A 60,948-nucleotide genomic window follows, 5' to 3' on the forward strand; every position below is an offset into this window, starting at 1 on the left:
GTACACAATGTGACCTCAACTGTCTGCAATGTGTGCTAAGAACTGACAATTTTCCACCCCTATACAGCTTACTGTATACATTAACCTGACTTCCCTATTCAAGAAGCTCTTGCCCAGGAGGAAAATTATTTCAAATGCTTTACTGTTTATTTTAGGAATTTTGCTGAAAGAAAAGAGGAAAAAAGTTAAAATGGATATTGAATGATAGTATCAAGTGACTCCTTACCATCTAAGACTCTTCAAAATTCTCACTTCATAATCCTTGCCTTTCTCTCTTTCTTAATCCTAAACTGTCGTATCATTATCTTTATCCTGTCATCTTTTCATCTCACACTGAAACACTCTTCATAAACTATACCTTCACATTATAAATATCCAAACCCCCTCCCAGTCCCTCTAAAAAAAAACAAAAACAAAAAAAAAACAAAGCAAAACACACCTAAGATTCTGACAACACAATGATCTCCCTTGCCATGGAAAGCAAAAAATTAAGCTCTGCCTTATAAACAGCTAATTTTGGTAGAATTTTGGAAGAACCCAGCATTTTCAAATATTCAAAGGAAAAAAAGTAGGAAAGAAACACAACAGACTTCAGTTATTCCTTAGGCAGTAAGATATTTTTGATTTTTTTTCTTTATTTTTATAGTAAGATGTTGTTTTACCAATTTAAAATAAGTTGTTAGTCAAATGTGTAGGAGTCTCTTCAGGTTTCTTGATTTCACATCACTAGGACACAGAGAATTTATAATCCCTCTGAAAGCAATCCAACATGGTGATTCAAAACGCAGACTTTGAAATCCCAATACTTTCTAACTTCCTTCTAAAACTTACCTTTCTAAGTCTATACTAACTCTACTGATACTAATTTCCTGCATCTAACTCTTTATGATAATATTCTAAAGCCGTCTTTGCTGTAAGTGTTCATACCCAAGTATGTATCTTCAGTCCAGACCACCCCATGGATGCCAGACCCACATATTCAACAGCCAACTTGATTATCACCAAGTTATGAGTCAGAGACATCTCAAGCTAAACTTGTCTAAAGCTGAATCCTTATCTCTCTAAATCTTATCCTCCTCCAGGCTTCTACCTCTCAGTTGCCATTGACAAAATCCCGCTCTCTAGGGGCTCTGGCCAAAGAGCTTGAGATCATTCCAGTGCACTCTCTTTCTCTTACTCTTCCAGCCAGTCAACAAATTTGGTTGGTCCAACCTTCCAAGTATATTCAGAATCCCACCGGTTCTGCTATGACCCTGGTCTGAGTCATCATCATCTTTACCTGGGTGATTGTCATAGTCTCCTGACTGGTCCTCCTCTTTACATCCCTAATACAAGTCTGTTCTCAGCCTAGCATTGAAGTGAGAACTATTGCCACTGTTTGCTCAAAAGCTTTTAACAGCTTCACACTTTCCTCACAAAGTACTTCCAGTGATTTATACATCTTTCCTTCTTCTGACTAGACCTTGGATCCACTTTCCTCCAGGATCCCTGGCTTCTTTGCATGTCTCAAATAACCTGATCTTCTCATATTCCCTCCTTCATCTCCTACAACCATTCAGTTCAGTTCATTTCAGTTACAACCATTATTCATATCCAAATTATATTCAGATTAGATTATTTTGCCTCCCAACAAATAATGTCCATTCTCTGTTAAAAACCCATTCATCTTTCTAGTGCATGCCACCTTTTTAATGAGCCTATCCTTCCAGTCATTTTTTTACCTCTACCGTAGCAGTACTATTATGTGCTAAATGATCACAATTCGTTCTGTTCGTTCATGTCTCCTACAGAATGAGTGCTCTCTTCATGTCAAAACTTACCTTCTTTTCAATGTCATTTCTGTAGCACAAAGTGTACTATGTCTATTACACGTGTTGAACCGAACTGTGAGAGTTGATCTCAAGAAACCCACATCAGGGACTTGCCTGGAGGTCCGGTGGTTAAGAATTCACTTGCAATGCAGCAGACATGGGTTTGATCCCTAATTGGGAAACTAAGAAGTCACATGCTATGAAGCAATTAAACCCACTCACCACAACTACAGAGCCTGCATACCACAACTAGAGAGTCTGTGTGCCACAGCGAAAAAGAGTCCCACATCACTGGCAGGAAGACCTGGCCATCATTGCATACATTTTTCTGAGCACCTAAACTGGCCAGACAGTTTTGGGCACTAGGGATCTAGTGGAGAATTAGATTGACAAGTTTCTTGTCAACTTTCTTCCAATAATACATGATATTATTGTTTACATAAAAATGAGAAAAATCATTTAAACACTAGAAAATTTAATTTCACAAGTGCTCTCAGGAATAATCTCCTGACATTTAAACTCAGGATATTCGATCTTATTTCAACCTGTCCTATTTTCCCTCTGCTGTCACAGAAATCCTATTTTTGTCTTTCAGTGAGAAGTTCTTGTTGAAAATTCTTTACTCAAAACAAATATCTTTGTTCCAGGCCTCAGAGAGCTTATGCCTTTAAAATACTTATAACACTGTATAAGTAATTGAATTAAATATGTTGTAAAATGTCCATGTGTGTGGCAAGAGTGAAGACTAAAATGAGATGTTAAATGTTTGTTTTGAATGCAAAAAGGGGAAAGAAAAATAGGTCAAAATAGGGAAGAAGAGGTGGTGAAGTAGGTCCTTCTCTCTCTGTCTTTTCTAGAAGCATTCCATCCAGTTCCCTTGGCTTACCCAGGATATTTTCCTCTCTTAGGAACCAAAGTAGCCCAAGATCTAGGTATCTCTCTGGTGCCCAAAGTATGCTCCATAACAAATGCATGTGTGTCTGTGTGTCTTTGTGTCTATGTGTGTGTGTCTGTATAAGAGATAGGGACAAAGACAGAGAAAGAGAGAATGTGTGTTTACAGAAGGACTTCGGCCTGAAAGGGTTCCTATCCCTATTCATGGAGCTTATAGGGAGTGAAAGTCTTAAAGAAATGGGAATGCCAGACCATCTTACCTGTCTCCTGAGAAACCTGTATGCAGGTGAAGAAGCAACAGTTAGAAACCTCCTGTGTGGAACAACTAACTGGTTCAGGATTGAGAAAGGAGTATGATGAGGCTGTTTGTTGGCACCCTGTTTACTTAGCTTTTACCCTGAACACATCATGAGAAATGCCGGGCTGGAAGAGTTTACAAGCTGGAACCAAGATTGGTGGGGGAAACATCAGCAACCTCAGATATGCAGATGATACATACATTTCTCTAATGGCAGAAAGCAAAGAGAAACTAAAGAACCTCTTGATGGGAGTAAAGGAGGAAAGTGAAAAGGCCAGCGTAAAAGTAAATATTAAGCTAAGATCATGGCATCCAGCCCCATCACTTCATGGCAAATAGAAGGGGAAAAGGTGGAAGCAGTGACACATTTCCTATTCTTAGGCTCTAAATTCACTGTGAATGGTGATTTCAGCCATGAAACTAGAAGACCATTGCTTCTTGGCAGAAAAGCTATGACAAACCTAGACAGAGTGTTAAAAAGCAGAGACATCATTTTACCAACAAAGGTCCATGTAGTCAACGCTATGGTCTTTCTAGTAGTCATGTATGGTCGTGAGAGCTGAAGGCTGGCTGCTAAAAAATTTATACTTTAAAACTCTGGTGCTGCAGAAGACTCTTGAGAGTCCCTTAGACAGCAAGATCAAACTAGTCAGTCTTAAAGGAAATCAACGGTGAATACTCATTGGAAGGACTGATACTGAAGTATAAACTCCAATATTTAGCCTTCTGGTGCAAAGAACTGACTCCATGGAAAAGACACTGATGCTGGGAAAGATTGAGGGCAAAAGTAGAAATGGGCATCAGAAGATGAGATGGCTGGATGGCATCACTGATGCAATGGACATGAACTTGGGCAAACACCTGGAGATGGTGAGGGACAGAGAGGCCTGGTATACTGCAGTTCATGGGGTCATGAAGAGTCAGACACAATTGGGTGACTGACCACAACAACAACATAGGGAGTGAGGACAGAAGTTCCTTAAAGAACAAGAATACTTTAAATTAGAGCTTCATGACCTTACAAAAGAGCCTCACGACCCAGATAATCATGATGGTATGATCACTCACCTTAAGCCAGACATCCTGGAATGTGAAGTCAAATGGGCCTTAGAAAGCATCACTACGAACAAAGCTAGTGGAGGTGATGGAATTCCAGTTGAGCTAGTTCAAATCCTGAAAGATGATGCTGTGAAAGTGCTGCACTCAATATGCCAGAAAATTTGGAAAACTCAGCAGTGGCCACGGGACTGGAAAAGGTCAGTTTTCATTCCAATCCCAAAGAAAGGCAATACCAAAGATTGTTCAAACTACTGCACAATTGCACTCATCTCACATGCTAGTAAAGTAACGCTCAAAATTCTCCAAGCCAGGCTTCAACAGTATGTGAACCATGAACTTCCAGATGTTCAAGCTGGTTTTACAAAAGGCAGAGGAACCAGAGATAAAATTGCCAACATCTGCTGGATCATGGAAAATGCAAGAGAGTTCCAGAAAAACATCTGTTTCTGCTTTATTGACTATGCCAAAGCCTTTGACTGTGTGGATCACAATAAACTCTGGAAAATTCTGAAAGAGATGGGAATACCAGAGCACCTGACCTGACTCTTGAGAAATCTATATGCAGGTCAGGAAGCAACAGTTAGAACTGGACATGGAACAACAGACTAGTTCCAAATAGGAAAAGGAGTACGTCAAGGCTGTATATTGTCACCCTGGTTATTTAACTTCTATGCAGAGTACATCAGGAGAAACGCTGGGCCAGAAGAAGCACAAGCTGGAATCAAGATTGCTGGGAGCAATATCAATAACCTCAGCTATGCAGATGACACCACTCTTATGGCAGAAAGTGAAGAGGAACTCAAAAGCCTCTTGATGAAAGTGAAAGAGGACAGTGAAAAAGTTCGCTTAAAGCTCAACATTCAGAAAATGAAATCATGGCATCCGGTCCCATCACTTCATGGGAAATAGATGGAGAAACAGTGGAAACAGTGTCAGACTTTATTTCTGGGGGCTCCAAAATCACTGCAGATGGTGATTGCAGCCATGAAATTAAAAGACACTTACTCCTTGGAAGGAAAGTTATGACCAAGCTAGATAGCATGTTGAAAAGCAGAGACATTACTTTGCCAACAAAGGTCCATCTAGTCAAGGCTGTTTTTTCCAGTGGTCATGTATGGATGTGAGAGTTGAACTGTAAGAAAGCTGAGCACTGAAGAATTGATGCTTTTGAAATGTGGTGTTGGAGAAGACTCTTGAGAGTCCCTTGGACTGCAGGGAGATCCAACCAGTCTATTCTAAAGGAGATCAGCCCTGGGTGTTCATTGGAAGGACTGATGCTGAAGCTGAAACTCCAATACTTTGGCCACCGGATGCAAAGAGCCGACTCATTGGAAAAGACCCTGATGCTGGGAGGGATTGAGGGCAGGAGGAGAAGGGAATGGCAGAGGATGAGATGGCTGGATGGCATCACCGACTCAATGGACATGAGTTGGAGTGAACTTTGGGAGTTGGTGATGGACAGGGAGGCCTGGAGTGCTGCAATTCATGGGGTTGCAAACAGTCGGACATGACTGAGTGGCTGAACTGATTGATTTAAAAAAGAGAAACAGATTCATAGACATAGAGAACAAATTTATGGTTCCCAAAGAGGAAAGAGGGGTAGGGAAGGGATAAATGAAGAGCTTGGGATTAACATATACACACTACTATATATTAAAAAAAAATAAGCAACAAGAGCCTACTGTATAGCACAGGGAACTATATTCAGTATCTTGTGATAACCTATAATGGAAAAGAATCTGAAAAAGAATATATATATGTGTGTGTATCTACACACACATATATATATGCATTAACTGAATCACTTTTCTGTACACAAAAACATTGTAAATCAACTACTCTTCAATTAAAAAATTATGAGCTACATTATGAAGCCAGACTTCTTGGAAGAGGAGATGTGGGAGGTTTAAGAACCAAGATTAACCTCCTTTTAGATTCCTCCTCCACACTGCTTGCTCTTGGCTAAGTCATTCTTTGGCTGGGGGATATGTTGCGGGGGAAGTGGCTGTGAAGATCAGTGGAGGGATAAAAAGGGCCCTGACAAAGCAGCTGGTCTAGTTAACTGCAGAGGCCTACAGCACTTTCAAAATTAAGAAAAAACAAATTATGTGTTCCTCTCCCATATTCTGAAGGCAGTGCCAGTTAATTGAACACTTCATAAATGCTGTATTGTTTTGCAATTGTCTTTCACTGTTGCTGTAAGTAGCTGCAATACTCATTAGCCCTTTGTAATATTTTTTTTCTTGAATTACTTTTAGTCCGTTTATAAGCAAACTGTTGGGTGTCTCTCTGATCCAGATACTGGGAAGACAGTTACAATGAACTCTTGTGAATCATCTGTGAGCTTAAGGAATTGAGAAAGAAAATTAGCATATCCGTAGGTGGCCCTAGAGTTAAAGAACCCACCTGCCAATGCAGGAGACACAGGTTGGATCCCTGGATCAGGAAGATGCCCTGGAGTAGGGCATGGCAACCCACTCCAGTATTCTTGCCTGGAGAATCCCATGGACAGAGAAGGCTGGCCGGCTGCAGTCCATAGAGTCACAGAGTCGGACATAACTGAAGCAACTTAGCATGCATCCAGTCAATTTCACACCATTTTTTAATTTAAAATTTGTGATGCTTAATTTTATGTGTCAACTTGACTGGGCTAAGGGATACCCAGATAACCTGCAAAACATTCCTAGGTGCATCTGTGAGGGTGTTTCTGGGAAATGTTTGCATTTAGATTGGAGACTAAATAAAGATCACCCTCATCAGTGCAGGTATACATCACCCAACCTGCTGGGCCCCTGAACAGAATAAAAAGGTGTAGGAACGGCCAGTCTGTGCTCCCTGCCTGAGGGATATCCATCTTCTCCTGCCCTCAGATATGGATGCTCCCGCTTCCTGGGCCTTTAGACTGGGACTCAGCAGGACCCTGGTCCTCAGGCCTTCAGACTTGGACTGAATTGCATAATCTTCCTTCCTGGTCTCCAGTGTGCAGTCAACAGGTTGTAGGACTTCTCGGCCTCCAAAATCAAGTGAGCCAATCCCTACAATAAAAAAACACATATAATTGGTTTTGTGTCCCTGAAGAATTTTGATATAATATTCCCCAAGAAACTACGAAGAAACATGATTTTGTCTTTTGCAGATAAGGACTGAACAGTTAAGAAAAAGTATATAACCAAACAAGGTGTGCACCTGTTCTGTGCCATGGTGGGACTCTCACCCACACTTACCTGACTGCAAGGTTCATAATTTTTTGATCATCCGGTATCATTGGGGAGGAAGACAAGGCCCAGGTGTGAAGAGAAGTATGAAAGGCAGCCTATGAAAATATGAATAAACCCATACAAGGCATGAGCTGATGAAGTGACAGAATCCTGAAGGGCTATCAAATTTCAGACCTAGATCATCTCATTCTGGTATACTCAATTGCTTACTCTGAAGAAGGGTCTTAAAAACAAGTGTCTGGCAGTCCAATCATTGCCTTGGCCGGAAGTGGACATGCAAGTCGCTGCCAGCTCAGATTTGTCCTTTGGCCAGCACTACAAGTAACAGTATGTCATGCTACCCAGAGAACTTTTCAAATACCCACACCCATCTGATGTTTGAAGAAGGGTGGAGGAGACTGGGTGTCCAGAACGTCCAGGCTGGAGTGATTACATGATTCGTGAGCCAAAACCACCTGTTCTTTGGAACCACTCCTCCAAAAGATCAACTATAAAGAAATGTATCTGGGGATAAGCAGTTAAATCTTTTTCACATTTAATGTACAAGTATATCTAAGTCGGTATTCAGGGAATACTCGAAAAATGTACAAATTATTCATCCATACCTCTGTGTGAGCTGTATTCTTCCCAGCAACAGAGCTCAGTTAAATTCAAGTAGGTTACTATACAGTGTTCAAGACAAATTTTCTTCTAGTCAGTTTTTCTCTTCATATAAAATGGACTTAATATAAAGCCTGTTGGACTTTACCTCTTAATTTTGTTAAATAAAGTTTGTACATTGTATTTATTTTGGTGTCTGTTTGGTCCATTGTGCCTTACTGAGGATGGTGGCTCATTCTCCCTAAAGTTATCATTCAGGCTCTATCTAAAAATTGGCAGCACAACATTGGAGCTGACTGCACTCAGGGTCAGAGGCAGACCTTGTGTAGGTCAAGTGTGAAGGACACGCATCCCCCTCTGGAGGGCCTGGGGCAAAACCCCAGGGGGACATTTCATTTTGGATACTGGTGAAGAGACCTCATCAGACCCTCTCCTGGAAGTGCAAACTTAGGGACACACAGATGGTGAGTTAGGAGAGCACAGTTTGTCTCCTTATTTATCCCTGTCTCTCTGGGAGTCACTGTCCTGGTCCTGGACTCAGAATAACTGAGCTCCTGCCGCCATGCGCTCCCCTGCTGCGTCACCTCCCCGCGCAGCCGTAGAGCAGACCTGAACTACCGAAGGCACATCTATACATACGTAGACCAATCACGAGTCCCTGCTCTTCTTCAAAGCAGGAATTATGCCTTTACATACTTTCACAGGGGCTTCCCTGATGGCTCAGTTGGTAAAGACTCTGCCTGCAATGCAGGAGACTCCAGGTTCAATTCCAGGGTCGGGAAGGTCCGATGGAGAAGGGATAGGCTGCCCATTCCCATATTCTTGGGCTTCCCTTGAGGCTCAGCTGGTGAAGAATCCACCTGTAATGCAGGAGACCCGGGTTTGATCCCTGGGTTGGGAAGATCCCCTGAAGAAGGGAAAGGCTACCCACTCCAGTATTCTGGCCTGGAGAATTCCACGGACTGTATAGTCCATGGGATCACAAAGAGTCAGACGTGGCTGAGGGACTTTCACTTTCATACTTTCACATCTACCTCACTATGGGATGTATGGTAAGCACACAACCAATATTAATGGAATGAAGAAATTAAGGACTGACAAACTTTGTCTCTAGGCAATTTGAGATATCAATTACGTTCCAGTCTTAAAGGCAAGGCTCCCCAGGTGGCTCAGCTATAAGGAACACGCCTGCCAAGGCAGGAAACATAGGAGACGTGGGTTCAATCCTGGGTCGGGAAGATCCCCCGGAGAAGGGAATGATAACCCACTCCAGTATTCTTGCCTGGAGAATCCCATGGACAGAGGACTCTAGCAAAGAGCTGAACATGACTGACTAAAACAACATGAAGGCAAAGGCTGGAGGACAAGCTGTAAAACAGAATTCTGTAGGGAAAGTAGCCTTCTTTTTCACTTGAGATAGGGGTAGAAGAAAAGACCCTGATGCCAGGAAAGATTGAGGGCAGGTGGTGAAGGGGGCAACAGAGGATGAGATGGTTTGATGACATCACCAAATCAACAGACATGAGCTTGAACAAACTCCAGGAGATAGTGAAGGACAGGAAAGGCTGGTGTGCTGCAGTCCAGGGGGTCTCAGAGTTGGACACGACTTAGCAACTGAACAACAACACTGCAGGATAAGTCGCAATGAATATTTGGAGAAAAGACTTGGGAGTTAGGAAGAGGGGAAGAGCTCACAAAAGTAGGAGTAGAATCTCAGTTTTGAGAAAGAGTTCTGTGCCATTCTTTCTTCCTTGGCCTGATGATAGTGGCCAGGCACAGCTGGCAGAAGGATGGATGGGATTTAGGTAGGTCCTTTGAGTAAAAGTCTCTTCTCTCTTTCTGATCTAATCTAATTCCAGGGGCCCAGATTGGTTGGGGAAGACAAAACCACCCAGGCAAGAAGAGTCAAATGTCCTCAGCAAATATTGGCTGTGCTCATTTACTTCTCATAGGCCCTGTACCCCAAAGGTGGGGGAAGAAAATTCCGGGCTGAAAATATAATTAGTCAGCCTGCTGGTTTGGGCTCTAATTTAATCTGGGCAGCTGTGTCAGGAGCCTGTATTAGCATGACACTGGGAGGCGGAGAATATAATTACTGAGCAATAGAGTAGGGGAGGAGAAGTGGGATGGTGACCGGTTTGTGCTTGTGTGAGAGGATGGGGGGTGGAGGGTGATGTCGATGAAAAGTGAGGATTCTCCTGGGAGAAGGCGCTAGGAAAGAGGCTTCTCTTCGTGGATGGACGGTGACTTTAATTTGGCTTTTGAGAAATGATGTGTGTGTTGTGCAGGATGTGTGCGCCTGTGTTGGGGTGGGGTGGGGGCGGGGCTCGGTAGCTAGCAGCTAGTCCACTCTGCATGACAAAGGTGAGCTTGAGAGCTGATAGATGGGCCTTGTTGGCTAGTGTGGAGAAAAGAGGACGGAAGGGACAGGAGTGAAGGAGCAGGTTAGGGTTCGATTCTGAACAAATATTCTCAGATACTTTTTCAGTGGATCGAAGTGGGGAAACAGAAGAAGAATTTTAAATGTGCATGCCCATTATCTCCTTTTTGTCTTAGGCAAAAGAAATGTGATTGGAAAAATATTTTGTAGGCAATTTCACTTAGACCAAAAAGCTACCAACTACCAATTTCACTTTGAAGATGCCTACTTTGTACAGAGCTCTGGGTTAAGCAGCTTATACTTTAATGCCCTAAATGGTCCTTTGAAAGTTCAACAAGATACATGGTATGATAACCCCCAATTAACAATGGAGGAAACTGAAGTTCAGAGGTGTTAATTACAATACTCAAAGTCAGACAGCTAGTAAGTTTGAAGCTATCATTTAAATCCAGGCCTATCTGACTCAAAACACTATGCTATTAACTAGCAAGCCAAAAAAGGTGTTATCTTCTCCATGTAAGGGGCTTCTCTGGTGGCTTAGACAGTAAAGAATCTACCTGCAGTGCGGGAGTCTTGGATTCCATCCCTGGGTCAGGAAGATCCCCTGGAGAAGGGAATGGCTACCCACTTCAGTATTATTCCCTGGAGAATTCCACGGACAGAAGAGCCTGGCAGGCTACAGTCCATGGGGTCACAAAGAGTCAGACTTGACTAAGCAACTAACACTTTCACTTTCTCCTTGTATATTTGGGGGAATTGAGGCTCAGAGTACTGAAATAATTTGCATTAGCTCAAAACGTGACTTAGTATCACAACTGGAAATAGATCTTGGATCTCACACAATACTGCCTTTTTACATAAAGGACATTTAGGGGAAAGAAGATATTATTTACCAAGAAAACAACTAGATATCCTGAAAAATATTCAAATACAAGAATGGTTTTCCTCACCCTCAACCCAGCAAATGTGATAACAGCTAAATTGTTGCTCACTTGTTATATACTAGGTGATGTACTAAATTTTATACACCCTCTCATTTCACTCTCACAACACCAGAGGGCATTAATATTGTCCCACATTACATGAGAAGATAAGGCTTCAAGGCTACACAACTTGCCCAAACTCACATAGCTGGTTAGTGACAAAGCAGTGATTCAAATCCTGACCGCCCGCCTCTCTCTTCATTACCATCTCCCTGTGAAACATGCTGTTCCTTCAAGCATCAGCCCATCCTTCCTTCAATATCCAAGATGGATCTATCAGGTTTATCTACCCCTTTAAAGTGACATAAAACTTAACAAAATTCCACAGAAATCTTCCTTTATTTCAACCCTAGGCCAGTCCCACTCACATTTCAGCCTATTATTTTCAGGAGTGGGAAAACATACAGATATTTATTGGGGAACTTTTTCTTTACTCTCAGAGCTATCTTTCTCTGTAGCTTTTAACCTTCCCCCGCCCAGGCAAGGCCTTGCAAATTTGTCCTCTGTCTTCTATCCTAGGGGCCTCTTGTCTTTTAAGCAAAAATCAGAGGAGAAGCCTGGTTCTTCTATTGCTTTTGTCCTTTTGAGGTTCCATCTGCCCTTCAGCTCTCTTTCTCCCAGGCAAATATCTCTCAAGGGGCCTAGAGAGCCACTGGGTTTGAGAAGGTAGAGAAGTCAACTCTTGGCCTCCCAAGGGAAGGGGGAGCCCAGGAGGAAGCTGTGCTCCAGGGCTTCTGGACAACTGATTAGCTGGAGGAGATGGCCCTTCATGCCTGCCTGCATCGTCCCGCTTGCTCAGCTGCTCAGCATCTGCCCTGCCCCCAAGAGAAGAGTGGGTCTTCTCTAGGGTCCCTGCCAATCTCCTGGGCTCTGGCAAAACGAGCCAAGAAGGGAGCAGATGTGTCCTGCATCCTGAAGCCCGCAGGCACCACTGGGCAGCTCCGAAGCCCATATCCGGGAAGCCAGAAGAGGTATCGTGATTTCACAGGTCTCCCTACCCTGAAATCCTCCACCCCCCACAGTGTTTGCTCCCTATGTCTTCTCCCTCAGGCCCCCAAATCCTCTCCTCCCTCCTCAGAAGAAAGCATAGGCTATAATTAGAAAATGCTTCTGACTGAAAGTCAAAGAGGTTACTTTCGTCACTAGCCACTAAGATCCCACAAACTGAGCAGCGTGACCTAAGTAAATAAATAAAGTTGATTCAAAAGAAAGAGACTGGTTATATCAGTTACCAAGGCAATGACAAGGGTCACTCCTAGTATGGCCATCAGAATGAGTGGATGTATGAGCCAGCAGCAATGATACAGTCTTCATAATCAGACAGACCAGAGATGAAATCCTGGCCTTCTGAGACTGCTGGAGCTCCTCTTCTAACGTCTAACCCAAAGTCAATCACAGGCAACTGCAGACAAACCAACCTGGGGGACACTCTAAACAACAGAAGAACGATAGTCTTCCAAAACGTCAAGGTCATGAGAGAGAAAGGGAAATTGAAGAGCAATTCCAGATGAAAGGAGATAAAATAGACATGAAATCTATGCGCTATGTGTGATTCTATGCTTCATGGAGGAAAAAGTTAAATTTTAATAAGATCTATCTTAGATGATAATGTTGTGGCATTGTCAGATTTCCTAATTTTGATCATCGTACTAGACTTGTGAAAATTAGTAGCTTTGTTTTAAGGTGACATGACATGTGCAAATTATTCTTAAAATTCAGAAAAAAGAGACTGTGTGATAATGCAAAATATTAACCATTCTCAGACAGTGTGAAAGGTGTCCTGGAGTTCTCTTTACTCTGCTTACAATTTCTCCATAAATTTAAAATTATTTCAAAAGAAAAATTTACAAAATAAAACAAAGTTCAAACCCTGAACCATGACATCCAAGGAATTCCTTCAGATTCCTAGCCTCAAACTATCTTAACAATCTTATATTCCTCTCATTCTTATCATACAACTTACCTGGCATTACTTGAGTTTTCCCAAGAATACCCTATATTTTCCATCTTGGTGCTTATGCCCACTCACATAGGCCAGCAGAGCATTTTATTCCTTCAGTTCAGTTTAGTCGCTCAGTCATGTCCGATCTTTGCAACCCTATGGACTGCAGCATGCTAGGTCTCCCTGTCTATCAGCAATTTCTGGAGTTTATTCAAACTCATGTCCATTCAGTCGGTGATGCCACCCAACCATCTTATCCTCGGTCGTCCCCTTCTCCTCCCACCTTCAATCTTTCTCAGCATCAGAGTCTTTTCAAATGAGTCAGCTACTCGCATCAGGTGGCCAAAGTAAAGGAGTATCTGCTTCAACATTAGTCTTTCCAATGAATATTAAGGACTGATTTCCTTTAGGATGGACTGGTTGGATCTCCTTGCTGTCCAAGGGACTCTCAAGAGTCTTCTCCAACACCACAGTTCAAAAGCATCAATTCTTCGGCGCTCAGCTTTCTTTACAGTCCAACTCTCACATCCATACATGACTATTGGAAAAACCATAGCTTTGACTAACTGGACCTTAGCTGGCAAAGCAAAGTTCTGCTTTTTAATATGCTGTCTAGGTTGGTCAGAGCTTTTCTTCCAAGGAGCAAGCATCTTTTAATTTCATGGCTGCAGTCATCATCTGCAGTGATTTTAGAGCCCAAAAAAATAAAGTCAGCCACTGTTCCCATTGTTTCCCCATCTGTTTTCCATGAAGTGATGGGACCAGATGCCATGATCTTCGTTTTCTGAATGTTGAACTTTAAGCCAATTTTTCACTTTCCAGTTTCACTTTCATCAAGAGGCTTTTTAGTTCCTCTTCACTTTCTGCCATAAGGGTGATGTCATCTACATATCTGAGGTTATTGATATTTCTCCCGGCAATCTTGATTCCAGCTTGTGTTTCTTCCAGTCCAGCGTTTCTCATGATGTACTCTGCATAGAAGTCAAATAACCAGGGTGGCAGCATACAGCCTTGACGTACTCCTTTTCCTATTTGGAACCAGTCTGTTGTTCCATGTCCAGTTCTAACTGTTACTTCCTGACCTGAATACGAATTTCTCAAGAATACACAGAAGAACTGTACAAAAAAGATCTTCACAACCCAGAGAATCACGATGGTGTGATCACTCATCTAGAGCCAGACTTCCTGGAATGTGAAGTCAAGTGGGCCTTAGAAAGCATGACTATGAACAAAGCTAGTGGAGGTGATGGAATTCCAGTTGAGCTCTTTCAAAGCCTGAAAGTGCTGCACTCAATATGCCAGCAAATCTGGAAAACTCAGCAGTGGCCACAGCACTGGAAAAGGTCAGTTTTCATTCCAATCCCAAAGAAAGGCAATGCCAAAGAATGCTCAAACTACTGCACAATTGCACTCGTCTCACACGCTAGCAAAGTAATGCTCAAAATTCTCCAAGCCAGGCTTCAGCAGTACGTGAACTGTGAACTTCCAGATGTTCAAGCTGGTTTTAGAAAAGGCAGAGGAACCAGAGATCAAATTGCCAACATCTGCTGGATCATGGAAAAAGCAAGAGAGTTCCAGAAAAACATCTGTTTCTGCTTTATTGACTATGCCAAAGCCTTTGACTGTGTGGATCACAATAAACTGTGGAAAATTCTTAAAGAGATGGGAATACCAGACCACCTGACCTGCCATGATCTTAGTTTTCTAAATGTTGACTTTTAAGCCAACTTTTTCACTCTCCTCTTTCACCTTCATCAAGAGGCTCTTTAGTTCTTCTTCACTTTCTGCCATAAGGGTGGTGTCATCTGCATATCTGAGGTTATTGATATTTCTCCCAGCAATCCTGATTCCAGCTTGTGCTTCATCCAGCCTGGCATTTCTCATGATGTACTCTGCATATAAGTTAAATAAGCAGGGTGACAATATACAGCCATGACATGTTCCTTTCCCGATTTGGAACCAGTCTGTTTTCCCATGTCCAGTTCTAACTCTTGCTTCCTAACCTGCATACAGATTTCTTGGGAGGCAGGTCAGGTGGTCTGGTATTCCCATCTCTTTCAGAATTTTCCACAGTTTGTTGTGATCTACACAGTCAAAGGCTTTGGCATAGTCAATAAAACAGAAACAGATGTTTTTCTGGAACTCTCTCGCTTTTTTGATGATCCAACGATTGTTGGCAATTTGATCTCTGGTTCCTCTGCCTTTTCTAAAACCAGCTTGAACATCTGGAAGTTCACAGTTCACGTACTGATGAAGTCTGGCTTGGAGAATTTTGAGCATTACTTTGCTAGCGTGTGAGACGAGTGCAATTGTGTGGTAGTTTGAACATTCCTTGGTATTGCCTTTCTTTAGGATTACAATGAAAACTGACCTTTTCTAGTCCTGTGGCCACTGCTGAATTTTCCAGATTTGCTGGCATATTGGGTGCAGCACTTTCACAGCATCATCTTTTAGGATTTGAACTAGCTCACCTGGAATTCCATCACCTCCACTAGCTTTGTTCGTAGTGATGTTTCCTAAGGCCATCTTGACTTCACATTCCAGGATGTCTGGCTCTAGGTGAGTGATTACACCATTGTGTGCCGGGGGCCAGCGTGAGGAATCCCACCCATGACAAGGTCATGCAGAAGGAAGCCTGACAAAATGCAAGGACGTGATCAGACTTCAGGGGTTCCCCCTGGAATTTCCTGAGCATCTGCCCCACAAGACCAGAGTCTGCTTTATTGTGTTATGCTTTCCACCTACTCTTCTGTCATTAACAGGGGGCTGTCCCCCCACCACCTTTTTCTGGAAAAAATTAGAGCTTTTAGATAATAAATCTCCTGGGCATAATTCGAGTGCTTCAATCCAACAACCCCTCTGATGGCTTTCTGGCCTGCCTGCAGGAGTCGTACAGCTGCGCATGTGATTGTTTAAGGCCTCCTGACTGCAGGAGGCACAGGAAGCTTAAAACATCCTAGGAATGTAGGGGCTTCCGAGGAGTCAAAATCATTAGAATAGGACTGATTAAAGGTTTCAGTTGTTGAGCCAATACTTGCTGCCAAATTTTCATATCTTTTACTTGTTGATATAGTTGGTATATAGAAAAAACAAGCAGCAACATTAGATCTTTGAGTTAAGTACCTTCTTTGTTATAACCCACTGCGCCTCTGTTCTATAGAGATGTAACTTTAGTGCTTTAAGGAGATGCTGATTAAAGAAAAACACTTCAGGGGAAACGAGATTAACATTCATTAAGGAAGAGAGTCAAAAAGTGTTAACAAGCCTCTTGGCCAGAAGATACTGTAAATCATCTGAGACCTTTTGTATACAAAAAGATATACAGAAAGAGTCTGGGCTGCTAACACTGCATAATTTTGTATTACCCATTGATCTCTATGTATAATCAAAAGTATAAAAGGCCTTGAAGGACAATAGAGGGGGGGGCAAGTCATTGGAAGGACTGGTTTCCCCCGTGTCTCCTCTTTACTCTAATTTCAGGCTGAATTCCCATCTGGGGCGTGGAGGCTTACCATGTCTACTTTTGTCCTGGCTTCTAAGATCTGTAAGAAAGAGAGCCCAAGGCGGGGCACTCTCCGATATTCAAACGGGCACTGGCGGCCTAATGTAGATGGTGCAAGCTCCTTGTCTGGAACTTTATTGGTTTTCCACATAAACCAAGTTAATCAGCCTCTTTTCTCCACTTACCTTTCCTACTACACTATTTCTTCATAATTTAATCTTATATTAATAAATAAATAAGTTTTTCCCTTGCCAACGCCATCCCCGCTTCGAATTCCCTGGATCCACCAGGGCTGGACCCCAGCAATCGTGATTATCTGGGTTGTAAAGATCTTTTTTGTACAGTTCTTCTGTGTATTCTTTCCACCTCTTCTTAATATCTTCTACTTCTGTTAAGTCCATACCATTTCTGTTCTTTATCGAGCCCATCTTTGCATGAAATGTTCCCTTGGTATCTCCAATTTTCTTGAAGAGATCTCTAGTCTTTCCCATTCTATTGTTTTCCTCTATTTCTTTGCATTGATCACTGAGGAAGGCTTTCTTATCTCTCCTTACTATTCTTAGGAACTCTGCATTCAAATGTGTATATCTTTCCTTTTCTCTTTTGCCTTTAGCTTCTCTTCTTTTCACAGCTATTCGTAAGGCCTCCTTAGACAACCAGTTTGCCTTTTTGCATTTCTTTTTCTTGGTGATGATCTTGATCACTGCCTCCATCCATAGTTCTTCAGGCACTCTGTCTATCAGATCTAATCCCTTGAATCTACTTGTCACTTCCACTGTATAAGGGATTTCATTAAGGTCATACCTGAATGGCTTTCCCTACTTTCTTCAGTTTAAGTCTGACTTTGGCAATAAGGAGTTCATGATCTGAGCCACAGTCAGCTCCCGGTCTTGTTTTTGCTGACTGTATAGAGCTTCTCCATCTTTGGCTGCAAAGAATATAATCAATCTGATTTCCATGTCAACCATCTGGTGATGTCCATGTGCAGAGTCTTCTATTGTGTTGTTGGAAGAGAGTGTTTGCTATGACCAGTGTGTTCTGTTTGCAAAACTCTATTAGCCTTTACTTTGCTTCATTCTGTACTCCAAGGCCAAATTTGCCTGTTACTCCAGGTGTTTCTTAACTTCCTACTTTTGCATTCCAGTCCTCTATAATGAGAAGGACAGTTCTTTGGGGTGCCTTAGATGCAAAGTTAGACACGACTGAGCAACTGAACTGAACTGAACTGAGACGGTTTTGTAGGTCTTCATAGAACCTTTTGAAATCCTATTCAACTTTGACTCAAATAAAAATTTATCCAATCTTAGGAATAAACCCTCTTTTAACCCTTAAATCCATCCAATCTCTTGAAATAATCCATCAGTTTGGGTTATGTCAACCTTTTCAACTGTGGCCTAGTCATTGATGCCTCCTACTACCTTAGACAAAGCAGAACTCAGATTAAAAAGTTAGACTGCCACCTGGTGGCCTTTAAAGAAAATTACTTGAAACATTCATCTGCACACAGAAGTTGGCAGATTAGGAAACATCAGGACACAGAGATTCTGCTTAAAGTCTCATTTAATTTTTCTGTGGGTTATAAAGTCCACTCTGTGGAAGTGAATTTTGAAGTCTAGAGTCAAGATATATTCACTGTTTTCCCCAGAGTATTTACTCAATAAATGGTAACTAGAATTACTAGAAACATAAAATGTAATACTGGAAAGAAACTTGAAGACCATTTATTTTTATCTAATCATTTTATAGTTAAAAAACTTGGGACTTCCCTGGTGATCCAGTGGTTAAGAATCTGCCTTGAAATGCAGGGGATTCAGGTTTGATCCCTGCTCAAGGAAATAAAATCCCACATACCTCCGCAAAAAAATATTTTTTTTAAAAAAAGAAACCTAAAATCCAGAAAAGATGCAGATATCAAAGCCTGAAGGACAGGCTTTTGACTCCTCGTTTTTACCAAACCTATTTCAGAAGAAACCAGTTCATCCTGAGTGCAGCAAAAATGATAGTACCTGACTACAGAACACTTGAGTTTAAATCTCATTCACACCCACCCTCTCATTTACTCCTACCTTCTAAGGTGGGCCTGGCAGCTGCCAGCTCTAAGTAGTTAAGGGTAGGAGGGGGCTCCAGAGGAGGGAACTGTCCCCCCAGTGAAGGAGGAGGACTGTTGTGGCAGAAGAAGGTGCCTGCAAGAGATGAGATGTTTTTATGAGGTTGATCGGCCAAAGCAACTTGCCTTTCGAAGTTAGGGTGGTTTTACACTCCAGTTTTACTTTCTCTTGTGTATGGATCACTTCCTTTCAGATTCTCTCTCTGCACTTGTCTTGGGTTCCGTTTCTCTTCTTCTCCTCCCTTCTTCCTCTTTCTTTCTCTCTAACCCTAAACAAAGAGAACTCTCCTTGGAGCCGAGACTCCTGCACAGACCAATAGCTGGGGTGGACCCTACACCAACTCCCGCTCTGCAACTCTCCCTCTGATCAGAAGCTGACGGTTATCCCACTTCCTCTGATTAACTGACACATCACTGATGAAACTTTTTAACGTCCTTCCAGAAATCCTGGTTTGTTGTTCTCCACCCACCAGTGGGTTCTGCCCCACACCCTCTCCTGCCTCCATATCTGCTCAGCCCCCCAAGTTCTCTGGTCCACTGTGGCTGGGAAGAACAGGCTAACTTCAGTGGAATGGCCTCAGAGTTTCAGGGCTTCTCTTCTATAGAGATGAGAGGAGAATGTAGGCTTAGAAGAGCCCTCCACCTCTTCCTGCAATCTGCTTCTCCTGCCCCTTCCTCATCAGAACACAAGTTCTCATGTTCTGCCTCTAAACCCTAAACCCCACACTCAAACACCACATTTCCCCTTATATCAGATCTAAAGCAGCCTTCAAATTCTGCCTGCTGTTGTGGCTTTTAATCCCCATCCTTTTAAAGACTTTAGAGTGCTGGATCTAAAGACCCCAGCTTTCAATGTTTCCCAAGTCCATAAGGTCACTAAGTGCCTCCTGGCATTTGATGCATAGTTTCTCAAAGGTTCAACTCACCGTAGATGCTCTTTTGCCCAAACATTTTGACAGCTTTTCTGTCATCCACTCGTTGTTTTCTTACCGCCAGTTATACCATTGCTGTGAGTGTTGACTTTGTACCAGCTTCCTGGTAGAGAGAGGAACCGTCCTAGAAGCTGTCCTTTCTTCTAGCTAGGAAGACCAAGCTGAAAATTTTTCCACATTTCTTGTTCCTCAAGTCCACAGGGTTGTCCCAGCTCCCAAAGTCCCCTCTCTCCCATCCTGTGAATCCCCAGATCCCTCCTCTTTCACTGCACTTATGTTCACATCCTGTGGACCCCAGACTCTGTCCTCCTCAAAGGGCTTCTAAGACACTGAGCTTACTCATGAATCACACTTGAGGCCCCATGAGGCCTCTAAGTTAAATGACATACTTCTAAATTGAACAGGCTTGATCAGAAGAAAGGTAGGACATAGACTTACCAGACAATCTCTGTTCAAACCATCTGAGTGTGATGAAAGACCTGAACAGCATTTTTTAATCTAAAGAGGGCAGAACAGAAATGACTGTAGTGGAGGACAACTTTCCTATGAGTGATTTTTGGGGGATGTTCCTCAAAAAAAAAGAGAGACATTTGGGAAATAGAAACTCCTTTTAAGAGAGTCACAGCTGATGTCAGCTTGTCAAAATCTTCAAGAAGTTGTGCCTTAAGAATCAAGTTTTTTCTTTTGTTAGCCATGTATTTCCTCCAAATTATCTAATCACGCAACAGAGTAAGCCTTCTAAGGGATAGCATTTTATATTGTCTATCTTTGTATCCCCCTGAATCTAGTTTTTCTCTGGAACTTAGATGGCAGACAACTAAATACAATTCAAATAGAATTATCACATCAGATCCCCACAGGAATGCCCTCTGCAGAGGCTTGTGACATTCTGCTCTTTAGTTCTGCTGGATTTATAACAGAGAAGAGATAGCAAAACAGAAAGAAGAACTTCACTGCAGTTAAGTTGAGTGATTCAGGGCACTGGGTGTATTAGGAAATAATAGTAAATCCCATTTCTTTGAATCCTGTACTGCCAAGCACAGAAGCAAAGAAAAGGACACGATGACCCTCTGCAGGTCTGGATTTCTCATGAAGTTCAGAAAACTCTTGATGAGTTGAACCTCTACTTTCTCCCCTAGTGCACTACCCATGCTCTCTCCCCACTTTTTAAACAAATTTTTGGCTATGTGGGCTCTTAGTTCCCTGACTAGGGATCGGACCTGCACCCCCTGCACTGGAGGCAGAGTCAGTCAACCACTGGATCACCAGGCAAGTCCCTCTCTCCCCCACTTTTGAGCTTTTGGTACAGGGAGGGGACAAACGCATTTAAACTCCCACATCAGTGATTTGCAGAAACAGACCCAGTGGAAAATGGCTGTTCGCAAACGCCACGGTCTGAAAACAGAGAGAGCTGAGAACTGGAATGGAAGCAACTAGCTTGCATCTGGGCTGGGGCAGAGGGGTCCAGCTGCTTGGCCCAGAGCAGCGGCTGTGAGCAGCAGCTTGTCCATCTTGGGACAGTCTTGCTGGGCAGCTGTCCTGGCTCTGCCCCAGGTCTGGCTGGGCTGCCTGCCAACTAGCTCTCAATCTGGTAGCTTCAGAACTTTTTCCCAATCCTGCTCAGCTGTTTGATGGACACCTCAGTGCTAGGAAACTGTTCTTACTTATCAGTGTTATCAGGTTACATGTCTGAAGCACAATATCATTCAAAGGCCATTTTTATTTAGCTTTCTAATGGGTAACACTTTGTTCCCTAACACATTCTCTCTTGCCTTTCTAATGATTTCTTACCAAAGATCTGTCGCTTAATATTTTCATTTTCTGTAAGAAACCACACATAGGTACATGAGAGAAGAGTAAATGTATGTGTAGATTTCTAGAGCCAAGAGAATCTTACAAAATTTTTCTCTATTTGTCGAAAAGGAAGCTGATAGCCAGAGAAACTAAGTAACCAGCATATAGCTAGTGTTAAAGCCAATGGCTTTTTTACTCCCAGTTCAGTATTCTTACTAAATTTCATAAAGCATAAGGGAGGTCACCCTAGAATGACAAGTTGGCCACGTGATAAGGCGTTAAACTACTGAATCGCATGGGCAGTAGAGAGATAATTCCACATCTCAGATAGTTTAAGGGTTTTTATTTTTAACTGGGGGGGGGGGGGGGATGAGCAAAATCTCCTAAAAACCTCCTGAAATCTTGAACTACATCTAGCAGAAAAAGGACAATTGGTCAAGGTTTCAGGAAGCCCGTGGAATATATGATGAGAGAACTTTACAGAGTCAAAGGTATAGAGGCTCCATCCCTGGGTGAGAGAGATCCCCTGGAGAAGAAAATGACTACCAACTCCAGTATTCTTCCCTGGAGAATTCCATGGAGAGAGGAGCCCGGTGGGCTACAGTCCAAGGGGTCGCAAAGAGTCAGACACAACTGAAAGACCGAACACACACACACACACACACACACAATGTTATCAGAGGACATAGGAAGGGTAGATAAGAGGGAGAGAGAGAAATACTCTACAACTGAGGAATAAGACAAACATAGAATACTCTGGACTTCTTTGTCTTCCTAGGGATCATACAGCAGCATCTTTGTCTTTCAGCAATTGCTTTTAAAGAAGAAAACATTTATTTAAAAAATCACAGATCTTTTTTTAATTAACAAAAAAACTCTCAAATTTTGTTTGTGAAATGAAATTTTTTGTGAAATGAAGATTTGCTTCTTTAATGAGTAAGGTCACTTTGGTGGCTGCAGAGACTAGAGTTTTCCTAGAGTTTTGCAACTAGTCCTTTAGGATTATCTTCATTTTGTAGATAGGAAGTTGAGGCCTGGAGGTGTTAGTTAATGTGCCCAGGGCTTCCCTGGTGGCTGAGTGGTAGAAAATCTGCCTGCAGTGCAAGAGACTTGGGTTCAATCCCTGGGTCAGGAAGACTGGAGGAGGGCATGGCAACCCACTCCAGCATTGTTGCCTGGAGAATCCCATGGACAGAGGAGCCTGGTGGGCTACAGTCCATGGGGGTCACGAAAAAGTTGAACATGACTCACTGACTAAACAACAGACAGCATACAGGTGGTACTTTCCCTGTCCCCAGCATGTTGAAAATAACAGTTAAGGACAGTAGTGAATTTCAGAAACTTGAGGTTAAAAACAATTTTAAGACTTCCACTAGTTAGTTTTTGTAGTTAATTTGTACAGGGGAAAAATAGTGTTAAAGAGACCAAGGGAGGGCTAGATTTGGTTTTTACTTGTGGATTTTGAGTTAATTCTCTGAAAAGTTTATATTTAGCACCTACTATATACTGGGGAAAGAGGTTGGGCATTTTTATCCCTACATGTTAATGACTGTATTGTGTGTATTAGAGAGAGAGAGAGTTATTATTTTAATCCTACTTATCTTTGAAGAAAATAATATTTAGAGAAGTTAATTTGCTGAGCAGAAATTTAGGCTTCTTTCCATGACACTATAAGTATATTGTGACTATCCAATGAAGTTGTCCCACTGGCAATTGGAAATGAAATTTTGGAACGTGGTTAAAAGAGGTCCAGCTGTAGTTATAGCCATAAAATTGGAAAGAAAAGAATGAACACTTGAAAGTCAGTCCCAGCAGTACATCAGCGGTGTGTCTCATATGGTAAATATTATGATAAATATTTGTAAGTAAATGCCACAGGAAAGGAACAGAATCAGGACCTGAAAGAGAGATAGGAGATAGATAACTTGGTGCCACATGGAAGAAGAAAGAGCGTCAGGAGATGGGGTGAGGGATCGTCAAGGATACTGAATGCTGGTCAGAGGTGAAACTGACAGAGGGATGGAAGAAAATCTAGAGTCTAATAAGTCTTCTTGAAACTGAAAGCCAGTAAATGGAAGACATCTCCAGGGTGGGACAGATTTGGGGGTGAGAAATCAATCAGTTATTTAACAAGAAATACTTTGAATTGGTTTAAGCAAAAAATAAAACAATAAGAAGTGCACACAGAGAAACAGTTGCTTACAATGGTGCAGTATTTGAAAACAAGCTTCTGGGGACTTCATGAGAGTGTGAAAGAGTTATGAAAACAGACGCACTCTGGCTTAAAGCCCTCTTCAGTTTGTGATGGGGCTGTAAGCATCTTCTCAGAAATAAATGTGAGATCATTTTAGGGAGAGTGCATTACCATTTTTAGACCCTTCTCCTGCTGAGGACAGAAGCTTTACGTGAGGCAATGGAATTATTTGAGGCAGTTACATGGTTAGAAGATTTTTCCTATACACATCCTTCAGTGAGCTGTACCTTCCCCTTAATAGGAAAAGATCTCCTGTTGTCTCGGAAAGAGCAACACGGCTCTTGACGGGAACGGCTCCTTAGTGGTGAGCTCCGGGGACCTCAGATATTTTGTTCTACCGTCAGTCTGCCGAGCTAAACAGAGGATGTGGCTGGGGTAGGAGGCGGGGACTGTGCATGTGTGTGTGTGTGTATGCATGTGTGTATGAGCGTTTTCTCATTTCCGCTTCCCCTTTCAAGCCGGCAAACGCAGTTTCATGAAGACAGAGAGAAAGGTGCGATATGCAATATGATACCTTCTCCCTGTCCTCGCCTCCGTCCCAAAACAGGGGAAGGGCAGTGCCCAGCACTAACAACTGCATTGCCTCAAACTCAGCTCTCTACCAGTGGACAGGTGAGTACAACTTCCACCTCAGTTTTAAGATTGTGCTGATTTAGAATGGTGCCAGGAGATAGGGAACTTCCCTGGTGGCTCAGCGGTAAAGAATCCATCTGCAATAAAGGAGACCCAGGTTCAATCCCTGGATCAGGAAGATTCCCTGGAGTAGGAAATGACAACCCACTCCAGTATTTTTACCTGGAAAATTCCATGGACAGAGAAGCCTGGAGGGCTACTGTGCATGGGGTCACAAAAGAGTCGGACATAACTTAGCGACTAAACAATAGGAGACAGAACGAAACAAGCCAGAGAAAACTCAGGCTGCAGAGAAGAAGGAAGCATCAGGAGAAAAGCTCCCACATCCCTGACTTCAACCTTAAGAAATACATCACTGTGCCTCTTGGAACATGGTCTCTCTGCTTTCTTTTTTCCTTCCTGTTATCAGAGAGGTACTCTGGGCCGGGTCATAAAACATGGGTTCCTTTGATGACCTGGTTAGTATTTAGGAATTCTTTCTCACCTGAGAAGTTCCTCTCTGTGCCCTGCTGACCTTGCTTTTGCTTCGTTTCAGTCTGATTCTAGCTTTGAAGAGTTCTCAAGGAGAAAAGTTGCTTCACTTCATCCGCTCTAGTGTTCATAACTCCGACTCTCGAGAGTATCTAGCCTAAGTCAACTTTGCTTCTTTGTGGACATGGCCTCCTTCTTCAACAGCTGCAGAAGGAGGTTGGTGAGGAGATAAACTATAGCAATATATGCTTGGGTGAGAGGAGAAGGGGAATTTATACAACTGGACAACACTGGGCCAAATTTACTGCAAAGCCCAAGATTGATAACCACCTCCCAGGTTGGTGTTCAAGTCGTACATCTCAGAGACGGATTGATGAATATATTGACCCCTTATGATCTATGTAATCCTGATTGAGGAGTGGGTCTGCTCCTCCAACACACCTGGTCTCAGCAGTAACCAGGCTGAGCATGTCACCACCTGCATGAGTTTGGGGGAAGGCAGAGGAGTATGCTGGGGTTTTCCCATGCCCTGCTTGCTACTGAACCCACCAGTGGGTGGAGGAGCAGAGGTGGGTGCCCAGTGCAGAACAAGGACAAGATGAAAGAACCCCCCAGAAGGGATTTGATGAGACCATGAGGGTTTGGAGGAGAGCCTCGGTGACTCCGTCTACCACAAATGGCCCTGAATAGAGAGAAAAGAGAATTTTCTAGACTCCTAGACAGTACATGGTGGACCCAGGATAGGAGATTGGCAGTTGCAGGATTTCAACTTTTTGTCTAAGCTTGTTATTAGGCTTGAGTGATTAGACCTACAGATCTGGTATAATTTTCCTATAACTTGAAGCATTATTATGAGGAGGGTAAGTCGGGTTTATTATCTGTCTCTACTGAGAATATCATCAGAGATAACTTGCTGAACCTATCACAAGAGGGATAGAAAGAGGTTTTACAAATGGTTTCTTATTCATAGACACCCCAAGGAGTTTAGAAATTCTTTCCAACTATACTAATAACTTTTTCTCATAATTCTTTTATTCCACTGAAACTTAGATGGAGTCCAGTGATTAAACATAATGTAGTGGCCATGGAGACCCAACATAGTCATTTTGATTCATGATTCATATTCTATTAGAAAAAGGAGAGGAAATTTATTCTCAGCTTGGATCATGATTCACACAATAAGAGAAAAAGATCCGACATCTATCTCCACTTAATAACTGCCAAATATTTACTGCCTAAAACACAAGACCAAGGTTGGTATTCCAGTACCCAGTACTACTCTGTGTCTGGCCCATACCTGGGCCTACTGCAAAAAGCTTGAACACGGATTTTGAGAAGATGAAGAGAGGGTGTAGATATTGTGAAAGAAAAAGAAGAGTAAATGTGAGTACCTGAAGGACAGAGTTTCATTACCAAGGAAATAATACTGAGGCATTAAAGATTGTAATTCACAGAACTAACTCGATGATCGAGACATCTGCTCATTCTCACTCCTGTTTCTAGACTGAACTGCCTGTAAACCAGTCCAAATGAACTGATGCCTCTTATTCTTGATGCCTGATGATAACCCATCCAGAGGAAAGAAATTAGTGTCTCCCAACATGGACAGCACAAGATTCTTTTTTTCCAAATGTACAACTTTAGTAAAGAAGAGAGAAAAAGAGTCTGTAGATGGTCTTCTTTCGGGATGCATTCAACTAAGCTTATTTGTGGGTAAGAGGGGAAGGAGGGAATGAAAAGAGAAAGGGGAAAGAGTTATAAAAGTGAATAGGCATTTCTCTTGGTTTTATTTATCAAATAGCGTCCCTCTTTTCTCCTTGAATAGATTGAACTGCTCCCTTAGACCACAAGAAGTCTTGAATGCAAAAATGCTGCACTCAGGGTAAATTTTGTTCTGATGGTCTTCCAAGCAGCAGTGACATGGGAAACGGTTACAAATTGGGAAGGCATTGCCTATCTGTGAAGGAACATGAGAGCTCGTGGCAAGTATGGAGAGCCTAGGGGTATGGAGAATGGCGGGCTGTCAGCCTGGCTTGAGGTGGAGTTTGTCCTATTCAAAAACCGAGAAATTGGCCATCCTGGGATTTCCCACAACACCTTACAACAGTGGTGATGTCTCTCTTGGCTGTGACTGAGGATAATATGTACCCATTGCGGAAGGTCTTACAGGCCCCATCATGGAAATTCCGTTTCCTTTTTCTCTCCTCCCACGCTTGTTTTCACTCTCAGTCCAATTCACAGGCACTGCTCGGGGTGTAGGCATAATTCAGACAGAAGAGAAGAGAGGCCTGTCTGATACATGTCCTAGGAGGAGGCCTAGAGTGCTGAAAAGAAAACCAGGGCTGGGTCTTAGAAACCAAGAGCGGAGGAGGAGGGCTGTGTAATATAGAGGAAGAAAGCACACACCTGGGGCTCAGAACTTGTGTGTGTTCCATTGATAATAGTCGGTATTTTGTGTGACTTCAGATAAGCCTCTCTCTCTCTCTCTCTCTGACAGTTTTCTTAACTACAAAATGAGGGGTCAGGATTATATGATCTCTCTGATCCCTCTGAGTATTAAATAAGAACAAAGAACATATTTACTGCTTATTTTTCATCTCTTCTTAACAGCATCATCTTCCTTTCATCCTCTGGATTTGACACACACTTCTGTACCTTGCCCCCTGGAGGAGGAAATGGCAACCCACTACAGTATTCTTGCCTGAAAACCCCATGGACAAAGGAGCCTGGCAGGCTACCGTCCGTGGGGTTGCAAAGAGTCAGACATGATTGAGCACAAACACATCTCTATTCTTCAGCCCACTTCTTGTTCTTTCTTTCCTTATTCCTGAAAATGTCCCAACTTTAGTGAATGATTTAGACCGAGGGAAAATAATAATAATAACTATATTTATTAAGCACCTCCTTTATACATCAGGGACTTAATATGCATTATCTGATTTTTAAATCCCAATAGCCCAAGAAGTCTGGTACTCTGTCTGTTTTATATATGAAATAATTTAGGTTTAGAGGGGACAAGGAATTTCACCAAGGACACATATGCAGTAAGTAGACAGAACTGTGATTTCAAACAAGGTTTATTCTGATTCCACAGTGCACATTCTTTCTACAGTTTTCCTTCTCAAGAGTTGACCATTCTTCCTAAACCCCTTCAAAACATCCCCATAGTAAGATATCTGTAACTGGAGCTGATATTTGGCAGGTTCAGATTGGTAGGCTATAATGGTTGATAAAATATTAAAATATGTTCATATCAAATTTTGATAAATATTCATTGTTTCAAGCCCTATGAATGCCCATCACTAACTCAGCTATCCCAGTGCTTTCTACAAGACTCCCCAGATGGCACCAAAAATTCAGTGCCGTGCTAGCCATAGCACTTGTGGGACCCAGTCCAAGGACTCTGATTGGTGTCACCTCCGATTTTCCTGTGCTGCTAAATGTTCTGAATGCTACAACCATTTAAAAGTAATGTGAGATTCCAGGCAAACTCTCCTCTAAAGTAGAACCTAGCGTCTTGACTGCTGTTAACCAAACAAAGTCACTCTCCTTGTGCTAAGATGATAATAAAGTTGACCCCAATTACTTTTGGTTTATCTGCCTCCTCTGTACTAGATTATAAGATGGAGAGTTTATGTAGCATGATATGGAATAGAAAATTTACTAACAGAGTTTCTCCTTCCTTTTATCCTAAATTGAATTTACTGCTGACATCTACATGGTGATCTTAGGTTATACTCATATGCTGTTACCAGTAGGAAGATGATACAACTAGAGTCAGATCAATGTGGGTTAAAGCTCAGTACCACAAGATCTTAAATATATGACCTTGGATCGCTCACATATCACTCTAAGCTTCAGATAACAATAATTAGCTCCAAGGAGATTGTGGGGATTAAGTGAAGTAGTTTGTGGAGAAGCTTTATGGGTAAATATAAGGAATTCTATACATCTCAGTTATTACGAATACCTATTACTTTGACTTGCCTATGTTAATATTAAGTGAATCTCAGACTACATTCCTTAGAAAAGAGGTACTGGAAGTAAGTGATGATCTCAGTGTAGTAAAAATCACATACCCATAAAGATTTTCTCTGCTACAAAAGCTACTGCTTCTGCTGATGATTTTGGTTGGGAGATATTCCTTTCAAAGCTCTTAAACAACTCCCTAGTCTTAAACCACGAATGGTGATTCTTCTTGTCTAACTTCCATCCTATCTGCTGAAATTTTTTCTTTCAACTATAACATGCTCAGAACAAAGAGAATTTACTCCTTCTCTGTTTGGTTGTAGCCAGTTTCCAGAACACTCAACAGATGATGGAGAAATATTTGGGGAGTAAATCTCTAGAGAAATGTAGGGAAGGCAAAGACAAAGGACTGAAAATGGTAGCAGAAGGGGAAAGAAGATTTTGGAGTGATTTAGGCAAGTAGCAATAAAACCAGTGCGGCATTTTTGTTGCTTTTTTGGGGGGATAGGGGGAAATAGTTAATGGAAACGTCAGAGAAAATTTATCAGACATCCATCCTTACAGAAGATAGATTAAATATAAGATTATAATATAAACCAGCATTAAGAAAGATGGTACTCAAATCCCAAAGGAACTTTTGAACAAGGAGTAAAAATTTACAATGGAAAATTCTGGAAGACAGGTTTTTTTGTGTGTTTTTGTTTTTATTTTTTAGAATAGGAGGATTTGATAGTTTCAGCTTATAAATTCAGTAAGACTTCTGTGGCCCTACATTCTAGCAACAAAGCCTTGGTGTGACTATGCCGCAAGCCTTCTTTCTCTTCATTAAAAGGTATATAAAACATATACTGATACATTAGAATTTGAGACCATGTGGAGTCCCTGTCCTAGGACATAGACTAGATGAGGGTAATTTTTCAGCACCAGTGCAATTCTTGCTTCTAGGTACAGTGTCTACTGAGCCCCTTCTGTTGTGAGGTACTGTGCAATGTCCTGAGTACAATTTAGGAGAGAGGTTCAAGCATTGGTGGATAATGACAAGAAATGTAGACACACATATCTTGCTGAATGTGATATAGGCACATGTGCTGGGTGCTAGAGGTGGGTAAGAGAACAGAGATGACTTGAGAAGGTCTTCAAAGGATAGATAGCATATGGTTGGGTAGAGAGGAAGGTGGATGAAACTGTATAAACTAAGGCAAAGGATCAGAGAAGCTCAAGAAGTGCCAGGGGTCCATGAGCTCTCCTGACTGAGTCACACCATTTTGGTCTCCCTCTTTCAGCCTTCCTCATCCAGGCTTACCACTCTCCAAGGTCACCAGGAAGTTTTAAGTCTGGAACCTCATGAAAGTGAAAGTGCTATACACTCAATCATGTCTGTCTCTTTGTAACCTCATGGACCATAGCCCACCAGGCTCCTCTGTCCATGGAATTCTCCAGGCAAGAATATTGGAATGGGTAGTCATTCCCTTCTCTAGGGGTCCTTCCAAACCCAGGGATCAAACCCGAGTCTCCTGCATTGGAGGCAGATTTTTTACTGTTTGAGTCACCAGGGAAGCCCTCCTAAATCAGTGTTAATTGAAGGTAAATTTCTTAAGTAGGAAGTAACTCCCGAGGCCACTGGACCATTTTCTAATTCTTACAGGAAAAACTACACAAATGCTTCTTTTGCACAGTATTGTTCCTACAAATATTTCTAATTCAGCTAGAATAAATTCATAAATGTTACTATTAGAGGCAAACTCTATAACATTCATTGCCACCAACTCACTGTCTAGAGAACAGAGTCAATGCCCAAGTAGAAAATCTGATTGACTTACCAGAAGTCAGTTAATCGGACAGCAAGTTTGGAAGAATGCCCAAGTCTCCAAACTCCCAGTCAATGCTTTTTCACTGCACCAAACTCCACTGCACACACGGTATGTGTTTTTGTATGGCTTGTTTGGAGGAAAGACCTCCATACCTTTTCTCTATGACAAGCCACCCCTCCATACCTTCCAAGGTGACATCCTGACAGCTGTGTGCATACATCCCTCAGTTCTAACATTCTCACTGCTGATGTGCTTGCCTGATAATCATTTGCCACTTCCTCCAGATTTCCACAAAGAACACTCAGTTTCTTATCTTCCAGCAACACAGCTTCAAACTTCTGCTACCACTAACCAGACAATTCTATTTCTTTCTGCCTCGGAATATTGCTGTACTTTTAGTGTTCCCACACAATGCCCCATGAACCCGTCTCTATAATCCAAGTGTGGCAGAGATTGGAGAAAACCAGTTAAATTCTGTTTAGGCAACAGGGACAGAGCAGTGAACAACCCCGAGAAAAATCTCTGTCCTGGTGAAGCTTCTATTTTGATCAGAAGAGTAAATAATGAATTAGATTAACAAATAAAATATAATGTTAGTGATAAGAACAATGAAGAAGGGAAGGAACTACGTGAAAGTGACTGTTGCCTGGAGGCTGTGGAAGCCAGGCCTGGCTTCACAGAGAAATTGCTTGAGAGCTGGGCTTTGCAGGTTGAGTGTGTCAAAGGCTGAGGTGGCAGGGAAGATTGGAAAACAATGTGTGAAAAGCCTGGGGTTAAAAGAAAGATAAGTATTTTCGGGGGACAGAGGAGAAATGAGTCTATATGAGTGTGATGTATTTTCCAAGAAGTAGGAGGAGTACAGGATAGATTCACATCATGGAGGATGTTAAAACCCAAGTATAGGCCTCTATCTCTCATCTCAGTTAGTGAGATTCTGACACAGTGCTTGAATACAGCATCCTCACTGAGAAAACGAGCCCAGAGAAAGGGGGTGAATTTGCCAAAGTTACACTTTAGCAAGTGGCTGAATGTGGGAGTCCGTATTCCTTCCTTCTTTCCCTCCTTCCTTCACTCCCTTCCCGACTTTCTTCTCTCACTTCTTTCCCTCTTTCTTTCCTTCCTCTCTGCCTGCCTTTCTGACTTCCTTTTAAATTCCCCTCATCCCCGAATAAGTTCTGGTGAGCTGAAGATTTCCTGTGATTTAGGTGAGGTTCATTTGCTCTGGAAATTAAAGACAACAGGCAAGTCAACCTTTGCTATCTTCTTCCCCAGTCTGACTGATGCCAACCTATTAAATGCTCTGGATGGTGGTGCAGGACCAGGTAAATGCAGGCTAAGACGGCTTTTTAGACTCTCTCCCTAAATTCTTTACAGTGGCAGTTTCATCCTTGTTTTATCACCTCACAGCAGCTTTAGCCAAAGGACAACAAATTCTCTCTGCTACCGCTCTTTGTGGCTTCACTCGGCATCACAGGTTTCATTCAGTCATTTAATTTCCCCTCAGAGGCACTGGCTGTGGACAAAGAGCCCAGTGCCAAGGGTTAATAAAGTTGCACAGTCCCAACTGCTGTCTCTCCTTGGGGGGGAAATATGCCTTAGGCTTGACCTGAAGTAAAAGAATTTAGATCAGACAGCAGTAATTATGTATCCTTTTCCTCTGAATATATTTTGTCAGTAACAAACAGAAGCATCCAAAACAATTTTATTGTCTTAGGAAGGCTTTTATATTTAGGATGTTCTATTCAAAAATAGCTATTTTAGTGCCTAAATTAATGCTTCACTGATGGTTTTGTTTTTAAGAGTTTGAAAAGCAGGAGTCTCTGGAAACTGGCTTTCTTCTTATTTTTCCCCCTTTTATTTTTCCTAACTCTGACAGATAAAGGTGTAGGTATGAGGATGGAGTGTTTATGGCAGCTGCAGGGATGAGGGGTGGTCCCACCTCCACCTGTTCACTGTGGAAGTTGTGAGTGCAGCTGGTGGAAAAGAGGCGGGAGGACAGAGTATAAGCAAGTTACAGTATCTTAGCCTCAAATCTTTTAAGCTCTATTTGCACAATTGAATGATTCATCCTGTCTGTTTTCCTCTTCAAATAAGTGGCTTGTACCATTGGAATGCATCACTTGGAAAAACACACAAGTGTTGATTAGGCAGTGTTAAATGAAATATTAGCACACTGATGAACTAGGGAATTAACTCAGAGCCAGGGAAAAACCCAAGATGACAAATTAGAAGGTGATGATTCTGGAGGTGGTAACTACTAATTGATCCAGAAATTCCAGAAAAGAAACATCTACATCTGCTTCATCAACTGCACTAAAGCCTTTGACTGTGTGGATCACAACAAACTGGAAAATTCTTAGAGATGAGAGTACCAGAACACCTTACCTGCCTCCTGAGAAACCTGTATGCAGGTCAAGAAGCAACCATTAGAACCAGACATGAAACAACTGATTGGTTCAAAATTGGGAAAGGAGTATGACAAAACTGTATATTGTCACCCTTGTCACCCTGCTTATTTAACTTATATGCAGAGTACATCATGCAAAATGCTGGGCTGGATGAATCACAAGTGGGAATCAAGACTGCCAGCAGAAATATCAATAACCTCAGATATGCAGATGATACCACTATAATGGCAGAAAGTGAAGAAAAACTAAAGAGCCTCTTGATGATGGTGAAAGAGGAGAGTGAAAAAGCTGGCTTGAAATTTAATCTTAAAAAAACTAAGATCATGGCATCTGGTCCCATCACTTCACAGCAAATAGAAGGGGGGAAAGTGGAAGCACTGACGGATTTTATTTTCTTGGGCTCCAAAATCACTGCAGAAGGTGACTGCAGCCATGAAATTAAAAGACGCTTGCTCTTTGGAAGGAAAGCTATGACAAGCCTAGATAGTATATTAAAAAGCAGAGACATCACCTTTATGCTAACAAAGGTCCATATAGTCAAAGCTATGGTTTTTCCAGTAGTCATGTATGGGTGTGAGAGTTGGACCATGAAGAAGGCTGTGCACCAAAGAATTGATGGTTTTGAACCATGGTGCTGGAGAAGAGCTTTGAGTGTCCCTTGGACTTTAAGGAGATCAAATTGGCCAACACTAAAGGAAATCAACCTTGAATATTCATTGAAAGAACTGATGCTGAAGTTGAAGCTCCAATACTTTGGCCACTTGATGTGAAGAGCCAACTCAATAGAAAAGACCCTGATGCTGGGAAAGGTTGAAGGCAAAAGGAGAAGAGGGTGACAGCAGATGAGATTATTGGGCTGAATCACCAACTCGACGGACATGAATTTGAGCAAACTCCGGGAGACAGTGAAGGACAGGGAAGCCTGGTGTGCTACAGTCCGTGGGGTCACAAAGAGTTGGACATGACTTAGTGACTGAACAACAACAATAACAACAGTATCTCCATGTTGTTTTTATTATGGGATTCTCCCACCCCCATTTCCCCCAGAGAAGTCCTATGTTAAACAGAAACAAAACAAGCCCAGAATGACTGTAGTTAGAGTGACATCCTGGTTGTGAGACCTTTAGAGAATTGGTTTAACCTTTGAGATCTAATTTTTCTCCTTTCATATATCTTTATGAAGATCAAATAAAGTGAAATTTATACATTGCAAATTTAAAGATATTTTCATTTCAATGGAATATTCTGGGAGACAAAATTCTTAAGAATTAAAGAAAATGTTTTCTAACATAGCATCTCACCTATCATGAGAGGCAGCCCTTTCTCATTGTCCCTTAAATCATACGATGTTTCAAGTTTCCAGATTTGAAAGCCTTGCCCTGGTGTTTAGGTTGTTCAGAGCATTCCTTTTTTTTTTTTTTTTTTTGAAGAAACAGACACCTCCTCCCAGCTCCTGAATAGGCAGAGGGTTATGCTCCTTTGTGCAGAGCTGGGAAAATGTGGGGGCAACCCTGGGGGTGGTGGATTCTGAACACAGGATGACGGTGTATCACTGTGTTCCAACTCTCAGGATAGCGTCTCTGTGGCCAGAGGCCCTGAAGTCTGAAGCGGCGCCATGGAGGGCTCTGTGCTGAGCCCCACGTCCTGGGAGAGACGCAGGGCCTGGCTCCGTCAGAGCCGGCACTGGCAGACCCAGGTCCTGGAGGAAGAGGCTGCAGCAGCCCTGCAGAATGTCCCAGATGCCGAGCCCTCTGGCCTGGATGACGTTTTCCAGGAAGGTAAGGAGGCCAAACAGAGAGGCTTGTGACAGGGAATATGTGGCAGATGCCCAGGTCTGCCGTGCAAGCAGAGGGTCCCCAGTTTCTTCCCTGATAGCTCGGTTGGTAAAGAATCCGCCTGCAATGCAGGAGATCCCGGTCCGAATCCTGGGTTGGGAAGATCCTCTGGAGATGGGAGAGGCTACCCACTCTAGTATTCTTGGGCTTCCCTTGTGGCTCAGCTGGTAAAGGATCCACCTGCAGTGGGGGAGGCCTGGGTTTGATCCTCGGGTTAGGAAGATCTCTGGAGAAGGCAAAGGGTACCCACTCCAGTGTTCTGGCCTGGAGAATTCCATGAATTGTATAGTCCATGGAGTCGCAAAGAGTCGGACACAACTGAGTGGCTTTCACTCTCACTCCGTGTGGCTCATTTTGACTGGGTTAAATGAGCTCAAGAGAAGACCATGAAGACAGTAACATAAGGTATGAATTGTGTAGGAAAGAAAGGGCATAAGATTGAGAAAGAGGAAGAGGCACACTTTGTGTCATCTTGAGCAGCTGTGAGGACCCCAGGCCGGGGATCTCTGTGACTGTTTGGAGTGTTTCTCTGTTGTCTGTGTGACAAAGCTACACTCAGTCTTGGCGCCTGGGCTCTGGCTGCTGCTCAGTTGCCAATGTGACCTTTGGCAAGCCACTCACTCCTCTAGGACATATTTGATAATTGAAGTATTAGTGCCTGAAATAGTAATAGTACCTTTTCCACATGCCTCTCAGAACTTCTTGGAGGTTCAAATGATGCTACAGACATGATTGAAAACTAAAAAAGAAATCTTATGTAAATAAGCCTACCTTTGCTTATTTGATAGGAAACAAAAAGGACAAAAGCAAAATTATGCTGGTTTTTCTTGTTTTTTCTTTCTTTTTTCTTTAAACAGAAGAATCTACCTCTGTTCCCAAACCTTGGGATATTTCCCAAGTTTCTGGGAGAAAGGGGGCACAGAGGCCAAGAGAAAAGAGATGTTCACTGTTTTTTTTACATGGGTATATCACTTTTGTGGAGAAGGCAATGGCACCCCACTCCAGTACTCTTGCCTGGAAAATCCCGTGGATGGAGGAGCCTGGTGGACTGCAGTCCATGGGATCGCTAGGAGTCGGACTCGACTGAGTGACTTCACTTTCACTTTTCACTTTCATGCATTGGATAAGGAAATGGCAACCCACTCCAGTGTTCTTGCCTGGAGAATCCCAGGGATGGGGGAGCCTGGTGGGCTGCCATCTATGGGGTCACACAGTCGGACACGACTGAAGTAACTTAGCAGCAGCAGCAGCATATCACTCTTATATCTTAAGGGAAAGTTTCATGGGAATATAAAGGGTTCATGAGGTGGCTTGAATAAGGATAAATTTGTGGAACAGGGTGAGTTCCAGGGAGGAAGTCTGATATCCTTCAGTCCCCACAGTGATCCAATATCTGACTTTTCTAGGAAATCCAATCAACAAGATTGAAGACTGGCTTCAAGATTGTGGGTAAGTGCCAGCAAAGGGGTATGTTGAGCATGGTTGATGGTTGGGTGTCCTGACTGGAGGACTCAGAGACAGGGACATGAATTTTAATTGGGCCTAATAATTAGAAGTGAGGTTGAAATGAGTGAGAGGGGTCTGTAAAGAATTGGGTGAATGTGGGGGTTAGGGCTGTGAGTCAAGTGCCTCTCTGGGCTGAGACTAAGTTAGGGTGAAGGTCTGGAAACACTGAAGGTCTGGAAACACAGACTGGATCTGGTCTAAAACCAAGAAGGATGGAAATTGGCAGCCATAGTGAATGACAGCTAAATTCCAGACCCCTGCTCCATTACTTTTCCCTTTGGATCGGAGTCTTAGACTGCATGACAGAAGAGGAGTTAAAAACCTAACTGTTCTTACAATCAGAGTAATTCATTATTATGAATCATTATACTGTTTATTTCTACAACAGAACACAGGAAGGGCTAAGCATTTACCCTGGTTATTCAAAGCATTGACTAAGTGGAATAGGGACTTCAGATTATAGCATTTCTTTCCTGAGAAACTGTTAACATTTGAGGCCCCACACCCCCAACAGGCTGTCCCATTTTCGGCTCAGTCTACTCAGACACAGAGGGAAAGCTTCTGTGACCTGTTTAAGTGTGATCACTTGTGTGATAATGAATTCTCAGAACTTAAAAACTACTGCCTGCTCTTTATTTCCTTTCCAGAAATGTCTCAAGCTTGATACAGCCTTTCTTTTTTTTTGATATAGCCTTTCATCTAAACTTGTTTATTAACATAAAAATAAACCCATCCTGTTTGATTTGGTAGGAAATAAATAGCACTGCATAATCCAAGGTTGTTTATTTTAACTCTGCTCTGGGAGGTAAGGCCAGGAAGGATTTATTTTGTGGTTTTTTTTGTTGTTGTTGTTTATTAAACATATTGTCTTTATTGATTGTCATAATCTGGTTCAAAATTTTTTGACTTCAAAAGTCAATTAAGTGTAATCAAAATACAGGGAATTAAAGGGATGATGTTAATGGGAATGCTTGCAGGTTTGGGTGTGTAATAACTGTCCCAGGATTTAAAATGCTTCCCACAGTTCAATACTCCTTTGTACTCTTCGTTTATGAATTGGGTATATAGGAAGAGCAGTAACTTGGCCCTTCTGTGTCAGAATGAAATGATGCTAAGGGACCTTTCAATGCAAATAGGGAGAGGAGCAAGCTCTGTATCTAGTGTCTAGTCATTGATTTTATGTCCTAAGCAATAACTCATGAAAGGCCTGGGACTTGGATGAGGGCTGTGAAACGTCAGACCATCATTCTCAGTGAGAAGACATCAACAGATCCAGGCTTTTGTCCATACTTCTGTTGTGTATCCCACATACACATAGAAAAGCAAGGGTCAGCCTGAGCTGGTCCTCATATATAGACTATAGAAATGCCTGCTAGAGCACAACTAGAAAACAGAAACAAAGGATGCGTTTCCAACAAATCTTGTGTTACCAAATTTTGTTTTGGACAAATAAGGAATTTTATCAGTGGTATTTTAATGTAAATTTTATTGTAGTATACACATCAGTAGAATTTTTATTTTTAAGATAAATTGTACAACTCAATGAATATAAATTCCAGCTATGTTAGATGAATACATTCTAGCGACCAGTGCTGTACAACGTAGTGCCTGTAGTTAACAAGATGGTATTGGGCACTTCAAAATTTGTTTAGAAGTAGATCTCATGTTAAGTGTTCTTATTTCAAAAAAAAAGTCAAAGGGAAATGAAGATACCCTGGGAATTGTTGGATATGTCTGTTTCCTCGATTGGTGATGGATGGTATCACAAGTGTTTACATATGTCCAAGCTTATCAAGTTATACACGTTAAGTATGTGCTGTTCCTTGTATATCAATTGTACCTCAAAAAAAAACCTGTTAAAATAAGAGCGGTATAAATCACATAGAAGTATAAAATATTTACTGAAAAACAAGTGAGGATTAACTATATGGTTCAGTAACTTTTCTCGAGGGAATAGAGTGATGAAATCTGAAAAATCTGAAGTGAAACATTGCCTGCACTCCAGAAGCCCCTTGTGTCCCCTTCCGTTCACTGTCCTACTTCCAAGGGTAACCAGTACCTTGACTTGTAGCATCATAGATAAGTTTTGTACTTTTTAAACTTTATATAAAGGGAATCATACTATATGCATTTTTGTGTGTGTGCTTCTTTTGTTCAGCCTTAAGTTTGTGATGTTCATCCACGCATTTTCATCCAGCAATAGGTCCTTCTTTTTCATTGTGTAGCCCTGACTATCTATCCATCATGCAAATTATCCACTTTACAATAACTAGGGATTTGGGAGTCTCCTGATTCTGGGTTATTATATATATTATTTCTTTTGGTGAATATATACGGGCATTTCCATTGATGGCATACCTAGAAATGCAACAATAGTGTGTTTTATTGTAGTCATATTAATAGTGGGCTTTAGCAGTTGCATTACTGTGTACTGACAGCGCAAGCATTAAATGCAATAGTAGATCTTGTCATTCTAGTAGTTGACTGCACCAGCTACCATAATGTCTTTTAATAGTAGTAGGAAATATTAATTTATACTAGTATTTGTGATGTTCTATGTACTAACACAGGTTTGTTGTTATTATAACATATGTTTTTATGCAATTATATATTAGGAACAAAAGTATATATTTGTAGTTCTAATTGTGTTTATTAGAGTTACCCATTCTTAATTACCTTGAGTATAATTCTACATTTTATAACACACATTGATGTTTTTCTTATGAGGACATGTAAAAATCCAGATTTTAGAAAATATTGTTGATTTTTTCACTATTTAAAGGAAAGTACCAGTAATATATAGTGCTTTATTTTGTAAAATTAACCATAGTTTGTTCTACTGTGTCTGTAAGCCCATTTTCATTACGAAACATTTCATGAACTGATACTCTGATAGCCTGAGAGCTGCCTGGATCACTGAATAAAGAAGACTTATTTAAGAACAGCTCCAAAGGCTGCTTTCCAGTCAGTTTCCCTGTTATTTCGCTTTAGCAATTCCCCTCTATTCCAGCCTCAATTTGAGATTATATTCAAAGCATCATGTGCAACTTCCATTTTTAAAACTTTCAGGAAAGCCAACTATAAAACTCATAACACATCAGTGCTCAAAGTGAACTTAGAAAACGATAATATCTAGGCCTCTAAATCCCCTTACTTAATATATTTGACAACAAAGCAGCAGCAAGGAGCCGGGACTAGAATCCAGGTACTCTGTTCCCCATTCAAAGCTTTTCCATAGACAACTTCGTTCATTTGTTTCAGTGAATTTCTCCCTTTTTAAAGTTGTTTCTCACTACTATGTATGCTGACTTTCATCTGTTCTTGTGGAGATAGTGAATGTTCGATAAAGCACATATCTCAAAATGTAGAAACATAATCTTTAACCAAAATGTCGTTCCTACTGCTTCCTGAAAGACATGATATTCACCAAGAAAGGAGCTCAGAGGAAAGGAAGGAGAGGTGGGTAAATAAGATGATTTCCTAAAAGATGTTTTCTTAGTCTCAATATTTGCATTTGTAATGGAAAGTTTACGGCACCCAAACCCCTGCTTCTGTAAATAGATTTCTCCAGTTTTGTTTCCATATTCTTTCTTTCCTAGCTTCTGAAGAATTATTGCTAAGCTGACTTGGGGCACTGTGGTCAGCATGATGGCAGCCCAATTTAAAATATGGGGCCCTCTGACCACCTCTATGGATTTGTCAGTCAGATCTTCACTCTCCATTTTCTTGAACATAAAAGTGATTTAAATACTAGTGACTCTCATTAGAAAATTATACAAACTTGTGGGAGATATTTGAAGAAAAGCCCCTTTGAAAATGTAGTGATTTAACTTGTGAGTTTCTTTTTGGTTTTTAGATACTCTGAAGAAGGGTTTTTTGAGGAAGCAGGACAGCTGAACTACAATGGTAAGTAGAAGCTCTATTCTTTATTCTCCTGTTCATCCACCTTAGACAGTGACATCACTCTGTGTGTGTGTACCTGCACATGCATATGAGTGCATAAGATGCTACCTTCTCACTGCCTGCAGAACACCTATAATGGTCATAAGGCAATTCAGGAGGCCCAGAAGATAGTGTTGGCTGAGACCCAAACAGGCTGACTAGTCCTCAAAGGTTATCTTCTGTTAGTGGTTGCTCAGCTAATAATCAGAGAAGGCAATGGTACCCCACTCCAGTACTCTTGCCTGGAAAATCCCATGGGTGGAGGAGCCTGGTGGGCTGCAGTCCATGGGGTCACAAAGAATTGGACGCAACTGACCAACTTCACTTTCACTTTTTAGTTTCATGCATTGGAGGAGGAAATGGCAACCCACTCCAGTGTTCTTGCCTGGAGAATCCCAGGGACTGGGGAGCCTGGTGGGCTGCCATCTCTGGGGTCTCACAGAGTCGGATACCGCTGAAGCGACTTAGCAGCAGCAGCAGCAGCAGCTAATAATCACTGCTATGGAAAAAGAGCTTTATAAAATGTGTGTCTGTGTATATATGTTTATGTGTCTGAGTGCATACCCATATGTGCTAATTCTTTGATAAAGGACTGTGTACATGACTATGTGATTTGGGGACAGATTAATTATAGGTAATTTTACAAAACAAAAAAATTTTTACATGATTATTTTAAATCAGAATTATGAATGTGATTTTAGTATATGTATGGCTGGGGTTGTTTTGCAAATGTGTGGATGTGTGATGTAATTGTGTGGTTATAGATGTGTATATAAGTGTGTGAGCATGTGTGTGAGTCCAAGCCTGATTTTCTGCAGCCCTTGCCTCATTATTTGATAGGGTGCCCCAGCCATGGAACCAGCTTTGAAGATGACTTGAGCCTTGGAGCAGAGGGTAAGTGGCACAGCACTCCGAGGTTGGGATTGAAGAAGCAGCTATCCACTGGATGAATGAAGATAGACTGGAAGGGGAGAACTGTAGAAAGGAGCAGCCCATCCCTGGTATATTCCCTGCAGGGAAAAAGCAATCCCATATGATCTAATGGAAACCTCAGAAAGCATCACATGCCCAGAAATGTCTGCTCACCAGTCTATCAAGACATTTACTGGTTCATCATTGGAGCTTTCCTTTGGCCCCTAGGAAGATAATACATAAAATCACCATAAAGCTGGCTGCCCAGACATCTTTGAAATGGTTTTCTATATAGAAGCCTCAAGCAGCCTGAGTACTGTGTGTAAGAGAGAGATTACATTGGAGGAAGACAAAGGCTGAAATGAAGGATGGAAGTACAGCAACCCACTTGTGTCTTCTGGGACCTAAGAGACCCATGTGGTGAGACAGGAGCACTAGCCTGCGGGCCTGAATGACTGTCCTCCTCAGGTCAGAGAAACTCTTGTCTGGACACCAGGCACAGTTCAGAAGTTCAGAGGCTTGGGGCCAGTTTTTCTCTGCCATGTTTGTCCCCTTTCCAGGTCTATGTTTGATAATCTTCATATACTTTCCTGAAGAATAGGGTTCATAGGGTTTACGGGCCTACAGTAGTAGCAGAGAGGAACAGAAGGGGCCGAGGTTTCAGTTCAGAGGGGCAGCTCAGATGATTTTCATTTCCCCTTCTAACTTTGTCTTTCTCTTACTTGTCCAGCCACACTGTTGGCCTCCAGCAGCAAACTCTACTCCAGGTAAGTGTTAGTTTCAGCCAGGCTGAGTGATACCTCCTTCAGGAGCTACTGAACTGGGGTGGGCGTCAGAGTCCAAGAGATTAAAAACAAAGAGCTGCAGTTTGGCAATAGAGAGTGAAATTTCCAACCAGAAATGAGACCATAGATTCAGTTTTTACAGTAGATGGTTCAAACATACCCAGCAGGGAGTGACTGTGCCCTGCAGGGCATGTCTAGAAGCCAGAGTACAGACTGACTGCTCACAAAATTAGTTACGTCTTCAGCATTGATCCCTGCAGGAGCTTCCTGGAGACATCCCGGCCCGGACAGCTACTAGATCTTGGCTGCAGTTTGGCTTCCAGCAGCATGACTGGTGGGACCAACAAGACTAGTTCAAGGTAGGTACCAAGTTTGGCAGGGGTATAAGGTCAGGGAAGATGAGAGGCAGAAGAGACTGGAACTTAGAACCATTGCCAGTTTTTTCCTGGGATATATTATTACTAGTGCTTTTATGCAGTCACATACTTGACAAGGGTCACAGTGTGCTTCAAGAATAGCAGGAAAAAAAAAAAAAGAATAGCAGGGATGCACAGATATCTACTACTCAGAGCTGGTTGCTGTGTGTAAAATGCAGGTGTCTCCTGCCCTGAACTTTGTACCCCAGGAAGTGTAATATTGGTCCCATCACATTTCCCGGACTTATAATAAGTTCTCAGTAAACAATCAGTTGGATATCAGTTTCAGCAAACTCCCAGAGATAGTGAAGGACAGGGAAACCTGGCATGCTGCAGTCCATGGGTCGCAAAGAGTTGGACATGGCTTAGTGACTAAACAACAACAAAACAATCAATAAGTGTATCCATTAATTGATTGATCAGTTGAGGTGATAAAATATTGATTCATTCTAGCAATTTTGTATCTCCAAATGCAGGCCAGGCAATGACTGTATGGAATTTGAAAATTAAACAGATAAAAATTTTGCCTGCATGAGCTCAACAATTCTATAGGGTGAAAAAAAATACACACCAATAACTCTAAAACAAGGAGGAAAAGGATGAGAACTAGTGTGCTATTATAAAAATTGTTCAGAATTTGGAGTCAAAGTTTGAATCTCAAACCTGGTTCTCAGACTTATTAGCTTATTTACTATTTTTAGTGATTTATACTCACTGAGCCTTATACCCCAATTCAGTTAACATAGAATCTCTGGGGGTAAGACTCAAATGTCTGCATTTAAAAGAAAACTTTTTTTGAAGTACATTTGATTTACAATGCTTCAAATGTATAGCAAAGTGATTCATATATATATATTCTTATTCAGATTCTTTTGTATTATAGGTTATTACAAGATACTGAGTATAGTTTCCTGTGTTCCTATAGTAGGTCCTTATTGTTTACCCATTGTATATATAGTAGCATATATGTGTTAATCCCAAACTCCTAACTTATCTCTCATCCCTTGGTAACCATCCTTTGGTAACCATAGCTTGTTTTCTATGTCTGTGAGTCTATTCCTATTTTGTAAATAAGTTTGTTTGTATCATTTTTTTGGATTCCACATGTAAGTAATATCATATGATATTTATCTTCCTCTGACTTACTTCACTTAGTATAATAATTTCTAGATCTGTGTTGCTGCAAATGGTATTATTTCAATCTTTTTTATGGCCGATATATACCACAACTTTTTTTCCTTGATTTTCTTGTTTTTAATTTATTCATTCTTAATTAGAGAATAATTGCTTTACAATATTGTGTTGGTTCCTGCCACACATCAGCATGAATCGGCCGTTGGTATACATCCCCCCCGCCTTGAACCTCCCTCCCACCTCTCACCCCACTAAGTTGTCACAGGGAGCCAGGTTTGAACTTTTGATTTAGAGCAAATTCTCATTGGCTATTTTATGTATGGTAATGTACGTATTTCCATGCTATTCCCTCAATTCGTCCCACCCTCTCCTTGCCCTGTGTCCACAGGTTTGTTCTCTATGTCTACATCTCCATTGCTGCTCTGCCAATAGGTTCCATATATGTGTGTGTGTGTGTGTGTGTTAATATTTTTTTTTCTCTTTCTGACTTACTTCATTCTGTATAACAGGCTTCAGGTTCATCCACTTCATTAGAATTGACTCAAATGCATTCCTTTTTATGGTTGAGTAATATTCCACTATATATATACCACAAGTAGCCTATAGTTGTTAGGGTTAGAGTTAGGGTTAGGGTATCTCTATATATACCACAACTTCTTTACCCATTCTTCTGTTGATGGACATCTAGGTTGCTTCCATGTCCTAGCTATTGTAAAAAGTGCTGCAGTGAGCCTTTTGGTACATGTGTCTTTTTCAATTATGGTTTCCTCAGGATACATGCCTGCATGGCTCAGAGGGTAAAGCATCTGCCTGCAATGCAGGAGACCTGGGTTCGATCCCTGTGTCAGGAAGATCCCCTGGAGAAGGAAATGGCAACCCACTCTAGTACTCTGGCCTGGAAAATCCCATGGACAAAGAAGCCTGGTAGACTACAGTCCATGGGATCACAAAGAGTCAGACACGACTGAGCGACTTCACTTTCGCTTTCACTTTTCAGGATAAATGCCTAGTAGCAGATTGTTGGGTCATATGATAATTTTATTTCTAGCTTTTTAAGGAATCTCCATACTGTTCTCCATAATGGTTGTGTTCATTTATATTCCCACCAACAGTGCAAGAAAGTTCCCTTTTCTCCATACCCTCTCCAGCATGTATTGTTTGTAGACTTTTTCATGATGGCCACTCTGACCAGTGTGAGGTGTAGTTTTGATTTTTAGTTTTCTAATCGTTAGCAACGATGGCATCTTTTCATGCCGATTGGCCATCTATATGTCTTCTTTGGGAAAATATCTATTCAGGTCTTCTGCCCATTTTCTAATTAGGTTCTTCAATTTTTTGATATGAGTTGTATGAGCTATGTATTCATTTTATATTAACTCATTATCAGTCATATCATTTGAAAATATTTTCTCCCATTCAGTAGGTTTTCTTTTCATTTTGTAAATTATTTCCTTTGCTGTGCAAAATGTTTTAAGTTTAATCAGGTCCCATTTGTTCATTTTTGCTTTTGTTTCCTTTGCCTTATGAGACAGATCAAAAAAAACTTTGTTGTGATTTATGTTCAAGAGTGTTCTGCCTGTGTTTTCTTCTAGGAGTTTTATGGTTTCTGTTCTTATGGAACTGTCTTTATCCATTTTGAGTTTATTTTTTATATGGGATAGGAAAATGTTCTAATTTCATTATTTTACATGCAGCTGTCCAGTTTTCCCAGCAGCATTTATTGAAGAAACTGTCTTTTATTCCATTGTATATTCTTTCCCCCTTTATCACAGATTATTAGACTATACATGCATGGGTGTATTTCTGGGCTCTGTTCTGTTCCATTGATCTGTATGTCTGTTTTTGTGCCAGTAGCATACTGCTTTGATGACTGTAGCTTTATAAAAGAGCTGTATCTGAAATGAGCACAAGTCACATCTTCCCCCAGAGTGTGCTGGAAACTATCACCTTAGTGGAAAGTACAGCTAGAGATGGGGGGGGTGAGGGCGTTGGCTAGAGCCAAAGTTAGGTGTGAGCCAGGGCTTCTGTGTTCAGTGACTGACAGTTCCCTATCCAGGGCAAGATGGTGTCCTAAGTTTTTGGAGCAGGATTCCTGAGGGTCAGGTCTGAGCTGATTCCCTTCCCTTTTAGTGTGTGCTCTCCCCTATCCCAGGTTTGGTACCTTAGCCCTGGAGGAGAACAGTGCTAGAGCAAGAAGGGCCAGAGCAGGTATCCAATGCAGGCTAGGGCACAGTCTGGAGAAGTTCTGGCAAATTCAGTTAGAGTTTCAGCCCGTTCTTGATCTGCCTTCTCTGGGAGCAACAGTAATGACTGCTATCACCCCTTTCAGATGTAGTGCCAGGTCCAAGGCTGCTCCATCCCCGACAGCTACACACTGTCTTCACAAATGGCAGCCTCCACCCTAGTGGAGCACTACACTAGCGAGTGAGAAGAGCTGGAGGGATGCTCAGTGTAGGTTTCAGGAAGCTGGCCAGAGTCCCAGACACATTGAATCTGCTTCCTCATCCCTGTTTCAGGAGTAAGCAAGTGTGGGCATAATCTTTGCGAGCACGGTTCTTATTGCCCTCCTGTTAGTCCTACTGGTTTTCAAGCTAGCGAATGGGACTCCTGCCCAGCATCAGACTCGAGGGCTATGGTGCCCAATTTGTAGTTTGAATCATCCATTCCCCAGGGAGGATCTCTGAGCCTCTGGGACCTCCCTCCTCCTCTTTGTCCCCTCCTAGGGATGCAGATCCCGACCTGATCGTTTCTCTTCTCTTCCTACCCACTTCCGGGTAGATCATTCTTTATAGCCTTAGTTGTCGAAGAGTGTTTCTGCCAGTCTCCATCCAGTTTGTTTTCAGCAAGAACTGCTCCTTGTGTGGATGTATGTTTTGGTGTGTTCACTGAGGGCAGTGAGCTCAGCATCTTCCTTCTCTGCCACCTTGATCTCCTTCCTCCTCAGGGATATAGTCTTATGATGACAATTCAGATAAGGAAACTCGGGATCATGGAGATGAAATTAGCAGTTAGGAGAAACGCACAAGAATAGAGCCAGGGGTTCCAATTATCCAGCTTTTACTTAAACAAGATGATCTCAGTTTTGAACACCGGCATCCTCTCTGAAGAGATTAACAGTGATTAGTCAAAGCCTCAAATAATTCACAGCTCCCCTACTCTCACTGATGTTTGGAATGTACTGTTAGTGAGCTCTTGTGTCACCAGCCTGGTGCTACAATGATTTGCACATAGATGGATGTTGGAGACAGAAAGTGTTTGATCTACAGATGCAGGGATTCAGTCCTGAAATTGTGCTACAAACAGGCCTACCTAACACAGCTGTATTGATAAAATTTTATCCTCAGGGTGAGAATAAAATGAGTTCTATGTTGCTTACACACTCATTGCCTGGTTGTTCCACCAACCACTGGTGCAAGCTCGTAAGCAAGTGACAAAGTGCTTGGCAAAAGCCAGCTATATCATATAGCAAATGGGAACTGACTGGTTAATAACACAACCCCAGATCATTTTGCAATTATACTGATTTTGCTTTTTTGGATCCTTCTCATAGCAAATTTTCATTCATCTGTAATCATTTTAATCAGTTGTTTGAAGTACTCTAATAGAATCATGTTCAGTTTTTAAACCAAGGCCAGATTGTAATTCCCAGGTTTCAGACAGAGAATTTAGATTCAGAGAAGTGAAAGCTTTTCTGGGTTGCAGTGATAGAGAAATGGCCAGAAAGGTATCTCAGTGTCCTGACACTTTTATTAGATAGTCTGGATTACCCTGTTTCTCAAAGCTTCCTGTGTTTACCCAAACCCCCACTTTTCAGCATCTCAGAGATTCTGGACAAGGTGCAAGAAGATGCGGAAGATGTCCTTTTCAGCCTGGGCTTTGGTCAGGAAGACCACAAAGACACTTCTCGAATCCCTGCTCGATTTTTCACCACCCCCTCTCAAGCCAAAGGCATTGATTTCCAGCTCTTCCTGAAGTCCCAGGTGCGGAGGATTGAGATGGAAGACCCTTGCCTCATGCTGGCCAGTGAGTGTTAGCACAGACCCGTGCTCTACTTCTCTCTCAACCTCCAGACAGTCATAACAGAGATCAATGGCTCTTGGTTCTACTTTCTCTTGGTTAGCTTCTCTTGACCCTTGTCTTTGGTGTCTGTTTCTTCCTATGTTGTCTTCAGTGAATGGAGAACTTTGAGTTCTGCTTCTCTCTCTTGAAGAGTTTTCAAGAGACCTGGTATCACAGTGACTGTCTTTTAGATCTTCTCCCTTTTTGCTGAATCAAATTGGACTGGTGTCTTTAAATCTTACCACCATTTTCTATTTCTCAGTTGGAATTAGTGAATGTTCCCCATTTATAGCCATTACATTAATACAATTTCCATTTAGGACAGAAGTTCTGTTAATTATATTAAATTGTGCAGGAGTTTATAAAGCATTCATATTCATTGGCTTTTCTTCCACAGAAGGAAGGGCTCAGGAATATTTAAGTAAGCACACCAATGATCCTTATGTGTAATCTTACCACATCTAGGGAAACAATGATTTAAATTGTCACAATTCCATACTGAAGAAAGATATGAGAGGGCCTCTCTACTTTGATGAGGGATGAAAGACTCTATTTTATTCCATATGTTAGAATATATTTCAAATAATATTCTTTTACAGCCCACCCCCCCCATCATAATGGTGTTCTTGATAGTGTTGTTTCAGATCCTTTGTATCAGATTCAACTTTAAAATTTGGTAAAACTATACTCTTGAGCTCCACTTGCTGAAATAAGGATTTTCAGTGGAAGTATTTCACAAGCACTTTATATGATTCTTATGCACCCTAAAGGTTGAGGATGTTTTTGTTGAATGTATTTTATGTGCCAGGTACAGATGTTAAATTCTGGAAGCAGCAGCTAGGCAAGAGGAACATGATCTTGCCTTTAGGACACTTACAGTTTAATGGGTAAATGGTTTATCACATGCTTTTCAAATATGGATGTGCATATGAATTATGAAAGGATATTGTTAAGATGCATGGGATACAGTCTGAGATTCTGTATTTACATAAGTTCCCAAGTAATGCCAGTGCTACTGAACTACTGACCACACGTTGAGAAGCAAAGTCTATTAGAAATAATATAGTCCATCTAGATTTCTCTACCCTTGTCCATTGCCTAGTAATTGCTATCTCTCAAATTTGCTTCTATCAAAGATTTCCATAACCCTAAATTTTTCTTACTAAGAACACAATGTTAGTTTTGCCTTTTTTAGTCATGTTTGTCATCTAAAGCAGGGGTCCCCAACCTCTGGGATCTAATGCCTGATGATCTAAGGTGGAGTTAACATAATAATAATAAAAACAAGTGCACAATAAACGTTATGCATTTGAATCATCCTGAAGCCATCCCTCTACCCCAAGTCCATGGAAAAAAATTGTCTTCCATGGAACTGGTCTCTGGTCCCAAAAAGGTTGGGATCTGCTGAAGCAAACATAGTGATAGAGGCCGTTGTATACTGACAGCAGAAAGATATGCTAAATCAAGATATGGAAAAGTTCCTCATCCTGTATAGAATTAATTTCTAGACTACTGGGGATAAAGAGTCAAAAAGTCAAGAAGGGGAATTCTAGGTCTAAGAAATCTAAATGGGAGAGATGTTGGTAGAGAAATCGGCATCTTCTTTCTGAACTTTGAGTTTTAGGAAAGCTATTGAAGGGAAAAATTCAAGAAGTAACTTTCTGATGCCTCCTAGACTCACCATCTTCATCCCTTGCACTCAGGCAGGTTTAAGCAAGTGCAAACACTGGCCGTCACTGCAGATGCCTTCTTCTGTCTCTACTCCTACGTGTCTAAGACACCTGTCCAAAAGTTCACACCGTCCCACATGTTCTGGAATTGCAACCCAACTGATGTGCCATCCATCAAGATTCTGTCCCCAGAGCCTGAACCTCACTCACCCAGGGAGCGCCTCCGGAAAGCCATCTCCAAAATGTGCCTGTACACATGCCCACGAGATAGGCTATCGCCACCCGACCATACTCCCAAAAGAAACAGTTTAGACCAGGTGGTGTGGGAAGTGATGGACAGAGTGAGAGGAGAGAAGTTGGTCCTCCAGCAAGACTCTGGGTTTGGACCAGGCCCACAGGGAGATCCCTTGCACCCTATCAAGGGCACAAAACTGCCTACTTCTTCCTGTCCATGTGTTCTCTGCCTTAAAGAAGAAACACAGCAGGGGATGTCCACATGGCAAGAACCTTCAGAAACTCTGGATTCTGACCTCAAGATACCATGTTGCTCACATTCTCTGCCCAGAGCAGATCTACAGTGGAGCACAGACCCTGCACAGGTAAAGAGAGAGCTGTGGGGGCTACAGGCCACCAGTAAGGAAGCACATTCAGTCAAGGATGATGCCTTCTGGATAAGAAAGAGCAGAGCAAGAAGGAGTCTGTTTCAGAAGAATCCCATGGGCAAGAAGGTTAAATCACTGGATTTGTCCATCATCCAACAGAAATGGAAACAGAGTCAAGAGAGAACAGAAATGCACCGATCTCTAACTGAGCAGTGGCAGGACACTTTGGGCTTGGAGGTGAGTGGGTTAAAAGTGAAGGGGAGGTTGGCATTCCTGCCCTTGAATTCTGGATTCCTGCCCTTGGGTTAAAATATATCTTCCTTGTCAGATATACCAAGTCTTGAATTACATTCAGAAACCTTTGAAAGTGGCTTTCCTGGTGGCTCAGATGGTAAAGAGTATGCCTGCAATGCTGGAGTCCCAGGTTTGATCCATAGGTCAGGAAGATCCCCTAGAGAAGGGAATGGCTACCCACTCCAGTACTCTTGCATGGAGAATTCCATGGACAGAGGAGCCTGGTGGGCTATAGTCCATGGAGTTGCAAAGAGTCGGATACAACTGATCAACATTAATATAGAAGGAAGAGGAAAGAGAAATAGACCCATTTTCTTAAGAGTGCCTAGTTTTTGTCACCATTTTTCTAATTCCTCTTCCAGGCTGATCTTCACTAAAGTTTCCCATCAAACACACCTACCCCTATCATCTGTGGGATACACACAAGAGTAAAGATAGAGATCAGTTACACACTAGACTAAACACGATTATATAAAATCTCTTCTACCTTGGCAAGTATAAAACCACGAAGACCTAGAAGTTCAGATTCAAATCTAGAATTCTCACTCTTACAACTTCAGTGCTAGAACATGGCAGTGTGGGCAGAGCCATCCCAGCCCTGGCCTATCTCCTTCTCTTCCCATACCCATGTCTGTCCTGCACCATAAGGGATTTTGCACACCATGTGTGAACACCCCAGCTAGCATATTCAAATGCCACAAAACCCCTGCCTGTGTGCATGCACGCTAAGTCACTTCAGTCATGTCCGACTCTTTGCGACCCTATGGACTGTAGCCTACCAGGCTCCTCTGTCCATGAGATTCTCTAGGCGAGAATACTGGAGTGGGTTGCCATGCCCTCCTCCAGGGGATCTTCCTGACCTGGGGCTTGAACCTGCATCTCTCACATCTCCTGCATTGGCAGCTGGGTTCTTTACCACTAGCGCCACCTGGGAAGCCCCCACAACCCCCCTATCAATACATATAACCATCTACCAGTCATCATTCAGGCCTAGGAGTGCACACCTTAGGAAAAGGCCAGCCTTGAGATAACAGACACCAGACAAAACCAATGCATTTCCCTGAAATAGGCTTGGGGCCATTTGAGTTGCATCTGGGGAGGGGATTGTGGGCATCCAGGGCATGGTCTAGAAGGGGTAGTGCAATATTAAAGTGGACACTGAACTCTCTAAAACTCGGGATTCCTCTTGCCTGGGTCTGTAGTCAGCGCTATGATCAAGGGCCAGCATCTCAAGGAAAACCTCTCAAACCCTTGCCACAAAGAGAAGCTGTGGTGGCTTGCAGTCCTGTTTGCATGCATGTCACCTCTCACTGAATGTAGAGCTGGCCCTGCCTTCCTCACTGCCAGGCTCCTACCACAAGAGGAGAGGCCAGCCTTCTCAAGAACACAGCCTCTTTCCCCTGTAGTCGCCTGCTGTCCTGCACTTTTCCCCACCCCTCGTGCTGACTGAGTTCTGCAGGGATCTTGGTTACAGGTGCAAAGCAACAGTGAGGAGGAGGAGAGCCACTGGCCCAGCAGACCTGAACATCATCACCTCTACCAGACTTTTGCTGGTGAAGACTCCAGAAGTAAGTGAAGTGGATCTCTGGTCTCTCTTTGTCTCTCTCTCTGTCTCTCTCTGTCTCTCTTGGTTCTCAAACTGGGCCGCACATTACAAGCACATGTTGAAATTTTTGCAAATACTCACAATGAAGTGTCCCACATCCTGCCTCCTAATTTAATTGATATGGAGCCCAGAGACTGATTTTTTTTTTTAAACTCTTAGGTAGGGTGATTCTATTATGGCTGGATAAATACTTCTCGAAATCAGTGATTCTCAGACTTTAGCATCAACATCCCCTGGAAGGCTTGAGGCACTACAGATGCCTGGGTCCTCACTGCCAGAGTTTCTGATTGAATAGGCCCTGGACAGGGCCTGGGAAATCTGCATCTCTAACATGTTCTCAAGTGATGTTGATGTGGTTGGTTTGGTGATCACAGTCTGAAAACTGTTGTCCAGGGAGAAAATTCTGTATTACCTTAATATTCAAAATATAGTATGCAGAATAGCAGTATTAGCATCACTTGGGATATTGTTAGAAATGTGGGATCCCAGCCCTCCCCCATCCTAGATCTGATGAATCAAATTTTACTAAGACCCTTAGATGATTTGCTTGCACATTGAAGTTTAAGAAGCATTGTAGTTTTGCAACAGGTGAAAACCAACCATGGAGATTTATACCCTCACACCTGCTTTTAGCTGCTTTCTAATCAGCCTGAATCATAGGACTGAGGCAAATTCCTTAATGTGTCTTACAGCTGTGTTCATTTAAGCTATGAGGTCCATCCTGCAGCTCGGGTTAGATATACATAAGCTTTCCTTCCCTCCTCAAAGAAGGACCATGAATATTACATAGGTAGTTACTGCAGCTAAAATGTCTTTCCTCTGGATGTGAATTTCAAGCATTAATTCTTTCAGAGGTATTTTTTATTCTTTTTAATTTTAGCTAAAGATTTGCATTTAAACTAAGCAGAAATTAGTCTCCTGGTGCTACAACTGCCTGTCCCCTAGGACCACAGAGAATATGGCAAGAGAGTAAGAATTGAAATCTTTCTTGAATTAAGTAAATGAATCATCTTGCTTAGGGTTCCCTCCATTTTGGATGTCTTATTCCTATTTACTGCACTTCCTAGTCCACTATTAACCAAATTGTTGATTATTAACCAGTTGTTTACCAAAATTTTGATAAACACTGAAATTTCTTTGTTACTGGTCCTGAATCACAAAGGTCTATATGAGTCTAAGTAAGTAAGTAAAGTCACTCAGTCGTGTCCGACTCTTTGTGACCCTGTGGACTGCAGCCCACCAGGCTCCTCAGTCCATGGGATTCTCCAGGCAAGAATACTGGAGTGGGTTGTAACTCCTTTAATTCTAACTATCTGTGGTTTTAGGGCCCTAGTCACTTTATTTTCTCTTGTGCCCATTACCTTCATCTCCAGGTACATAACTAGCAGCTGTCAGTCACTCACGGAAGAGGTAAATATCAGAAGCAGCAATCTACTATGTGTAGTTGAAAAAATTTAGGATATGAAGTCAAATAACCTACCTCCTACTAGCTCAGTAATCTTGCAGAAATCAACTTTTGTTTGTTCCTATGAAACCTTATAAGGAGTATGTGAAAGAAATGTGATTTATTGGAGTAACTGTTATGATGTTGCTGCTGTAGATGATGATGAGATTTTAGAAAAAGTAATTATGGGCATAAAATATTTAGATGAGTGATTCTCAATCTTGCAAGCTTTTTTAAAAAAATATATTTTATTTCCTGGATTCCACCTAATAGAATTAAATATAAATCTCTTAGATTTGAACTTGGGCATTATTATTGTTTATTCTTCTTTAAAAGTTTTCCTAGTGATGTCAAGCATCTATTGTTGTATAATAAACCACCCAAAATGTAGTGACTTAAAGAAAAACTTACTTATAAATTTCTATTTTGTGGGTTTGCTAGGGGGATTCTTCTGCTTGTCTCATCTGGTTTCGCTTATGCAACTGCTTTTGGCTAGTTGACTGGGCTGGCCCTGGTCAAAAGTTGGCTCGCCCTCATGGTGCTGACCTTGGACTGAATCTTGGTGCTCACTGTCAGCCAGGTACTCTCTCCATGGGGGCTGAGTCATTCTTCAGTAGTCTTAACTGAAGAATGTTCAGCAAAAACTGAAATTGCAATGCCTCTTTTTAAGGATATGTTGTAAGTTGTACAATGCCCCTTCAACCACATGTTATTGCTCAAATTAAATTGCAAAGCCAAGCTAGATTCAAAAGGAAGGAAAACATACTTTACCTTTTTAATAGGAGTAGCAAAGTCACACTGTGAAAAGGCATGTGGAATGGGAGGGTTGTTGTGGCCATGTTTATAAACAGTCTATCACAGACAGTGATTCTGACACCCAGTAAGGGTTAGGAACAACTAATTTAATTAAAGGGCTTCATCTTCACATATTAAAGATGCCCCCAAGGTCAAGCTCTCATTCTAAAGCTCACTGAGACTCAGCCACAGCATACAAAATTTGAAAAGAAAATTAACTGCCAAACTTACCAAATTTAAATAGAAAATGTGGAGTATATGCACCACAGATAAGCTTCACTGCCAAAAATTTTACTCTAAAATACAAAGCTCTGATCAAGTGTTACTTGTCCAGCAGATGTCAGCCTCACACAAGATAATGCCAAGATGTCCAGCAAAGCAGGCTGTGCAGAATCTATATGACTATACTTTTCTACACAATTCATGAAACACCCAGCACATCAGTTCCTCTCTCAAACATGCCCCATCTTTGGCTAGAAGTCAGGTATACAGAAAGATTGGAATTGCTTTGCCAGAGAGGAAGTTTTCAGGAGGTACACATTTCAAATAAGTAATAGATTCTATTTTCTGCTAGGGTGATAGGATTTCTTTATAGGAGGAGGTATTGTGGTTAGAGATACTGTATTTCACCTATTCTAAGATGTACATTTTGCTGTATTTGAATATGTCTGAAATAGAACGGGTCTAACAGTTGGCATTGTCAGCCAATGTAATTGTAAGATATACGGTTTTGTCCTACACACACACACACACATACATATACTTGCCTCCTTGAAAATAGTTATAAGCCTTACAAATAATAGCTTATCAGACTCAATGAAACACAGTAACTTTAGACAGGAAATCAACACTGAATATTCATTGGAAGGACTGATGCTGAAGCTGAAACTCCAATACTTTGGCCACCTGATGCAAAGAGCCAATTCATTAGAAAACACCCTGATGCTGGGAAAGATTGAAGGCAGGAGGAGAAGGGGACAACAGAGGATGAGATGGTTGGATGGCATCACTGACTCACTGGACTTGAGTTTGAGCAAGCTCTAGGAGATGGTGAAGGACAGGGAAGCCTGGCGTGCTGCAGTCCATAGGGCCACAAAATGTTGGACATAACTGAGCGACTGAACAACAAAAAAAATAATGTTTCAAGAAGAGGGGTGTAGTGTTCAGTAACATATACCATAAAATATCCAGTAGGAAAGAGTGCAATTATACCACTAGATTTTCCACTAGAAAATGATTAGGAAACTTGATGAGAGTATTTTTATTTGTGTGACAGGGCTTTATAATATTAATGTGAAAAATGAATAAGAAACTATGCAAGCAAAGTAGATAAAAGGGTCAAGAGTCTCTAAGGAGTGTTTTGTGTTTTTTCCCCTAGGATGATGAAGTTTTAAGCATGTATATTTGCTGGAGGAAAGGAATCAATAGAGTGCAGGGGACCATGGTTCAGGAGGGTAGGGAAATGATGATGTGAGGTCAGTGGAGAGTGGGAATGAGTTGAGATCCAAAGCACTTTTGGAGGGTTTAGCCAGGGACTAAGGTACAGATCTTTGAGATGAGAGGAAATGAAAAAGGACAGGCGTGACTAGTTACATTGGTCACCTGGAGAGGAGGTCAAGAAATGTATGCTTAACTCTTTTCTCCCTTTTTCCTGTCAGGTCATCATTAAAAGTGTGAGGCAGGAAATCTGAGGAAGATCGTAAAGGTTTGAGATCACCACTATGGAGAAAGGACAAGAAGAATAGAAACATATATTAGTAGTTGAACTGGCAAATAATGTTAGGGCTCAGCTCAAGTTGCAGAACATGGATTGGCAATGGTTTTGTCATTTTCTCCAGCAGTGCTCAGTAATCTATACAAAAGAATAAGAATAAAAGTATAGGTAAACATTTTATAACTCTAAACATTGAGTTGAATAGAAAGTCTAAGTCACATGACTCTTTGATGTCACTGCTGCTGCTGCAAATAACTTGAAAGATCACTTGTAGTAGCAAGAAACATTTCCCCAGGTAGGGTATAGAAGTTGCTACCAACCCAGTACCTACAGTTGTCTCAAAGATGCACGATGCGACAAACAGCCCAATCAAAAATGAGCAGAAGACCTAAATAGACATTTCTCCAAAGACACGAAAAGCTGCTCAACATTGCTAATTATTAGGAAAATGCAAATCAAAACCACAGTGAGATATCACCTCACATGGGTCAGAATGGCCACCATCAAAAAGTACAAATAAATGCTGGAGAGGGTGTGGATAAGAGGGAACCCTCCTATACTGTTGGTGGGAATGCAAATTGGTGCAGCTGCTATGGAAAACAGTAAAGAGGTTCCTTTAAAAACTAAAAATAGTATTACCATATGATCAAGCAATCCTACCTCTGGGCATATACCCAGAGAAACCTCTAATTCAAGACAACACATGCACCCCAGTGGCACTAGCCAAAACTTGAATACCTGCTAAGTCGCTTCAGTTGTGTCTGACTCTCTGCAATGCTATGCACCGTAGCCAGGCTCCTCTGTCTGTGGGACTCTCCAGGCAAGAATACTGGAGTGTGTTGCCATTTCCTTCTCCAGGGGATCTTCCTGACCCGGGATTGAACCTGCATCTTTTATGTCTCCTGTAGTGGCAGGCAGGTTCTTTACCACTAGTGCCACATGGGAAGCCAAAACATGAAAGCAGCCTAAATATCCATGGACAGACGAATAAATAAAAAAGATATGGTATATATATACAGTGAAATATCACTCAGCCATTAAAAAGAATGAAATAATGACATTTGCAGCAACATGGATGGATCTAGAAATTATTATACTAATTGAAATAAGTCAGAAAGAGAAAGACAAATATCATATGATATCACTTATATGTGGAATCTTAAAAGTGATACAAAAAAACTTACTTACAAAACAGAAACAAACTCACAGATACAGAAAGCAATGTTATGGTTACCAAAGGGAGTAATGAAGGAGCAGGAGAGGTAATTTAGGAGTCTAGGATTAACAGATACACACTATGTGTGTATGCTCAGTTGCTCAGTTGTATTTGACTTTGCAGCCTCATGGACTGTAGCCTGCCAAGTTCCTCTGTCTATGGAAATTTCCAGGCAAGAATATTGGAATGGGTTGTCATTTCCTACTCCAAGGGATCTTCCCGATCCAGGAACTGAACCAGTTCTTGCGTCTCCTGCATTGGCAGGCAAATTCTTTACCACTAGCACCACCTGGGAAGCCCAATACACACTCTACTGTAAATAAAACAGATAAACAACAAGGTCTTGTTGTACAGCACAGAGAAATATATTCAATATCTTGTAATAACCTATAATGTAAAATAATAAAAAGAATTCATCTGTGTGGGTTTCCCTGGTGATTCAGTGGTAAAGAATCCTCCTGCAATGCAGGAGACCTGGGTTCAATCCCTGGGTTGGGAAGATTCCCTGGCGGAGGGCATGGCAACCTACTCCAGTATTCTTGCCTGGAGAATCCCCATGAATAGATAGAGGAGCCTGGCGGGCTACAATCCATGGGGTTGCAAAGAGTCGTACACGACCAAGCGACTAAGCACACTTATATAATTGCATTACTCTGGTGTACACCTGAGGCTAACACAACATTTGTAAATTAGCTATACTTCAGTCTTTTTAAAAAAGCATGATGTGTTTCTTTTAAATTTCCATTGCAGGCTTTCACCACCACCACAACCACAGCACATTCTCTGACAGCAGTGACTTCACAGAAGAGCCTAATTCCCACCTCTCCTCACAGGAGGCTCTACAGCCTCCAACATCCAGCTCCTGCTCCCTGGCCCTGCAAACTCCTGACCTCAATAAGAGAAAAGCAAGATGGTACACCAGACAGAAGACCAGAGTGAGAGACTTGGAATCTCCATCCTGATGCTGTCATGAACAGCATGCACAGAGATAGACCTTAAACAGTCGCTTCATTTCTTTGCACTTTGGTTTTTCTATGTGGGTATTAGAATACATGATCCATATGATATGGACAGTGGTAACCTGGACAAATAATTTTCTCTCAAGCTTTGACACTGCCTAGGGCAGTTAGTAGATTTAAGGATAATCATATTTGAAAAACAAGGGTGCTACTGGAATACTCTCAAAAGGCTCAAGCTAAATGAGGAAAGACAATTCCCACTTTCAGGTTCTGAAACCTTGGTGCAATCTACAGTGGGATTCCCTCGGAGCCTCTACTCATCCCTCTGTGCTCCCAATTAAATTCCAGGAAGTCTTCCACCTTACCAATGTCCTGTTTTTCTTCTTTTTTATTTTTAGTTTTTTTAATTGGAGGATAATTGCTTCACAGTGTTGTGGTGTTCTCTGCCGTACATCAGTGAAAATTAGTCATAATTATATATATATATATATATATATATATATATATATCCCCTCCCTCTTTTTCCTCCTCCACTCCATTCCACTCCTCTAGGTCATCACAGAGCACCAGGCTGGGCTCCCTATATTATACAGCAGCTTCCTGCTAGTTACCTATTTTACACATGATAGTGTGTATACGTATATACATATATATGCATATGTATGTATATATACTACTTTTTCAATTTGTCCTGCTCTGCCCTTCCCCCGCTGTGTCCACCAGCCCATTTTCTACTCTGCATCTCCATTTGTCCTCTGTAAATAGGTTCATCAGTACTATTTTTCTAGATTCCATAAAGTCAAAGTGAAGTCGCTCAGTCATGTCCAACTCTTTGTGACCCCATGGCTGTAGCCTACCAGGCTTCTGTCCATGGGATTTTCCAGGCAATAGTCCTGGAGTGGATTGCCACTTTCTTCTCCAGGGGATCTTTCCAACCCAGGGACTGAACCCGGGTCTCCTGCATTGTAGACAGATGCTTTACGATCTGAGACACCAGGGAAGTCATATACATGTTAATATACTATATTTGTTTTTCTCTTTCTGATTTAGCTCACTTTTTATAAGAGGCTCTAGGTTCATCCACCTCACTACAACTGACTCAAATTTGTTCCTTTTATGGCTGAGTAATACTCCATTGCAGAGAAGGCAATGGCAACCCACTCCAGTACTCTTGCCTGGAAAATCCCATGGGCGGAGGAGCCTGGTAAGCTGCAGTCCATGGGGTTGCTAAGAGTCGGGCATGACTGAGCGACTTCACTTTCACTTTTCACTTTCATGCATTTGAGAAGGAAATGGCAACCCACTCCAGTGTTCTTGCCTGAAGAATCCCAGGGACAGGGGAGCCTAGTGAGCTTCCATCTACGGGGTCGCAAAGAGTTGGACACGACTGAAGTGACTTAGCAGCAGCAGCAATACTCCATTATATTACGTACCATCTATATCTTCTTTATCCATTCACCTGTCAATGGGACATCTACGTTGCTTTCATGTCCTGGCTATTGTAAATAGTGCAGCAGTGAACATTGGGGTACATGTATCTTTTTAAATTGTGGTTTTCTCAGGTATATGCACAGTAGTGGGATTCCTGGGTCATATGGTTGTTTTATTCCTATTTTGTTTTTCTTCTTGAGGCCCTATCTGAGGAGATCTGCTTGGAGCCTCCCCCCACTCAAAAAAAAAAAAAAAAACAACCAGCTTCCACCTGTATCCCAAATTTTGGATCTTCATAGGAAACGAGATGAGTGTGATTCAGAATCCCTCCTCTTGGCCATTGCAAAACATGTGCAGTATTTTTTCTGGCAGAAAACAATACAAATAAAAATGTTTATTTTTTTTAATGGGAGTATAATTGCTTTACAAAGTTGTGTTAGTCTCTACTGTACAGTGGATCAGCTACATGTAGACAAATATCCCCTCCCTCTTGAACCTCCCTCCCACCCCGCCCCCACCACCTCATCCCTCTAGGTCACTACAGAGCTCCCCGTGCTATACCGCAGGTTCCCACTATCCCTCTAGGTCACTACAGAGCTCCCCGTGCTATACCGCAGGTTCCCACTATCCCTCTAGGTCACTACGGAGCTCCCCGTGCTATACCGCAGGTTCCCACTATCCCTCTAGGTCACTACGGAGCTCCCCGTGCTATACCGCAGGTTCCCACTATCCCTCTAGGTCACTACAGAGCTCCCCGTGCTATACCGCAGGTTCCCACTATCCCTCTAGGTCACTACAGAGCTCCCCGTGCTATACAGAGGTTCCCACTATCCCTCTAGGTCACTACGGAGCTCCCCGTGCTGTACCGCAGGTTCCCACTAACCCTCTAGGTCACTACAGAGCTCCCCGTGCTATACCGCAGGTTCCCACTAGCTATCTGTTTTACACGTGCCAGTGCACATGGCAATCCCGACTTCCCAATTCATGGCACTGCCCCTCCCTGCCTTGTGTCTACATGTCCATTCTCTATGACTGTGACTCTATTCCTACACTATAAATGGGTTCATCTGTACCATTTTTTCTAAATTCCACACACATGCATTAATATAGGATATTTGTTTTTCTCTTTTGTTAAAAGGTATTTATTTGTTGCATTGGTCTTTGTTGCTACACCCAGGCTTTCTCTAGTTGTGGCAAGTGGGGCTACTCTCTAGTTTTGGTGCGTGGGCTTCTCATTGTGGCGGCTTCTCTTGTTGCAGAGCATAGGGTCTAGGATACATGGGCTTCGGTAGTTGTGACTCACAGGCTTACTTGCCTCTCAGCATGTGGGATCTTCCTGGACCAGGGATCTAACCCTGTCTCCAGCATTGGCAGGTGGATTCTTAACCACTGAACTACTGGGGAAGTCCCCTGTTTTTCTCTTTCTGACTTATTTCACATACAGAGTGAAGTAAGTAAAAATAAGTTTTTTTTAAGCTTGGCATTTTAAAAAGAATTAACAGTTGTGGTTTGTATAGGACATAAAGTGTTTTGTCAATAAACAGAGCCTGAACACTGACAGG

General features: G+C 41.9%; 1 protein-coding gene across 2 annotated transcripts; it reads left to right on the forward strand.

The window, feature by feature from the left end:
• Window positions 24,230-58,319, forward strand: TESPA1 (thymocyte expressed, positive selection associated 1). Of its 2 annotated transcripts, none has more exons than XM_005680462.3 (11): window positions 24,230-24,386; window positions 34,637-34,844; window positions 36,308-36,350; window positions 40,264-40,313; window positions 41,190-41,243; window positions 41,992-42,028; window positions 42,307-42,405; window positions 47,411-47,619; window positions 49,359-50,164; window positions 51,681-51,789; window positions 57,747-58,319. In XM_005680462.3, the coding sequence occupies exons 2-11, from the start codon at window positions 34,682-34,684 to the stop codon at window positions 57,956-57,958; spliced, it is 1,782 nt and encodes a 593-aa protein (XP_005680519.1). In that variant the 5' UTR covers window positions 24,230-24,386; window positions 34,637-34,681; the 3' UTR covers window positions 57,959-58,319. The 2 variants fall into 2 exon arrangements, with proteins under 2 accessions (XP_005680519.1, XP_005680521.1); XM_005680464.3 differs by having other exon boundaries at window positions 51,696-51,789; window positions 57,747-58,038.

This window comes from Capra hircus, chromosome 5, assembly GCF_001704415.2.
Source record: "Capra hircus breed San Clemente chromosome 5, ASM170441v1, whole genome shotgun sequence".
NCBI lineage: Eukaryota > Metazoa > Chordata > Mammalia > Artiodactyla > Bovidae > Capra > Capra hircus.

Bases quoted from the DNA above. Each gene is read 5' to 3' on its own strand.
- TESPA1 (XM_005680462.3), top strand. From the start codon at position 34,682: ATGGAGGGCTCTGTGCTGAGCCCCACGTCCTGGGAGAGACGCAGGGCC. The intron at 41,244-41,991 runs GTAAGTGGCACA...TTACTTGTCCAG, and splicing joins CTTGAGCCTTGGAGCAGAGG to CCACACTGTTGGCCTCCAGC. The intron at 47,620-49,358 runs GTGAGTGTTAGC...CCTTGCACTCAG, and splicing joins CCCTTGCCTCATGCTGGCCA to GCAGGTTTAAGCAAGTGCAA.